Consider the following 72,089-nt stretch of genomic DNA (forward strand, 5'->3'; position numbering starts at 1 on the left):
CCACAGCAAAGGATGACAGTCCCCAGTGTCGGAAGACCCTTCCGACCAACTCATAGCTTACTTTTACCAGGTGCTGTTTCAACTTTTATACAATAACCCAAGAATTACCTCAGATGTTGCTCAGTCACTCAGTTGTGTTCGATTGTTTGTGACCCCATGGACTGCAGCACGCCAGGCTTCCCTGTCCTTCACCATCTCCTGGAGTTTGCTCAGACTCATGCCCATCGAGTCGGTGATGCCATCCAACCATCTCATCCTCTGTTGTCCCTTTCTCCTCCTGTCTTCAATCTTTCCCAGCATCAGGGTCTTTTCCAGTGAGTCAGCTCTTTGCATCACGTGGCCAAAGTACTGGAGCTTCAGGTCAGATGAACCATGGAATATTTGCCACCCATAAGAATTCTAAGGTATTATGTGCTTAGGAGGGGTTGAAAATGGGAAAAGGAAACCCAGAAATATTGGAACAAAGAAACCCATCTAGGAGTTTGCTGCAGAACACTTCACATGCATACAGGGTCATCTTCCTCAATTGCCAGAGGAATAGATGAGTGCCCCACCCTCCTTTTGTCAAAATCTTGGCTCTCTGTGCACTAATGAGAAACAGAAATACAGACACAGTTATGGAGAAGGAAAGAGTGGCTTTATTTCTTTGCCAGGCAAAGGGGGTACACAGTAGGATAGTGCCTCAAGAATTGTGCCCCTTTCCTGGTGAAGTGGTGTTGTTTAGTCACAGATTCGTGTCTGACTCTTTTGTGACCCCATGGACTGCAGCCTGCCAGGTTTCTCTGTCCATGAGATTTCCCAGGCAAGAATACTGAAGTGGGTTGCCATTTCCTTCTCCAGGGGATCTTCCCAACCCAGGGATCAAACCCACTTTGGCAGTCAGATTCATTACCACTGAGCCACCATGGTAACCTGAATAGAAAGAGATTGTCCATTTAGGCAGACGAATGTGATAAGGATCAAGGCAGCCATAGTCTACTTCTGTTTTCTGCAAGTTTCAGAAGGGTGGGGCTGCTGACATTAGGGTGTGTGCAGGGTCCAGGTGGTCCAATCTCCTAATCTTCATGAGTTTTCCTTTAATCCTGTGGTTTTGTGGCTGCTCCTCCCTTGATTAGCAACTGTTTGAATCTGCTCTTTTGGAACTCAGAGAAGGTCATGGAGGCTGGAGTCTTGCCTATAAGAAATGGTGAACAAAAAGGCCATTGTGCCTGGGAGTCCCACAGCGCTCTGCTCAGCATCACGCCCTCTCTCCTGCCGAGAGGTCCTGTGCAACAGGCCCTTAGTAGGCAATCACACAAGCTGCTGCTACTATCTGCCGTCAGCATCATCTTCCCTCCAGGGGCCGCACGCGGGGTTTCTCAGGAGCACCCATGCTGATTAGGAGACGTGTCGGACTGTCCGCTGCCACGCGCCCCTGCTCATTCTTTCCCCGTCCCCAGACTGTCATCTCTCCTGTCTCTACCCACTGTCCCTGTATTTCTCATCTCCCTAGTAAGTCCCCACACACCCTGCACCTTTCAGCTGAAACTGCCTCTACGGGGAGGACTTCGGACTCCCCTGGGCAGGGTTAATCACTCCTCCTCCAATAATAGCAGCCAGTACAAACACTGTGATTAGGCTGTATTATAATTACTAATTTGTGGCCAAGTCCTCTCTCCAGGTGAACACGGGGGCCTGGAGGGCACAGATGCAACTTACTGTCAGCGCCAAAGGAAACGTCTCAGCGGGCAGGTGTCTCTCACGCCTCACCCCTGCCCAGGAGGCTGGGGAAAGCCTGCTTCAAAAGCGCCTGACTCACTTCCGAGCTTCTGGAGTGCAGGGAGGCTCTGAGAGCAGACTTCACACAGGCTTCCTCTAAGCCATGCTCTTCCAAAGCAACAGCTGATTTTCAGACAGAGGATTTGAATCTGGCCCAGCAGATGGAAATCTACTGCCCTGAACAAGACAGCTGTTGAAAAGCTAGTTAAAGCAGCTATTTCCTACCTGTCTGCTCACACTGGCATGTTCACTGGCCACTGTCATTTGGAAAGTGCCAGAAAACAGGTCAGCAAAACTCCACTAAGGCCTTGGAACCAGATAAAGGAGTGGAGCCAGGGGATCATCTGGCCTGAGTGACAGGCAGGAGTTCTGTCTTTTTACAGCATCCGCAGTAGGAGATCAGTCTCTAGCACAGATTTGATACCCACGAAACAGTTGATAGTGGCTCAGACATGAGTTGGACCATAAAGAAAGCTGAGCACCGAAGAATTGATGCTTTTGAACTATGGTGTTGGAGAATACTGTTGGGAGTCCCTTGGACTGCATGGGGATCCAACCAGTCCATCCTAAAGGAGATCAGTCCTGGGTGTTCATTGGAAGGACTGATGTTGAAGCTGAAACTTCAGTACTTTGGCCACCTGATGCGAAGAGTTGACTCATTTGAAAAGACTCTGATGCTGGGAAAGATTGAGGGCAGGAGGAGAAGGGGATGACAGAGGATGAGATGGTTGGATGGCATCACCGACTCAATGGACATGAGTTTGAGTAAACTCTGGGAGATGGTGAAGGACAGGAGAGCCTGGCGTGCTGCAGTCCGTGGGGTTGCAAAGAGTCAGACACAATTGAGTGACTGAACAACAACAGACAGTAAAGAATCTGCCTGCAATGCTGGACACCTGGGTTTGCTCCCTGGGTCGGAATATCCCTGGGAGAAGGGAATGGTTACCCACTTCAGCTGGACACAACTGAGTGACTAACACTTTCTCTTTCAAACATTTGATGGATGAACGTGCAACTTCAGGGGAAAAGAGACAAGACGGAGGAGACATTATATATTGCAGTTGACAGTAGTTCTTCATTTTTAGAAGTCCCTCAGTTGTTTCTCTGTGGCTGCCCTGGGCCCTGGTCGCTGCTCGAGGGCTCTCCCTGTGGTGGGCAGGGCAGCTCTCTGGCTGGGCTCTGGTGGCTCTTCCCTGGGGTGGCTGCTTGTGTGCGGCCCAGGATCTAGGGCTCGGGGCTCAGTAGCTGAGGCTCATGAGTTTACTTGCCCTGCAGCGTGGCACCCCACTCCAGTACTCTTGCCTGGAAAATCCCCTGGCTGGAGGAGCCTGGTAGGCTGCAGTCCAAGGGGTAGCTAAGAGTTGGACACAACTGAGCAACTTCACTTTCACTTTTCACTTTCATGCATTGGGGCAGGAAATGGCAACCCACTCCAGTGTTCTTGCCTGGAGAATCCCAGGGACAGGGGAGCCTGGTGGGCTGCCATCTATGGGGTCGCACAGAGTTGGACACGACTGAAGTGACGTAGTAGCAGCAGCAGCAGTGGCGTGGGGGACCTTCCTGGACCAAGGACTGAACCTATGTCCTCTGCATTGGCAGGCGGATTCTTAACCTCCGAACCACCAGGGAAGTTCCTAGAACTGATCCTTTAACAAGCCATCAAAGGTGGGTCTGGTAGGTGAGCCTCCAAAGTGGCACGTGTAGCAGCAGGCGGGGACCACATTGCTGCCCGGGAGTGTGGCCCAGTCAACCGGGCGCCTTTGGAGTCCACTTAGGGACTAAGTGGAGGGTGCATGTTCCCCACTGGGCACAGAAGGAAAACTGTCCGGCTTTCCTTGCCCACCCTTTGTCCACATAGTGCTCTGGATAAACCGCTAGAAAGCCAGGGGTGTCCGCCTGCCTCAGGTTAGCTTCAGCCACAGTCCCATGAGCTTTTAAGAGCTAAAAAGTGCAGGAGACTTTTTAAGAGCACTACGACTGTTCCTCCAGGTTGCTTCTGCTTGAAAATCTCTGCAGGTGGGCTATGATTGTTTGAAAAGCTCAGCCATATGGGGAGGCCATTTGTCTAGTGCCAGTCATATGCCAGAATGCATGAACTAGGCACTACTGGGGCATCATTTCATCCTGGGGCTGCACCCCGAGGGAGGTCCTGGACTTCCTTCTGCAGGTGGGCATGGAGGCTCCAAGGTCATGAGGGATTTACTGAAGCTCATCTTCACTGGCAATCTGTCCCAGGCTGGCTGACCCATGCCAACTCAATATGCAGCTTGCAGATGAGATCAGAAAACACTCATGTTTTAAAAGAACCAAATCTTTTTGAGGAATAGCATTTCCTGACCTTTTCGGTGGCTGACATGGTTTGGGTGTCGTAAGTTTGATCTGGCATGGAATAGCAGGGGGAGCTGCAACCTCTCCCAGGTGGGGCTGAGAGCGTTTCCCAAGGCCCTCCTGAAGCCTGGCCAGTTGTTTCGCCTTGGCTTCCAAGTGCAGGGAAAGTCTGAGGGACAGTGAATTGTGTAGGAGAACGAGAGAGCTGTTGTGTTGGACAGGCTCCTGATGGGAACAGTTTTGACTTGCTTTGCAAGCGCCTAGACTGCACAGTGGCACTGCTTCTTGGAAAAATCACCCCGCTGATCATGACAGGGAACATGTAGGAGGAAGAGGCGCAGAAGGTAAGAGGCTGGCACTGTCTGTTCCAACTAGCAAAAGCAGCAGAGACGTGAATGCAGTAATTCTAACCTTGTTAAACTAAAAACATTTCTCAGGTCCTCTTGGGAAACTTTATTTTGCTTCCCAAGGAAGGAAGCGAATCGGCTTCTTCGAGGTCAGTTTCATTTGGAAATTTTCCTCTTTCACTTTCCATCTAATTGGCACACAAGAAGAGCAGACACAACCTGAAAATGTCAAGCAAAAATCTGGAGGTTTGGAATGAGTCTTATTTTTAAAAGGTCTTCCTTTGGGCTTCCCTAGTAGCTCAGTTGGTAAAGAGTTCGCCTGCAGTGCAGGAGACCCTGGTTCGATCCCTGGGTTGGGAAGATCCCTTGGAGAAGGGAAAGGCTGCCCACTCTAGTATTCTGGCCTGGAGAATTCCCTGGACTGTATGTCTGTGGGGTCTAAAAGAGTTGGACAGGACAGAGCAACTTTCACATTCACTTTGGGTAAACCCATTAAGAAAACTTTGACCCAGGGATTGCACTCTTGAGAATGAAAACGCGAAGACTCCAGGATCCCTGGGTTTAATCTGGCTCTGACACTTATCTTGAGCAAGGAAGTTCATTTATCTGTGCTTGTTTTCTAATCTGTAAAATGGAGATGATAAAATTATCTATGCATAAGGTTTTTTGTAAAGAGTGAGACAGTCCATGGAACTTAACTAGCACAGTACCAGTCCCCCAGACATAGGAAATACTCAACTGTCTCTTATCATAATCTCAAAGACCCAGTCACAAACAGGGACAAAACTGTATGCAAAGCTGTTCATACAGCACTATTTACAGTAATGAGAAATCTGAATCTAAACCCCCCCAAATCGGTGAATGACTAAAACAGGCTGCATCTCTGGCCTGGAAAGATGACGGAGCCATTAAAAATTTTGGCTGTGAAAGCTATATAATAATTTAAATGTTTATACTATAATACGCAGGAAAAAGCAGTTACATAATGGCATATGTGGCATACTTACAACTGTACAAAACAAAAACCAAATTCCTTAAATAGCGGGGAAAGAATGGCAGAAAATATATGATAAGGCATTAGCATGAGCGGACTCATTCTAATTGAGGGCAGTCTGCACTGAGGCCCATGGGTCGCAGAACCAAGTGTTATTTCAGTTTATTATTACATGCAGAAAAGAGGACCAGAGGGATGCAGGAGAGGCAGAACAGCTTTCCAGACTTCTATAAATTTAGTTTCAGTTGGAGGATAGTGGCCTTAGAGTGTCGTGTCTGTTTCTGCTGTCCAACGTGAATCAGCCAAAGGTATCCGTGTGTCCCCTCCCTCTGGAAGTTCCCTCCCGTCCTGCCGGCATCCCTCCCCTCTGGGTCGTCACTGAGCACTGAGCTCCTGTGTTACACAGCAGCTTCCTGCCAGCTGTCTGTTCTCCACACCATAGTGTCTATGTTTCAGCGCTACTCTCTCAGTTCCTCCCACCCTCTCCCTGCCCTGCCGCATCCGCAAGTCCACTCTCCACGTCCGCACCTCCGTCCCTGCCCCACAAACAGGTTCATCAACACCGCTTTTCTAGATTCCATATATATGTGTTCGGTTCAGTCACTCAATCGTGTCCGACTCTTTGCGACCCCATGAATCGCAGCCTGCCAGGCCTCCCTGTCCATCACCATCTCCCGGAGTTCACTCAGACTCACGTCCATCGAGTCCGTGATGCCATCCAGCCATCTCATCCTCGGTCGTCCCCTTCTCCTCCTGCCCCCAATCCCTCCCAGCATCAGAGTCTTTTCCAATGAGTCAACTCTTCGCATGAGGTGGCCAAAATACTGGAGTTTCAGCTTTAGCATCATTCCTTCCAAAGAAATCCCAGGGCTGATCTCCTTCAGAATGGACTGGTTGGATCTCCTTGCAGTCCAAGGGACTCTCAAGAGTCTTCTCCATATATGTATTAGTATACAATATTCCCCTTTCTGACTTACTGTACTCTGTATAATAGGCTCTAGGTTCATCCACTTCAGTTCAACCAACTCAAATTTACTCCTTTCTATGGCTGAGTAATATCCCATTGTCTATATGCCCACAACTTCTTATTCATTCATCTGTTGATGGACAAGCAGGTTGCTTCCATGACCTGGCTATTGTAAATAGTGCTGCAATGAACATCGTGGTACTTGTGTCTTTTAAATGATGGGTAGTTGGTCCTTTGAACCCTTCTGTAATCTAGCTTGGATTTTCCCTTATTTAGGACACACTGTCTCATCTTTCCATGCCAGTTTCTCATCAACTTTTACTGTAGTCGCTATGAATGTTCTAGCGGACCCTTGGTCAGGGAAGCCAGTGAGGCCAAGGAACTGGAGTCAAGCCAGTCGGTGAGAGCCGCATTGGCTTTCAGGGACCAGAGCCACTGGGCATAGCAAGTGTGTCCTGAAAACACTTTATGTTGTCTTTCTCATGCACGACACCACCCTCCAACCTGCCCCTCCCTTTCCACTCTCATTCCCAGGCCTCTTTCCACTTCTGCTGTGAGGGTGGCGCTGCACTGTGGATGGAGCTGGGTGAGACTCAGCTCCTGCCTGCAGAGGGGCGGTCCCGGCCACAGAGAGGGCAGACAGACAAACGCTGCCCAGGGCAAAGGACGGGGCCAGAAAGGGGCGGCGGTGCTGAGGCCCAACCGGGAGGACACACGGAGCCGGAGCCTGGGGTCGCGGGTGGAGGTCTGGACCCAGCAGGGTCTGGGCAGGGTACTGGCTGGGGGTAAAGGCCTTCCAAGCCGAGGAAGAGCAGGTATGAAAGCACAGGTACAAAGGCGCCATGAGGGCAAGATGTCACGGGGCTAGTCTGTGGGGTTCAATCAGGGAGAGAATAAGGAAGAGTCAGCATGAAATTAAAAGACGCTTGCTCCCTGGAAGAAAAGTTATGACCGACCTAGACAGCATATTAAAAAGCAGAGACATTACTTTGTCAACAAAGGTCCATCTAGTCAAGGCTATGGTTTTTCTGGTAGTCATGTATGGATGTGAGAGTTGGACTATAAAGAAGGCTGAGTGCTGAAGAATTGATGCTTTTGAACTGTGGTGTTGGAGAAGACTCTTTAGAGGCCCTTGGACTGCAAGGAGATGGAACCAATCAATCCTAAAGGAAATCAACCCTGAATATTCATTGGAAGGACTGATGCTGAAGTTGAAGCTCCAGTACTTTGGCCACCTGATGCGAAGAACTGACTCATTGAAAAGACCCTGATGCTGGGAAAGATTGAAGGTGGGAAGAGAAGGGACTACAGAGGATGAGATGGTTGGATGGCATCACCGACTTGATCGACATGAGTCTGAGTGAACTCCGGGAGTTAGTGATGGACAGGGAGGCCTGGCGTGCTGCGGTCCATGGGATTGCAGAGTCGGACACAACTGAGCGACTGAACTGAACTGAGCATGTGAAGAGGCCACAAGAAGAGGCCTGAACCATACAGACCTATACAGCCGTCAGTGGCAGTCCTGAAGCAGGGGAGAGACATCCTCATTCTTTCAGGGGGATGACGCTGGTAAGCGTGGAGGATGAGCTTGTCTGTTGAGTGTGACTGGTGGCGGGTACACGAGGAAGTGGCTACAATAGTCTGAGAATCGCTATCTAGGGCTTTGTAGGGAGCTGCAGTGTGAAATGGGGTGAGGAATCAGATCAGGGAGCTGGGCTTGAGGTGGAGGTGACAGCTCTGGCTGCTTGGTTGAATCTGGGGGGTTGGGGGGTCCAGTCAGAGAAATGAAGGATGTACATGGCTATGGCCATGCTATCAATCAGGATAGGATATTTCAGAGAAATGGGTTTGGTGGGGGAATGAAGATAATGACCTCAGCTTGGGACTGGGTGAGGAAAATGTGCTGGAGGTGGGTAAGAGGCAGTTGATTAGAGAGGTCTGGCCTTCAGAAAAGTTTAGGCTGGAGGTACTGATAAGGATTGATGCTTTAAAATTGGGGTGCTAGAGAAGACTCTATAGAGTCCCTTGGACAGCAAGGAGATCCAACCAGTCCACCCTTTAGGAAATCAGTCCTGAATGTTCATTGGAAGGACTGATGCTGAAGCTGAAACTCCAATACTTTGGCCACCTGACGTGAAAAGCTGATTCATTTGAAAAGACCCTGATGCTGGGAAAGATTGAAGGCAGGAGAAGGGGACGACAGAGGATGAGATGGTTGGATGGCATCGCCAACTCGATCGACGTGAGTTTGAGTAAACTCTGGGAGTTGGTGATGGACAGGGACGCCTGGCATGCTGCTGTCCATGGGGCCCCAAAGAGCTGGACACAAACGAGTGACTGAACAACAGCTGATAAAGAAGGAGATACACAGAGTGAGCAGAGGCTCCAGGAAGAGATGAGGTTACCCTGGTGGACTAGACAACAGAATTCTAAACAAAACCTCAAGACACCCGATCTTCCAATAGATTTGACAGAGGGTTGCGTGAGGGTTTACTGAGGTTCTACACTGTGTGAAAACTGTTGTCTTTTCCATGTGTATGCGGACGAATTTTCAGTTCCAGGTTTTGAGCCATTGTTCTTGCTGACTCTGACAATGCTGTGATGCCAAGTGAACAGGAGGCTTCAGAACTGGAGAGAACCTGGGTTCCTGTCCCAGCTCCCTGAATGAGCACGAGGCAGGTAAGCCTGACTGTTTCCTACCCTGCAGAAGAGGGAGAATGAAATCCAACACTCAAGAGTTGTTACTCACTTACAGTATGTGTCTGCTTGGTAACAAAAAAGCGTGTAAGTTCAATCTTACAGGATATTATATAAACTAAACCAAAAGGCTTCTCTGGGTAACATCATTTATAAAATTGATAATCCTTAGGCCCAGACGAGCATATTTTAAGCTGAAAATGTGCTTTAATGTTTGCACTGGTTCTGGCAATTCAATTATTAAAAAGTGGACTAGAAAATTGTAGATGACAGGGTTCATTTGTTTTTCTTCCCATCCTGACTTTTCAAAGAAAAAAAAAGAGAGAGAAAAAAAGGCTAGTATACAAATTACATATGCTAGATGAGCTCAGGCGTTCAAAAATGCATTATCATTTTCACAGTCATCTAATTTAGAGACAGTGGAACAAGTCCAAGTAGCAATTTTATTTTAGTCTACAGCACAATTTTTTACATACACTTTAGTGGTTTTGACAGTGGTACTTTTCAGCAGACTTCAAATGAACCGACAAAAGTTAATATACTTAAAATTAAATATACACAAAAAAACAAGAGGCATCCAGATGTTCAGAACCATGCAGAAGGGATGGTCTGGTTGGTGTTTTCACTGGGTACCTTGCCTATTTGGGGTTGCAGAGAGTCGGACATGACTGAGCAACTATCACTTTCGCCTATTTAAGAATTCATCAGCAAAAGGCAGTTCTTCTGTTCTTCATTCCCATATAATTTACCAAAGTCAGAGTTCTAAAAGTACACACACACAAAATAAACCTTCCTTTAAGGCTACATCAGTACAAAATTTCAATGAACTGAATTCAATATACAGTCAAACTAACAATTCCAGTGATCATACCCAATCACTAGAAAACAGGCAATATCAGCACCGGATCTAAATGCAAGGTTATTTATTAAAACACCAACAGGAGATTAACCAAAAAGCAACTAATATGTTAATCTTAATATAAGACATTGAAGAAAAACCAAAAACAATATATTAAATATCACTCCACTGAGCCAGGCTATAACTGATGGACAACAGACACATGAGTTTGTCAAACAGTGCTTTAAATACTTTTCTGTGATAAAAAGTGTATCAGGAGATGCAAAGGAAAGGTAGAAATGTGAATTTATCCATTTAGTTCCACAACTTAAAATGACTATCAAACTGATAATATAAAGCTAAGTGACAATAACTTAACCACTGGGCACCAGACAGGCATGACCACTATTCACTGTAATTCATAACGCTCTTCAGGAGTGTTCCGTGGATGGCCAAGCCAGCAATTCTGTCTTAATATAGACTGGATACTTATCCTCTGTGGGAAAAGACCCTGAAGAAGACATGGCAAAGGCCTAGAGAAAAAGTTCAACCTTTTGAAAAAGTTAGTGATATCAAAATGCTTTTCTGTCGCTGGGAAACCAAACTAGGTCAAATATGTCGCCCAAAGCAGCACAGAATTCAGAGTCAGAGGTTGGCAGAAAAGTTTTGGAAAACTTGCAGTTTTTAAAAATTGGCAATTTCTCCATGCTTAATAAAACTATCAGAGAAGAGGTATAATGTTTGTTCATTTGTGGAATGTTGACAGATTGCCGCAAAAATTCACATGAATGAAGAACCGCACAGATGCGCTTCAATGAAGTATTTTTTAAAAAATTTACAAAAAACTGAAGTTTCTATTTAAAAAATAACCACGTATGCCAAGATGAAACATGGTAAAAAGTAGTGTAAGTTCTAGTCATGATTCTTTAACAGCTAATGGGAAAGTGATAGAAATCATTTTCTCTTAAAAAGGAAGTTTTGTTATTGCACTGACTTTTACAATCTGACCTAGTAATTTAGAAAAATCATGTAGTAAAATCTGTAAAATTAAAATACAAAATTCTGGTTTGTAAACATCAGTTGGCCAAGTCTCTCCAGAGTCCTTCATGATAGTGGAATGGAATGAATAATTAATTCACTACCTTATTTACTTGCTGTGAGGGGGAAAACTCCAGAACACAGCTTTCATACTTTCACAGTAATTATTTTCAAAGATATAAAGAAAGTCAGTGCAGTTGTCTTCTTTTCTTTCTCTGTGCAATTTTCAGCTCTTATCCCACTCCTAAGTGCCATAACTGAGATAATACTGGTTTGGAGACCTAGTACAGATTGGTCATAAATGTCGCATAAAGTCTGTAGGACTTCGGTAAAGATATTTCCAAATGGCATAGTAATGCACTGCAGCTGCTGTGGCCACAAACAGGTGCCAGATGGCATGGGCAAATGGAATGATGCCATCGCTCTTGAAGAACACAACTCCCAGGCAATAAATTAAGCCCCCACAGGCAAGTTCCTGAAGTCCATCCGTGTTGTTCTGTCAACAGAGGAAAAAAAATGAAAAGGTTTTGATGTTACTCTGATGTGACAGCTAAATCCATCCCTGCAAATGCCCCCTAAGTCTCCTGATTTTCCAGACAACAAAGCAGCTCTGCACAGACAGAATCCTAATCTGTAAACATGAACTACACTTAAATCAACCTGGATTAACCTCTGAATCGGCCGTCTGGATCTCACCAAGCAATCAGGTTATAGGTTCCATGGCAAAAAGCAGAATCTTCTGCTCATCTATAGCTTGTTTAAGCAGACGAATCGCATCTAAAATGAACCGTCATTCATTTAATAAAGTACAGTCCTTGGCTTTCATCTTTCTCTTGAGGAGCCTTCTTCCCTAGTAAGGTACACTCAAGCCGCTCTGCTTATAATCCACAGCTCCAGCACGGTTTTCACTCCCTATGTCTTCCTCAAACTCTGTTCTACACTAATCGCTTTCCTCAGACTCCTCTGTTTCTGTGAGCTTGTGGCTTCCTTACAGCTGACATGGCCAGAAGGCAAATCATTGCTAGGAGTGACCTCTGAGATCATATAGCACAATACAGTTCCTAACCTTCTAGATGCTCCAGGCCTTTCTGTCTTTGTGCCTGCGAGTTTTTTAGCTCAGCAGGAAATTAACAGTCAGTTGTGCTTTAGCACAAAAACGAGACTTTATAAAGCACTCTTGGTTTTCAAAGCCCTTGACTCATCTACAAGATGAGACCGGGCTGTGTGATGGCAGGCGAAGAGAACAGAGGCAGGGCTCCAGGTGCTGATGGGCGAACTCGCCAGGGTTTCTGCAGACCAGAACAGGGAGGTCTCCGGTTCCGCAGGGTGAATGGCAACCTACAGCAGCTCATGGTCAGGCCTTGATAGGGACAGTGGTGGGTGTTCTGGAGGCCTGGGCCCTGCGGCTGCAGCCTTGGCAGCCTTGGAGCAGGGCCCCGCGCAAGTCCCACAGGGGGCGGGCCATGGTACGTGGGCTGCCTGCGCCGAGGCGAGGGCGATGGCTGCACTGGACACAGAGCCAGGCGTGAAGACCCAGGCCGGGGGCGAGGGCCAGCCCCGTCTTCAAAATTCACATGGGCACCAGGGTGTTCTGCAGGACCAAACAGTGAGGAAGGAGACTTCTCAGACTGCTCCTTAACCATCAGTCAGATTTCATTTTCTTTAAAAAGTAAAACATAGCAAAACAAAACACCAGACACATTTATTATTTCCTAGAGGTTATAGAGCAATTAATATCCCTCAATAAGAGTACATCATGAGAACGCTGGGCTGGAAGAAGCACAAGCTGGAATCAAGATTGCCGGGAGAAATATCAATAACCTCAGATATGCAGATGACACCACCCTTATGGCAGAAAGTGAAGAGGAACTAAAAAGCCTCTTGATGAAAGTGAAAGAGGAGAGTGAAAAAGTTGGCTTAAAGCTCAACATTCAGAAAACGAAGATCATGGTATCTGGTCCCATCACTTCATGGCAAACAGGTGGGGAAACAGTGGAAACAGCGTCAGACTTTATTGTTTTAGGCTCCAAAATCACTGCAGATGGTGACTGCAGCCATGAAATTAAAAGACGCTTACTCCTTGGAAGAAAAGTTATGACCAACCTAGATAGCATATTCAAAAGCAGAGATATTACTTTGCCAGCAAAGGTCCGTCTAGTCAAGGCTACGGTTTTTCCAGTGGTCATGTATGGATGTGAGAGTTGGACTGTGAAGAAAGCTGAGCACAGAAGAATTGATGCTTTTGAACTGTGGTGTTGGAGAAGACTCTTGAGAGTCCCTTGGACTGCAAGGAGATCCAACCAGTCCATCCTAAAGGAGATCAGTCCTGGGTGTTCGTTGGAAGGACTGATACTAAAGCTGAAACTCCAATACTTTGGCCACCTCATGTGAAGAGTTGACTCACTGGAAAAGACCCTGATGCTGGGAGGGATTGGGGGCAGGAGGAGAAGGGGATGACAGAGGATGAGACGGTTGGATGGCATCACCAACTCAATGGACACGAGTATGAGTGAACCCTGGGAGTTGGTGATGGACAGGGAGGCCTGGCGTGCTGTGATTCATGGGGTCACAAAGAGTCGGACACAACTGAGCAACGGAACTGAACTGAATAATAAAAAATGCCCTGTGTACGTCTAGTAGGGACATTTTCCTTAGAGAGGGTTAGGTTTTCCTAATGGAGGGTTAGGATTCTTATAGGACCATCTGACCCCCCCAGTGAAGAGTCACTGATCTAACACAGCCTCCTTAGAGATGAAGAGACTAAAGTCAGAGAGATAAATACTGCTTTATCAACTTTCAAAGAACCAGAACATGGTTAATCTTAAAAGCAGATTATGTCTGCTTCATTATCAACGCCATTACTGTGTTTCTATGTCCCTACTGAATGTCTGAAACATTCATTTAATCTTCACAATCCTAAATTAGGTATTTTTATCTCAACTCCACAGATGAGAAACCTAGAACACACAGAGGATAAATAATTTACCCATGGCCACAGAGCCTTTAAGTACCAGAATCAGGATTTGAATCAAGCCCAAGGTGTTTTGTTTCCTGAAGTCACATTCCTTTTTCAGGGAGGGAGGGAGGTCTTTTAAAAACTGATGATTCATTTATATAGTGTAATGCATAGATATTAAGTGGACTGTAAGGTTTTGTGAAATGCACACTTCTATACGATGATGCTGTCAAAGTGCTGCACTCAATATGCCAGCAAATTTGGAAAACTCAGCAGTGGCCACAGGACTGGAAAAGGTCAGTTTTCATTCCAATCCCAAAGAAAGGCAATGCCAAAGAATGCTCAAACTACCGCACAATTGTACTCATCTCACATGCTAGTAAAGTAATGCTCAAAATTCTCCAAGCCAGGCTTCAGCCATACGTGAACCGTGAACTTCCTGATGTTCAAGCTGGTTTTAGAAAATGCAGAGGAACCAGAGATCAAATAGCCAACATCCACTGGATCATGGAAAAAGCAAGAGGGTTTCAGAAAAACAGCTATTTCTGCTTTATTGACTATGCCAAAGCCTTTGAATGTCTGGATCACAATAAACTGTGGAAAATTCTGAAAAAGATGGGAATACTAGACCACCTGACCTGCCTCTTGAGAAATCTGTATGCAGGCCAGGCAGCAACAGTTAGAACTGGATATGGAACAACAGACTGGTTCCAAATAGGAAAAGGAGTACGTCAAGGCTGTATATTGTCACCCTGCTTATTTAACTTATATGCAGAGTACATCATGAGAAATGCTGGGCTGGAAGAAACACAAGCTGGAATCAAGATTGCCGGGAGAAATATCAATAACCTCAGATATGCAGATGACACCACCCTTATGGCAGAAAGTGAAGAGGAACTCAAAAGCCTCTTGATGAAAGTGAAAGAGGAGAGTGAAAAAGTTGGCTTAAACTTCAACATTCAGAAAACAAAGATCATGGCATCCGGTCCTATCACTTCATGGGAAATAGATGGGGAAACAGTGGAAACAGTGTCAGACTTTATTTTTGGGGGCTCCAAAATCACTGCAGATGGTGACTGCAGCCATGAAATTAAAAGACGCTTACTCCTTGGAAGAAAAGTTATGATCAACCAAGATAGCATATTCGAAAGCAGAGACATTACTTCGCCGACTAAGGTTGGTCTAGTCAAAGCTATGGTTTTTCCAGTAGTCATGTATGGATGTGAGAGTTGGACTGTGAAGAAGGCTGAGCGCCGAAGAATTGATGCTTTTGAACTGTGGTATTGGAGAAGTCCCTTGAGAGTCCCTTCGACTGCAAGGAGATCCAACCAGTCCATTCTGAAGGAGATCAGCCCTGGGATTTCTTTGGAAGGAATGATGCTGAAGCTGAAACTCCAGTACTTTGGCCATGTCATGCGAAGAACTGACTCACTGGAAAAGACTTTGATGTTGGGAGGGATTGGGGGCAGGAGGAGAAGGAGACGACAGAGGATGAGATGGCTGGATGGCATCACTGACTCGATGGACGCGAGTTTGAGTGAACTCTGGGAGTTGGTGATGGACAGGGAGGCCTGGCGTGCTGCGATTCATGGGGTCGCAATGAGTCGGACACGACTGAGTGACTGAACTGAACCGAACTGATGTAACTCATATCACCCCTATCAAGATACACAAATCCTAACACTCCAGAAAGTTCTTTGGTGATCCTTCCCAATCCTAGATAACCCCTTCCACTAAGACAACCGCTGTTCTTGTTGCTATTACCACAGACTAAGCCTCTCCATTTGAGAACCTCACATAAATGGAATTATACTGTATGCACAGTTTTGCATCTGGCTTCTTTTTTGCTCAATATAGTATTTCTGGTGCTAGTGATAAAGAACTCGCCCGCCAATGCAGGAGATGTAAGAGATGTGGGTTCAATCCCTGGGTCAGGAAGATTCCCTAGATGAGAAAACGGCAACCCATTCCAGTATTCTTACCTGGAAAATCTCATGGACAGAGGAGCCTGGCGGGCTACAGTCCATGGGGTTGCAAAGAGTCAGACACGACTAAAGCGCCTTAGCATGCAAGTGTGCACATGTATGCATGCGGGTGCTAATGTCATTCATTCCTTTCTGTTACTTAGCATTTTATTAAGTTAAAAAAAAATAATTTGTTTATCCTTTCCATTTGGGGGCTATCATGAATAAAATTTAATACTTAAACTGTTTTACAAGTCCTGTTGTAGATACATGTTTTCATTTTTGCCAAACTATAACTGTGTGCTTAATTTTATAATAAACTGCTAAGCAGATTACCAAAGTGGTTACATTTTATATTTCCAAAACAATGAATCGAGGCTCTAGTTATTTCACATCCTTGTTGGTATTTGGTGGCGTCAGCCTTTTTAATTTAACTATTCAGTATGGTGTGGTGGTAAGCTTTTAATTTTCATTTCGCTGATTTCCGAGATGACTGGTGACATTGAGCAGTTTTTCAAGGGTTTACTGGACACCTGTATCTCTTTCTCTTTTTATTATTGATTTAGAGTGCTACAGTGTTTGGTACACATCCTTTGTCAGATACATATAGAGAAAGCAAATAGTTTCTCCCAGCCTGAGGCCTGACTGTTCAAATTCATTGATCTTTCCTTCTGCAGTATCCCATCTGTTGTTAAATTCCTTCAATACATTTTTTTTTCAACATATAGTTTTCAGATCTAGGATTTGCATTAGGCTCTTCTTGCTTATCTAGCAATATTTGTTTAGATAATGGATGCTAAGAGTACAGATTTTGTTGTCTTCAAATGTTGAGTTTGTTCCGTTATTTACTTACTGGAAGATCAACTTTTATCCTTGGAGGTTTCTGGGCTTTGTTACGGGAGTGCCACAGCTTTATCTAAGATGTGATCTTGCTAGGGTCAATGGAATACTTGTTATGCTGTGTGGTCTCTCCTCTCTGATTGGTTGGAACTCTGGGGTCTCCAGTACTGGGCTCATTCAAGAATATCCACTTACTTCACAGCCTTTCAATAGCTATCTTCAGCTAGCGTATGCAGCATCTTGCCCAGCACAAATGCAGCTTAGTATCAGGGCAAGGGCACAAGGAAATCCCTTTGTAGATTTCTGGAGACCCTTCTCTGTGAAGCTCCCTCATCTCCAGGACCCTGCCCTAGCCTGGGGAGCTGAATTGCTGGTTTGTTTCCTCCACCCAGATGGCTGCTCCTGGACTCCACTTTCTTTCACTGTAGTTTGGAAAGCATTCCAAACAGGGAGAAAACTGCAGTGCATTTGAAGCTCATCTTTTGGTTTCTCTCTCCTCAAGGATCACAGTCCTATATGTCTGTGTCCAATGCCAAAAAATTGTTGTTCATGCACTTTACCCATTTTTTATAGCTCTTTGGGGCAGAAGTGTCTTTTGACACTCATTACTCTGACTGCAACACCGAAGGTTTGAGTCTTCCTCATCTGTGCTGCTCCTGTTCCTTCAGATGCCTGTGTGGTTCCTTTTGACCTGGTCTCTGCTCACTGGTTTCATCACAGAACTCGTGTCACCTGCACGGTCACACCCCTCACACGTCTGTGCACATTCGGACGCTCCTGCTTCCCTGTCCCTGGGCCTTCCTCCACGCTGGGTCCATCTCTGCGCCACGTGCGCCACTCTTCCGCCTCTTGGCTCCCATCTGTCCTTCTGAATCAGCGTGAATAGCATTTCCTCGGGTATTCTGTCAGGCCCTCCCAGAGCAGGCTGCACTTTCCACAAAGCCTTATAAAACTTAATGGCCGCTTCTCATTTTCTATGAATTGTATTTTTCTGCTTGATTCTATCAGGGCAAGGGTGGGGATTTTCCTGTTTGATTAACGTGAACAGTAGTCACCTGTTATTGTACCACTTGAAAATGTCCATGAAAGATTTCCACTAGTAAAAATACTGGATAAACTTGTTTTTACGATACCCAGAGGGAATTTACTTGAAGCTTCACTCTAATGATTAGTAACCCATCAACACAGACCTTGCTCTGGGTGTCCTCAATTGCCTTCCAAGCAGATTTTCTCACTTCTGTCTTTCACCTCCCTCCTCTCACCATTCCCTGATGCCTTTAACAACTAAAGTGAAAGTGAAAATGAAGTCGCTCAGTCGTGTCCGACTTTTTGCGACCCCGTGGACTGTAGCCCATCAGGCTCCTCTGTACATGGGATTCTCCAGGCAAGAATACCAGAGTGGGTTGCCATTTCCTTCTCCAGGGGATCTTCCCAACCCAGGGATCGAAACCGGGTCTCCTGCATTGCAGGCAGACGCTTTAACTGCTGAGCTAAATATATTTTCGGTGCAAGGTAAATTACTAAAGCCATTATAAATCTCATATCTCAAAGAACATATCTCGTTACAATCTCCTAAAACATACCCCTTGAAAAAACACAAGCAAACATAAATCCTAAATCTTTTACAGGTATTTTTGTGACCAGAGCAAGAACTATACACAGCAAAATTCTTACAAAGTGCCTGTGAGCTCAGGAGTGAAATTACAGGTACATTTCTAATCCTTGCAGGCTCAGAAGAGAGTTCAACTAAACAAACCATGACTTCCTTAATTAATACAGTAGCCAGTGCCCCAAAATGCAGAGTATAGACTGGAAATACATAAGCTAAAGGCACAGGTGAGCAGTGGGCGGGATTGTGAGGTCGTTACTCAAACTGACAAATACACATGGATTTCTCAACACTGATTAGTCTGACTCCTACAGGTAATGCCACATCTTCACTCATTAAAGTCCCCAAAGGAAAATTTCAAGCAAAGTTAAAAAACAAACAAACAAACAAACAAACAAACACTTTCCTGGCAAAGAGAAATACTACGACTTAAAAGCAAGTGAAAGGAAATGTAAGAGTGAAGGGATTCAAGAAATATCTAATAAAATATTGAGCCAAATGACCTTTTGAAGTTCTTCCAATGCTTAAATTTTAAGAAGTCATTAATTTAACTGTTTACAATAGCCAAGACATGAAAGCGACCTAAATGTTCATCAACAGAGGAATGAATAAAGAAGATGCGGAACACATATACAATGGAATATTACTCCACTGTAACTGAGTAATATTTTTAATATTACAAGCCATTAAAAAGAATGAGATAATGCCATCCGCAGCAACATGGATGGACCTGGAGATCGTCATACCAAGGGCAGTAAGTCAGAGGAGAAATATTGTATGACATCCTTTATATGTGAAATCTAATAAGAAATGAAACAAATGAACTTATTCATAAAATAAATACAGACCCACAGACTCAGAAAAGGAAGTTATGGTTGCCAGGAGGGGAGGATGGCAGGAAGGGACAGTGAGGGAGTCTGGACTGACATGCACACACTGTTTTATTTAAAATGGACAACCACAAGGCCCTACTGTACAGCATGGGGAACGCTGCTTGATGTCATGTGGCAGCCTGGACGGGAGGGGAGTTTGGGGGAGAATGGATACATGTGTCTGCAGAGGTGCTCTGCTGTGCAGCTGAAACCATCACAGCATTATTAATTAACTATACTCCAATATAAAATAAAAAGATTTTTAAAAAATTTACCCTTGTCCATGGATTTAGGTTTAAGACACTAAGTAACTTAAAAAATTCCCACCTTCACATTATCTCACACCTCTTTGGGTAAAGGGTGGGAGTTGGGTGAATAGAAAGGTTATCCCAAGGAACAAATACAGCAGATTACCTTATGGAAGAAGACACTTGGATATATAGCTTTTCCAAACTATAGACAGCAAGTAGTGCAAGTCGTGGCACTTTGTAATTTATATATTTTTTCTTTTGAGTCTCTAATAGGCATATTATAACTTCAGAAATAAAAACTAGAGATTGTATCTATAGACATATTACAAGTCACAGTGATTGGAAAGAAAATAAGGTGAAATAACTAAATTACGAAGAAACTTACCATTGATGTTACCACCAAGGCAGGAGAAAAGCCCATTGTGAGATAGAAAAAGAGCTCAATCACCTTATACCTGCAGAGGAGAGATGTGTTAATATCATTTATCTATTCCTACAACACTTAAACCATTTCCTTACCATTTTTTTCTTTCGAAACACAAATGTAAACTCTTAATGAAATATATTTCATTTCTAATGAAATGTATTTTCCCTACAGGAGACCCCTAAGCCTCTAACTGAAATACGGTAGTTGAGTACAACAGTGAACTAATACTTCTTTCAGGACTGTTGTTGTTTAGTCATTAAATACTATCTGACCCTTCTGGGACCCCATGGACTCTAGCCGTCCCGGCTCCTCTGTCCATAGGATTCTCCAGGCAGGAATTCTGGAGTGGGTCGCCATTTCCTTCTCCAGGGGGTCCTCCTGACCCAGGGGTTGAATCTGCATCTCCTGCATTGGCACGTGGATTCTTTACCACTGAGCCCCCAGGGAAGCCCTTTCAGGATTGATAAGGCATCAAATTCTACATGCTGCATGGAAAATGTTCTTTGCCCAAAGTTATCACTGAATCCAGTTAACCACGCACTTTCCCTTTCTAATCCCAGTGGTTGCCTTCACCATCATTCCAATTCATCACTATAAGATACTGAAATTATGAAGCTGTACAAGGAATAGCTTGGCGACTCCTCTATCAGTGGCAAAGGGATGGGAGCCTTAAAGAACTAAGGGAATGTGTTTCTGATTGTTTGTTTTGTATCTGCAGAAACTCTGCACAAAATTTGTTAAGGCTCATCACCTTAGATGCAGATTATTTGAAAATGCTAAAAAAAAAAAACCACTGTACTGAAATTCAAGTTATATTTATGCCTAGTCAAACTACACTTTAAGTTTCTCGAAGGCAAAGACCAAAGTATATTTATGTTTGGATCTGCAGAGCCTAGAACAGTATGTGGCACCATTTAGGCTTTCCCTAATACCTGCCAAACCAAATGGCCAAGGGTGACTCGCATCTCGTTCTTAGTGTTTTGTACTCAAAGTCCAGCGGGAAGTAATTGTATCAGGGAACTGGGGAAGAATGTGGGTTTGGTTTACATCAGAAGGCCTGAAATAGGAGAAAAAACAGTTGTCTTACTTTACTTCCTATTTTATCCAAGGGTATAAATTAGGGGTTTGAGTCTGAGAAGCAAACTGTTCCCTTGGATATATATATATAATGCATAACACCACTCAGAATTGCTAACTATGGTCAAAAATGCACTTAAGTGAATTTCAAAGTTACAGAGAAGTTAGCTAAAACTACTATTTTCTTCTGAAAAGAGAAAACAATTTATTACTTTGTGACAAGCACGTTATATTCAATTCTGAGGGCCATTCTGCCAAAAACAATAGATAAAGAATTTAATAAACTGTATCCAAATAAATGATCTCATGGTTGTGAGTTTCTCAAGCTCAGGCATATGAAATGATGGAAAGAGCCATGGAATAGGAACTAGGCCGCCTGGGTCCTAATTCCAGACGTGTCGCTGATTTCATGCGTGTTCTACATGTTCTCAGTTTTCAAGCATGAAGCAGAAATAGATGACCTGAAGGTCTCTTCTAGAGCTAAGATGCTAAATTTCAATAAGCTTTCTTTTTATATTGCTTCACACACCAGGACCTTTGAGTAACAGGTTTAAAAAAAATGTGTTCCATGGTGAGGATACTAAGAGCAATGGCACCCCACTCCAGTGCTCTTGCTTGGAAAATCTCGGGGATGGAGGAGCCTGGTGGGCTGCAGTCCATGGGGTTGCTAGAGTCGGGCATGCCTGAGCGACTTCACCTTCACGCACTGGAGAAGGAAATGGCACCCCACTCCAGTGTTCTTGCCTGGAGAATCCCAGGGACGGGGGAGCCTGGTGGGTTGCCGTCTATGGGGTCGCCCAGAGTCGGACACGACTGAAGCGACCTAGCAGCAGCAGCAGCAGCAGCAGCAGCAGCAGCATACCCTTCCAAACATCCCCCTTCCCAGGAGTTCTAGGTTGGAACAGCCTCTGGGTCCCTAACCAGGTTAAGTGTTATGCTAGGGGCTTAATGTCAATTATCTCCAACCTTCCTAGAAACTTAGAAAAGCAGTTATTTTTCTCATGTGGTAACTGTAAGTCACAGAGGGTCAGGCTAGTGTGCAGATATGACTAGTCTGGCTGAGGATGTGAAGTGAAGCCTGACTCATTTCAGAGTCGGAATTGGACTGCCATTGCAGACGAGGGAGAAGGCTACTTTGTCTTTTAGCTACATCATGCGTTACACAGGTACCATTCATTTGTCTGCAGCAATCTGTCTGCCAGTGATAAAGAGCAAATGGTTCTGAAGATTTGTTAAAACAATATATATTGTTTATGTATTTCTACTATTTTGAAGTGCAAATGTAAAGTAAATCATGCTGTAATGTAGATAAAATTTAGGAAGTTAATTTTAAAGGTATTAAATGTAAATTATTTTCTCTTACTTTTCATGGTAGAGAAATACATAAATGGTTCCTCCAGCTGCCATGAGCCAGATAAACCAACGCATATGAGATGCCAGGGGTCCAAGTTCACGGAGATTTAACCTAAAAACGTAAACATGACAACAGAGAACAGAAGTGATAAATGAAAAGAATTCATACAACCTGTGTCTTCCTCTAGTCCTGAAAACTGAGAGAGAAGGTACGAGGATAAGACCAGAAAGCAAAAGCGCTCAACATGTGGTGGAGGTATTTGGGCAACTGGGGTAAAATTAATGACTTTAAGATAAAATTGTCGTTCAACCTTTAAGACTTAGAATCAGTTCCAGTGTGGTTTAAAACAGAACCAGCCGAAAGGAGACACGGGGAGGTGAGCCCCAGCGCACCGCGACCCGTGACTTTCCTGATGAGGCGGGCTGCTGCAGAGGCCACTTGCCTTCTCATTCCGGACTGCATCCCCGAGAGCAGACTGCTTACCAAGATTACTGAGAACAAAACCCTCAACCGGATCACACACACGCACACAACGGACACCTACTACACAGACCAAGTATCTCTGCCAAGAGAAAACGTCAGAAGAATTAGCCCAACATATGTCATGTGAGATATTTTGCTAGAATTTAACCATGGACTCCTGTGAAGCCTGAACTTAAAATGCTACAAATTCATCTGTACTAAATTCAGATTAATAGAAAAAAATGTGATTCTGAATGACTATTACTACAAAAGTAATATTTCCAAATGGAAAAGGTACCATCTGCATATCGAAGACTTACATGTGAACAAACTGTTTACTGTAATATTTGTTTCCTCAGTCTACATTTAAAATTTTTATTTATTTTAAATTGAGGTATACTTCACAAAAGCCTCCAAGTATTCTCGCTCCAACATGATGCAGACCTATAATTTAGTAACAGGTACTGGGGAGAAACATCACTTACTTCTTACTACAACACATAATTAGGTTTCTTTTGAATGATGGATGCCACATTAGTCAGAATCCAGAGACCGGCTGTTTGTAATGACTATGGTAGTTGATGGCATAATATGAATTTCCGAGTGGTTAAAACTGGACCATACCGTGGTAGCGGAAAATGAATTTTTCTTTAATTATGGATTCAAAACAGCAAAAGACTCTATCTTGTCTATACCAAAAAGACAGGAAGAACCAGGACACTGAACTGAACACCAGGCATTTAAAATAGCCAACTAATTAGGCTAGCTCTCTTATTCACATAGCTGAAGAAATGAGAGACGCACTCCATATACAGTAGCTACTGCACTGTGAAGACAAGCAGCATGAATTTCAAAAGTTAGCTTGTTTTCTTTACATATATATTTATAGTGTTTCCATTTAAACAATTAGATGTCCAAGTATTCTGAATAGCAGAAGCACAGAGAAAGAACATGGAAGGCAAAGGGAACATATTTCCAAAGTGAGCATGCTACCTGCACACAGCTTTGTAGCACTTCTCTCAAACAGTCCAGTGCAGACATGTATTCTGAGCGTCAGCAACATTCTCTCCTTAAAATCTGCAATCTGACTCCAGCAAAGCAAAACGGGAAAGGAAAAAAACCCATGTATGTATGCTTTTGGGGGTGGGGGGCAGGGACAGGAAGACAGGAGGGAAGAAGGACTGAGAATTCTCTCATAGACATGCTGTCTTCAGAAAGAGAAAAACTGTATCTTACCATGGAGCGTAAGACGCAGCGATGAAGAAATAGATGACCATTCTATCGCACATGTGAAAGCAATGCTCCACTGTCCTGTGGGGGGAAACGCATTAGACAAGTTTTCAGAAATTTTTAAGACTGGAAGTAGGGGTTATCACTCTGCTATGCCACAACTGCCACTCTTGTTCTTAGTTCTCATGGCATACATGAATGGGCTTTCAAAGTCACACGGCTGTTTTTTAATAAGATGAAGCCACAAATAAAAGCTTTATTATCAAATGACACATACCAGAGATCCTCTCCATGTAAGAACCCCACAACAATCAGAAACTCTGAAATTGTTAAGCAATAACAAGCAAAATCTGTGCTTTCTGATGTTTTCCATTTCTTTTAGATCTTAACTAACAGGAAAATGAAGTTCCCCGAGGGCAGACCACCTCTCAACCCCTATCATGGTGCAGGACACAAACCCGTGAGGGCTCAGGAAAATACTCCCTAAAGCCACAGTCTTTTTAGAAGGTCTCTGAAGCAGCCTTTACTCCAAGTACCTTCATGCAGACAGTAAGTTGCAATAAAGCAAATTTAGAAACTAACTTAGGAACAGCAACGACACAAAGGAGCAAAAAAAAGGTTATCTGCTGTCAAGAGGGTAGCCATCTGCGCTTCTAAGCAAGTTTTCTCCTTCTACAACTGGAGGGTCAGGAAGTGTACAACAATCTGGCTCCCTGAGGTCTAGTCACAGAGCAGGTAAGACAGGATCTACCCTTCACTGAGGGAATGTAAAAAGTACAAACGCGCCGCACTGTCTTTAACCCACTCTCAGCCCAAGTGGTGGACACGACAGCTTGGTGGTTTACCAGCATTAGACTTGCCTCACCACACACACAGCTGCGGCCAGGGCGGGCCGAGGGTGTTCAGCCAGTCAGTGCTGGTCACTACGTTAATGTTCTCAAGCCTGGCTGCCTTTCAGAATCGCCCGAGTCACAAACTCCAGGCCAGAAGATCCTGACTTGAGAGGGCTAGAAGATGAGGCAGAAGGTGGAGGGAAGAGGGGAATCTCTTAACTGCTTGGACGACTGTGATTCTGAGCCAGCTCTGGGGCCTTGCTAATTCTGCTTTCCAGACGGTGGCAGCACCCAAAGTCAAGCTGCAGCTTGTTCAAGACCCACCCGCCAGGGACTGCCCTGCCGGCCCAGGGCTGAGACTCCATGCTGCCAGCGCGCGGGGCCCGGGCGCGAGCCCTGGCGTGGGAACCAGACCCCCCCCCCGCCACAACTAAGAGTTCCTCTGTGGCAGCGAACACCTGGTGCAGCCAAAAAAATAATAAATAAATAAAATATTTAAAAAATAAAACCCCACCACCCGCCTCTCTGACACTCACCCTCCTCACAGGTAAAACAGAAACATCATCATCTCTATCAGAGTATGTATGAGCATTACATGAGACCACGTAGCCATGTGATTAGCACAGCACCCAACACATAGTAGGTACTTAACCAACGCTCATCCCCTCCCCTCTTTTACTTAAATTAAGGATATACTGGGATATTTTTAAGAATGCAATTAAAATAAATAAATTAAAAAGAATTAATGCAGAGCAAAATTCCACCCATAGCTTAGTATTCTAGCAGTGCTATTGCAAGGTTCAAGAGAGACTGGTTTCTCTTACACCTTCTTCTCAGGCCTTGGCAGGGAGCCCCTGTATACTGAAGCAGGTACCTGCAACTTTTTTGATTCAGAAATCTAAACAGCAAAGCCAAGTCAGACAAGGCAATCACAGGCACTGCACTGTGCCAAAAAGATAATGAAGTGCTCTGGCCTCTGCGACAGTGTGTCCTGAAGAGTCAGGACAGGTACTTTTGAGGCTTGCTTCTGAGTGTGTCCCAGGGCTCCATCATGATTCAACGCTGTGGTTTTATTTTAAGCTCAGGGAACTGTCAGCTTCTGGGTGATGGTAGCAGACTACAAACTGTAAGCAATAACGTGAAGGGTGTGGTGGAAGTAAACCTCAGGACCGGAGTCAGAGGACCTGGGACGATCAGATTCTGCCGGTATCAATGACTCGGGCAAGTCAGGACGCTTCTCTGGGTCTCAGTTTCCCCAGGTGAAAATGATGGGGTTTGGATTAGATGTTCCTTAAAGATGCTTCTCAGAGAAGGCAACGGCACCCCACTCCAGTACTCTTGCCTGGAAAATCCCATGGACGGAGGAGCCTGATGGGCTGCAGTCCATGGGGTCACTGAGGGTCAGACAGGACTTCACTTTCACTTTTCACTTTCATGCACTGGAGAAGGAAATGGCAACCCACTCCAGTGTTCTTGCCTGGAGAATCCCAGGGACAGGGGAGCCTGGTGGGCTGCCATCTATGGGGTTGCCTGGAGTCAGACACAACTGAAGTGACTTAGCAGCAGCAAGGATCCTTCTGGTTTTAAACTCTGATCTTTAAATGTGAGGAAACTAATACTCATCTCATCACTAGCAGAATCCCAAATCCTGCTTTTAAATAAAGCCTATCTTTTTAATGTTAGATTGTCCAAATAGCTTGAGATTGCTTTGAACATTCTATAAAACCAAAAATTACCTTCTAATATTACACTAAATCACTTTTGGTCTGTTCTAAACCCTCCTTTCTGGCCCTTAGGGGTTGTGTGGAATCCATTTCATAAGCAACTAAATAGTGTGCTCTACCTTTGTAGTCCCCCAAATTAACTCTTTTTACTCAAAGGATGATTGCTTTTATGTTCTTGTTGGGAGGTGAGGGACCACTGTATTCTTTGGAAAGCATTTAATAGCTAATAAGCAGCAACATATGTGAGTTTTGTTTGAGTAGATACACTGGATCTAATTCTGAAAGTTGAACTTCGCAAAACAGTAACCCGAGCTGTAATATACCTGCACTATAGCGGCAGTGATCCTAATTTTTAGCCATTCTCACATGCATCATCTCATTCACCTATCACTACAGCCCACCAGTTGGGCATTACCATTCTCGTTTTAGTGATGAGGAAACTGAGGCTACATGAGGCTAGGTTGCAGGGCTGGGACTGAAAACCCAACTGATGAATCCAAGCCCAGGGTCCTGCCCACCACTCCGCAGCTGCAGTGCAGAACAGGCGTCAGGGTTCCACACTGTCAGTCCTAGGGAAGCAATGTGGGTTTGTTTGGTTGTTGGCTGGTTGGGTTTTATTTCGGCTGCGCAGCAAGGCTTGCAGGATCCCTAATCAGGGAATGAACCTGGGGCTCCAACAGTGAGGGTGCAGAGTCCTAACCAGTGAGCTGCCAGGGAATTCCCAGCAATGTGGTTTTGTCTGTCTTCTGAACAAAGATGCGCTTTTAAAAGATACACATGGGGGTCCTCAAACTCCTTCCAATCCACAGAAAATTTCCTGAACAATGGGACAGCTGAGTCCACCAGGAAGGGAAATGCCCATTCTTCGCCTCAGTCGCCCAAAGCATGCCGGCATGACAGGCCAACCCGAACCAATGATTCTGTGTGACCTGTTGAAACAGCTGCCATTCATGGTACCTTAAGTGGCTCTTTTTCCACGCTACAATGTGAAATACTGTGGAAACGATGAAGAGGGCACAGAGGCCCATTCCATAAATCCAAGCTGTTATCTTTTCCCAGCAGTCATCAGAGAGCCGGTGAAGGAGGGCACTGCCCACAATGGCTGGAACAATGAGGAACTGAGAGAGAGGGAAAGAAAAATAAATATTCAGTAAAACGCTGAATTGAGAACTGTTAAAAATACCCAGGTTTCGAGGAACAACTTTAGGAAGGTCACTTTAAAACACTCATCTCCTTTCCTGGATAGTTAGAACAAGAACCAGATGAAGCTGATGTTTTGCTGCGCTAAGAACAGGTGCTGTGATTAGGGCCCAGAGCCTCTGCCCGCAAGTGGGGACACAGTCAGGCAACAAGATTACTCAACAGACATCCTCTATCCTAATTTTGCTACCAAACACATACCCACATTTCCCAGGGATGACTTGATCTTTAGATCGTCTTTCCCGTTTCCTCAAAGTGCTACTGAAAGCCCAAATTTCAGCAAAGGGTAACTAAATGAATCAAATCAGTGTGTATAACGCACATACCACACTCAAATCATCTGTCCAATCATATGTCCCCATTTCTAGTTGGGATGTCTACATTCCACCAGTTTGGGGACTACTGTAGAATGAAAGTGGTGAAAAGGTCTTTGGGTTATCTCATTTTCTGAGATTCATTTACCTGTTTGGCTGTGCCAGATCTTGGCTGCAGCATGTGAGATCTAGTTTCCCAACCAAGGACTGAACTCAGGTGCCCTGCACTGGGAGGATGGAACCTCAGACATGGGGCCACCAGGGAAGTTCCCAGGTTATTTCATTTTTAACAGCACCTTTCAAGTAGACAAAGGTAATCCACTCCTACAGAGTCAAATGATTTTAAGAGACTAGAATCTTAAGGGGGAATTTTGCTTTTACACTATATTTTATACTACATATGGACGCAAAGTGCAAAGTCTAGTCATAACAGTATGACTAATAAACATTTTATAATAATAGAAATCGACAGAAGAAATAAACTACTTTATTAGATACCAGAATAAACATACCTGGCAAAGAATGCAAACTTTAGAAATCTCATCTACTTTTGTCTCCAACACCTGCGTTTTCTCTCTTGCAACAGAATATTAAATCCTCCAGATAGGATCAGCACTGAATTTCAATGCTGGTTACAATGGCTTAGAACAAAATGTGATAATTAAGGACAACAAAGTAAGTTTTTCATAAAACAAAATTTATTTTGAGATTATGTCCTTTCTATTTTTTTTTATGTTAAAGTATCTTCCTGTTAATGAAAATTAGATGGAAGTTTTTCGTTTTGTCGTTTTTAGAAATTTTAATGCTCTCTGGAATCCAAAAATCAGGGATACAGTTTAATAAGTTTAGTAAGATGACATTTTCTGTTCTGAAAAAATTAATGTGTATGTTTTGTCAGTTTTCCCTTAACTTTGGTTTATATAAGTGTTCCTGATGACCATCCAGGAGAGATAAACTAAAGGATTATTCAGGTCTATTTCAAGAAAATATTATTCTTAAAGGTGACCTGTGCATCTCAACAACCAAACAATTATATTTAAATGCTCAGTATTATGCTGAATAATAAGCACTTCACTGGTTACTTTTATAGGTCAGTATTTTGAAAACTATCAGGACACTATTTTTCTAACTTTTATCAGTACTTTGCAGTTGGTAAATGGATACAATGATGGATATATACTGGAACAATAAGTGAAAGAAATGGCCATATAAGCTGTCATTCAAACTTTATATCCCTTATATCCTAATCCTGACCTAGATTTAAATACATACACACACATACTTATTTTCTTAAGGGCCTGTGGACAATTATCTTAAATAACTTTACTTTTAGCTCTGTTAAATCCATCAGACATTCAGTTAAGAATAAAAAATGGAAACAACCCAAATGTCTACCAAAAGATGAATGGATAAAGAAGGTGGGATATGTATAAACATACACACATACATACATATATACATACACACGCACGTAACAGAATATTACTCAGTCCTAAAAAAATGAAATATTGCCAATTTGCAGCAATATGGAGGGACCTAGAGATTATCATACTAAGTGAAGTAAGTGAAAGAAATATATGATATCATTTATATGTGAAATCTAAAAAATAAAATGAATGAATCTATATACAAAGCAGAAACAGACTCACAGACATGGAAAATAAACATGACAACCAAAGGGGAAGGGGAGTGGGGGAAGGAAGGGGGATAAATTAGCACTATGGGATTAACAAATACACACTACTAGACAAAATAGAAAAGCTCAAATTTTACTGTATAGCAGAGGGAACTATATTCAATATCTTATAATAACCTATAATGAAAAAGCTGGCTTAAAAGTCAACAGTCAAAAAATGAATATCATGGCATCTGGTCCCATCACTTCATAGCAAATAGAAGGAGAAAAAGTGGAAACAGGGACAGATTTTATTTTCTTGGTCTCAAAATCACTGCGGACAGTGAATGCAGTCAGATTTAAGACACTTGTGCCTTGGAAAGAAAGCTATGACGAATCTAGACAGTATTAAAGAGCAGAGACATCACTTTGCCGACAAAGGTCCGTATAATCAAGGCTATGGTTTTTCCAGTAGTCATGTATGGATGTCAGAGTTGGACCATAAAGAAGGCTGAGCACTGAAAAATAGATGCTTTCAAACTGTGGTACTGGGTAAGACTCTTCAGAGTCCCTTATACTGTAAGGAGATCAAACCAGTCAATCCTAAAAGAAATCAATCCTGAATATTCATTGGAAGGACTGATGCTGAAACTGAAGCTGCATACCTTGGCTACCTGATGCGAAGAGCCAACTCATTGAAAAAGACCCTGATGTTGGGAAGACTAAAGGGCAAAGAAGAGTGGCAGAGGATGAGATGGCCAGACGGCATCACTGACTCAACAGACATGAATGTGAGCAAACTCTGGGAGACGGTGAAGGACAGGGAAACCATGGGGTCACAAGGAGTCAGACACAACTCAGTGACTGAACAACAACAAATGAAAAGTAATCAGAAAAATGTGTATATGTATATATATACAAAGAAACTGTCATAATATTTTAAATCAACTACACTTCAATTAAAAAAAAGAATAAAAGATGGCTATCTAAAAAGTACAGCTAACAATCAAATTAGGCTGTGCATGACTCTAAACATTTTGACCCTCTGGTGTTGTGAAGCTCACTTCACAAAGTGTGTGTCATTAATGCAAAGACAGGGGTCAGCTCAAGTCTAGAGAATTTCACCAAATCCTTCCTGCCCTGAGAATGTCCACTAGTGAGGTTACTCCAAATTTCATTACTGAAGAAGCCCTTTAACGGAATCCAGGGCAAGCATGTACAAACAAAGTAGATAGGAACTCTTTTCTGAAGAAAAAATATTCAGCAAGATTTCAGCATTTTAATTATTTACATAAAAATCTTTTGAGCACCTAAAGAAAAAGGACAGTGATAAAAGAGAATAACATTTTGATACCACAAATAACAATTGAATTCTACTACTATAATACTAGGGGCATGGCAACCCACTCCAGTATTCTTGCTTGGAGAATTCCACGGACAGAAGAGCCTGGTGGGCTTCAGTCCATGGAGACTCAGAGAGTCGGACACAACTGAGTGACTAACACTTTCCCTTCACTTCTCTATAATACACAGAACTATTACTTGAGAAAGTTTGATTTCTGCTAAGCAATGACCAGACAGCATTGTTCCACTAGAGTTCAAGGGAATCTACCAAAAACTAGTTTATTGCAGGTTTACTTGGCATCACGTTCCTTTATAGAAATCAGACTATTCTTTGCAGAAGGGGCTTAAAGAAATGAAAAGGCACAGCTTGAATTCAAGCAAATTTTATTCCAGTAATATTTATGTGTAACCTACCTACATATTATACTAACACTGTCTAAAATAACTGAATTAGCCTGTTCTAAACACTCTTCACTAAAGAGATAAACTGATCTACTCTATCTCTTATCTTCAGACTATATACCAGCCACCACTTTCCCCTCAAAAAATTTCACTGGATGCAATTTTCAAAGGGAATAGTGAAATCATAGATAAAAGGAAGTTTATAATGACACAAGAAAATGCCAATAAAATGAAATCAATAGGGCAACTATGAAAATACACACATTAACACAAACCCTGGGCTTCCCTGGTGGGTCAGATGGTAAAGAGTCTGCCTGCAATGCGGGAGACCTGAGTTCAGTCCCTGGGTCAGAACGATCCCCTGGAGAAGGAAAAGGCAACCCACTCCAGTATTCTTGCCTGGAAAATTCCATGGACGGAGGAGTCTGGCGGGCTACAGTCCATGGTGTCACAAAGAGTCGGACATGACTGAGCAACTTCACTTTCTAGGTAGTTTTGCTTTTCTTATGTATTCTTCAGTATTTTCCATTTTTCTTAAAATGAACATGCTTTGCTTTTAGAAGGAAGAAAAAACTGAATTCAGGAATTAAACTTTTCTTCTACAGTAAGGACTAACATCTGCTCTGAGAAGAAATGACGATCGTGGGGATGGGAAGGATGTGGCTACCTGTTTTAGGAGATCACTGAGGGGAAAAAAAATCTTTCTCAGCAAATGGTGAACACTTCTTGCTAAATGAACACAGCTGACTGTCTTGAAAAGGTAATTTATTTCACTCTAGGGGTGACAGTCTTTATAAATAATTTCCTTTGGTTTTTCTTATAACTAAACACATTTTCTTTCAAAGAAGGTCTTATCTGAGAAGGCAAATTCAGGATCAACAGAGCTGACTGTAGGTCAGAGCACTCAAAGTATCCGACAGGCTCACAGTTTCTGGTGACATGACCTAGTACTGATACGAGGTCAGGAAAGGTCACAGGGATGGCTGAACCGGATTGACGGGGTTGGGATTAACAGATGATCGCCCTTTCTTCCCACCAAAGCGCTCGGGAAGCACGGAAAAGGCAGGAAGCTTGTACTCACTGCATGTGTGTAACAGTTAGCAGCATGTTCGTAACAAGTCGGCTTGTAGCGGCCATTGGCAGGGGCCCGGTGGTTCATGAACCTGTAGAGACGAAGACATCCCGTGAGAAAAGCTCGGAGTGTGTAAAGAACGGTGGGAAAGCTCGTCAGAGTTTGCCTGGTCTATTCTAACTGAAGAGCTGACTACTGGAAATACCTAGTTACTGGAACAAAACCGAAGCCACAGAGCTGTTGTAAACTGAACCAAAGCCTTGGTCTAAAGTGCATGCCCTAGTTAACCGGATTCAATATTCTTTCCGTTCATTCAAAAAAAAACCTTCTACCAACCAAAAGCAAACAAAGCTCATGTCTATCCCCTTCAACTGGTACCCTTCAACTGGGATACTTAAAAAAAAATGGCACAACCAAATCTGAAATTAAAAAAAAAAAAATCAAGGTCATTTTCCTAAACTTTACAAATACCAGTAACCAACATTTAATGTGAATTCAATGCATTTGAAAGTTCCTATTTTGTCTCTCAAAATGTACAAAGCTTTATACATGTAGATCTTTAAACGCTCCATCCCATTATTAGCAGGGCTGCCAAACTAGTTTCCCTGTATTGCATTAGCTGTTCCGGCATCAGACAGCTTAAATAAATGATACTTGGCTGCCTCCAGGCCACTTGAAACAAGAGGTTCATTTTCACCTGCATTCTTCCTGAATTAAAAGAGTTTGCTTCAAAATCTAAATATGTGACCAGTGCCTGACACATTGGCCAGAACTTTCACAGGTGCCTGTGCTTAGTCGTGTCTCTTTGTGACCCCATGCACTGTAGCCCTCAGGCTCCTCTGTCCATGGAATTTTCCGGGCAAGAATACTGGGGCAGGTTGCCAGGATCTTCCCAACCCAGGAACTGAACCCACGTCTCTTGCCTCTCCTGTACTGGCAGGTGAACTGTTTATCACTGAGCCACCTGGGAAGCCCTAAAGTGCGTCTGTATCTAAACACCAACATTTGGCATGTGTCCCTGACCCGCCTCCTGAGAAACCTGCATGCAGGTCAGGAAGCAAGTTAGAACTGGACATGGAACAACAGACTGGTTCCAAATAGGAAAAGGAGTACGTCAAGGCTGTATATTGTCACCCTGCTTATTTAACTTCTATGCAGAGTACATCATGAGAAACGCTGGGTTGGAAGAAGCACAAGCTGGAATCAAGATTGCCGGGAGAAATATCAAGAACCTCAGATATGCAGATGACACCACCCTTATAGCAGAAAGTGAAGAGGAACTAAAAAGCCTCTTGATGAAAGTGAAAGAAGAGAGTGAAAAATTTGGCTTAAAGCTCAACGTTCAAAAAACGAAGATAGTGGCATCTGGTCCCATCACTTCATGGCAAACAGATGGGGAAACAGTGGAAACAGTGTCAGACTTTATTTTTTGGGGCTCTAAAATCACTGCCGATGGTGATTGCAGCCATGAAATTAAAAGACGCTTACTCCTTGGAAGGAAAGTTATGACCAACCTAGATAGCATATTCAAAAGCAGAGACATTACTTTGGCAACAGAGGTCCACCTAGTCAAGGCTATGGTTTTTCCAGTGGTTATTTATGGATGTGAGAGTTGGACTGTGAAGAAAGCTGAGCACTGAAGAATTGATACTTTTGAACTGTGGTGTTGGAGAAGACTCTTGAGAGTCCCTTGGACTGCAAGGAGATCCAACCAGTCCATTCTAAAGGAGATCAGTCCTGGGTGTTCACTGGAAGGAGTGATGCTGAAGCTCAAACTCCAGTACTTTGGCCACCTCATGCGAAGAGCTGACTCACTGGAAAAGACTCTGTGATGCTGGGAGGGATTGGGGGCAGGAGGAGAAGGGGACGACAGAGGATGAGATGGCTGGATGGTATCACCGACTCAATGGACATGAGTTTGAGTGAACTCCGGGAGCTGGTGATGGACAGGGAGGCCTGGTGTGCTGCAATTCATGGGGTCGCAAAGGGTCGGACACGACTGAGACTGAACTAAACTGAACTGATGGTCTATACCATACAGATGGACATACGTCCATGTTCCATTCCCTCTCTGGGCTAATTTTGTGGCAACAAGCAAAGCAGTGCAAAGCTCCAGTACCACTGGGCATGAAAGAGAAACAGCTGCCTTCTACTTCAGTGTGTGGGTGAGGATCCCCCCAGCCCTAGTTCACACCCTTGCCATGTTTGACCAAGGAGTCTGGCTTAATCTGTGTGTTCTTTGGAAGCAGTGAGATATAAGCTCAGGAAGATAAAAAGGCAGCTGTCTGAAAGAAGCAGATGCAGAGAACACAGTGGTAATAAAGCCCTGCTGGCTTTCAGGTCTGAGAGCCCTGGTGGCATTCAGGTCTGAGCATTCAAGCAGCATTCCTGGGCCTGGGGCCTGCAAGATGTCAACAGGCTTTACACAATAGTGTAGGTTTTTGCTTGAGTTAGTTTAAGGGGGTGTGGGTAGGAGGAGGAGACTTTGTTACTCATCACTAATGAGATCTGACTAGTAATGTCTTATCAATTAACATGATGGAAAAACGGTACCAGGCTAAACCAAATGGCACAGACAGGTTGCCAAAAACTGACTAAAACATGTGGCCAAGCAATTCCAAACAGTGTCCAGTTTATGAACAAAAGACCAGCCAACACTTTCTCCTCAAATTAAAGAAGGGCCTGGTATCCCTAGAGCAAATGAGTAAAGATCAAGTGGCAGTCCCTGCCAACCCGACATAGAAAGTTCGAGTGGAAGATCCCCTAGGGAATGGATTTGGCACTATGAAGACACCTCCCCTGGAATACCAATGGGCAGATACCTAACTGACATGCAAAAGATACACATACTGAATAGGATTCATCACATGGCTTGGAAACTGTTAGAGAGAAATGTACAGTTAACAGCTTCAGAATTATTCCAAGATATTCTCACACATAGATAAATAAATCTTTTCTCCCCTGACAATCCTTTAAATAATTTCACTAATTTCCTAAGGGACTAGAGTGTTGCTATACGGCAGTTATTAGTAAAAAGGAAAATAATTACACTCTTGGGAAGGAGGCTTTAAAAGTGTCCCCAGCATTCAAGGGCCTACCAGATGATCAGCCTGAGACATAACGACAGGGCTGTAAGTAGCATACCCCATTAGGAATTGTAAAGGGTAAAGAGTAAGGCTCCACGGTGGCTGAGGGTAGATTAAATTGCAAGCACTCTGTGCAGGGCACGCTCAGGAGGGTTTGTCCACCCACCACCAGCCTGCAGGCTAAAATAGCAATTTGTATCTCTGGCAGCCCAATCTAAAAATAGTCAGGCTATAACACAGAGACAGGGATAGACTTTAAAAGCAAGGAAGCTGAGTGGCCATGTGTTTAACATGTTTGTGCCCACCTGGAATCACTCAGGTTAAAAAAAAAACTCAGAAGTTGCAGAGAAAAATATTCCTCCCATGTGACTTAAGGTAGTTTCTCTTTAAGGGTAGGGGCAAGATTCTGGCAATAAGGAAAGGGAAGAGCAAGTATGCCAGGCACCGTCTGGGGCCCCATGGATGGGATGGCACATGGTTCTGCCAGGAAATTTACATTTTTCCATTTCTCTCTGATACAATCATGTCTCCCATTGCCTCCTGAAGAAATCATTATGAAGAAATTAGTCACCCAAGACCTACATGAAAAGCAGATGTAAAATGCAAATAACCGCCCCCCCCAAACTGAGGCTATTCTCTTTGCCCCAAAAAGAATGAGGAAGGGTCTCAAGAGTTATGGGAAACAGCACCCACTTAGGCAAGACACTTCCACTTAAAGCAAAGCCGTCCTGATGGTCATCCAATGCTAGAAAACATTCTAACACTGGGTGTGTTGCCCATGCCGCAACAACAGAAGCCCCCCAACCAAGTGTCACAACTAGAGAAAGTCAAAGCGTGCATGCTAAGTCCCTTCAGTTGTCCGGACTCTGTGACTCTATAGACCATAGCCCGCCAGGCTCCTCTGTCCATGGGATTCTCCAGGCAAGAATACTGGAGTGGGTCGCCATGTCCTCCTCCAGGGCATCTTTCTGACCCAGAGACTGAACCCATGTCTCTTAAGTTTCCTGCACTGGTAGGTGGGTTCTTTACCAGTAGTGTCTCATGGGAAGCCTGGAGGAAGCCCCTGTGCCTCAAGAAAGGGCGCACATGCTACAGCGAAGATACAGCACAGCCTCCCCACCATCACCCCAAATTTTTAGTCCAAAACAGTGCCTAAGGTCTGAAGGCAAATCCGCAACGCACCATCAGACCGCAGAGCCTGAGATCAAATCTCATAAGTTGTCCTAAATTCCTCTGTGTTTCCCCATACTCCAAATGCAAGTACTGTCTGCGCTATCTTCAAAATATATTCCCAAACAGTCCCAGTCTCTACAGTTTCAAAGTTACTATCTTAAATCAAGACATCGACTCCTCTGGTCTGTAAACAAAGGCTCTGGTCTCCCTGCCTGCCCGCACATAGACTCTCTTTACCCAGCAGCCACGAGTCTGTTAACACCAGATCACGTCACACGTTAAGCCCAGCTTAAAACCTGTCTGGCTTCCCAAAGTGCTTGGGAACAGGGCCTTCTCTGCAGGCCACAAGCCCTCCCAACTTCTCCAGCCGGGGGCTCCCTTCCTCTCCTCTCCCCCTCAGGCCAATCACAGCCTTTCTGCTCCTCCAACCAACCAGGCCTGATCTGACTCAGAGCATCTGTGTTTGCTGTTTATGTCTGCCCAGAACATTCTCCTCCAGTGTGCCCAGCTCTCCTCTCACCTGTCAAACTCGGCTCAACCATCCTACCTAAAGTATCAATTCAGAAGAGCCCTTATCACAATTAGTAAGAACTGGACTTTTTGAACTTGTTTATTTCATCTTTCCCCACTGTAAAGTGAATTCCATGAAGGCTGCCTTGTCTATCTTTTCATTTCCAGTCCCAACACAAAGTCCAGCTGATTGTTGGAGATTAATAAATAAGTGTTGAATGAGAATAAAAAGACAGACATTTTGCCTGCTGTTGAAGTATTTTATTATCCTAACAGAGAGATCCTGTCGTCAGTTAGTTTCACTGGGGATTTCTATATGCAACAAAAACAGGCAGTCTTAGACCCAAGAGAATCCTCAAACTTGTGAGGACAAAATGGACAAAGGACAAGACCATGAACATTTCAGGGGCTCCTTCAACATCATTCGATGGGGCAACAGAACTGATCCCTACATAGAACCCTACTATTAATATTAGCTGTCCTGTATGAATAAGCATGATGTCTAGGAAAAAGTGTCTGCGGCCAGAGGTCGTGATAGTGGTGGCAGACACTTAACTTAATTACTAAGTAAGGGAAGTGGCACATATAAAGAAACAACTTCAGTGTTCACTGAATCGGTGTATGACTCGATGCTCTGAGAACTTGGAACAAAAAGGCGACAGGCGGCACTGCAACACTCCCTAATGCTTTAGAATAAGACCCCTTACCACACTCTCGATTTGAAACTAACCAGTGGTCACCAGGCTGGAGCTAAGGAAAACGGTATCCTTTTCCTTGGATTTCTGGTTGCCAGGCTAGAGAAACGAGCACACACCAACAGGACACTTTAGAAGCTCTGGGTTCTAGGCCTCTGTGCTATCACACAGATGTGTGTGGGCGGGGAGACAGAGGTAAATGGCTGCATGAGTGGTGGAAAGAGACATGAACCCTTCTGTCTGCCCCGTTCTAGCTGTGTGATGATGGCAGGCTCTCTTTTATTCTCTAAAGCTCTTCTATTAAATGGGTAAAAAGTTTGCCTTTCAGGGTTACAGTTAGGGATGAGATGAGTTACCTACAAATACCCAGCTACTGCCTGGTACCAATAGGCACTCAATTAATGTTAGCAAGTGTTCTAATCAGTTAGAGATGCTGTGAAAGGGAGAGAATGATTCTGTGCAGTGCGGAGGTGGAATCAAGTGTAAAAGGGATACAGCACAAAAGATAAAAGGTGTCCCAGTAGGATTTTTCACATCCTAAGATTTTTGAGAAGCCATGCCTGCATAAAGCCCTCCACTTACTACACCAGGTTAGGTGTCCTTACAGCTCTTCTCCACATGGCAGAGCTCTGGAAGTTGATCCAAAGCCACAGTGACCGCCAAGTTTCCATTATGAACAAACCAGCAGGGTGTTCAAGTTTTCTTATAAGTTAGACATAGCCACAAAGGATGGCCTAATGAAATGTTTTTACTGCAGTCAAATGCTCTTCAATGGAGTCCTGGTGAATCTATCAGAAGGAACACATGGGGTCAAAGATAAGTGTGTTCCTCTCTCTAGTTCCTCTGTCATTTACAACCTGTAACTATCCTAAATGCTCACAAGATGGATAACACAGCTTTTAAGAGATGCAGAACAGTACTCTCAATATGTTAATGTACAGACCACAATATATTACTTATCTGCAGACTTTATTTCTAAGTTCAAATTGATTTACAGAAATATCTTTCCAAACAAGAAATTATGGGATCATTCACTCTGCAAAGAAAATCAGGGCAGGTCTAGATGTCATCAAGGAAATAACTTAAATATCCACTGACATTGTGTAGTTGCTGCGGAAATTACAATGTCTATGCTATACCAAAAGAAAATGCCTGTATTTTTAATTTTTAAATGAATGGAGTAGAGCGCAAAATGACATTACAACTGTGATAATAAGGACTGGACAGATCAGTGTCCAGCAAAAAAGAAGAGTTCAATCAGCTGAGATGGTAGGATCTTAAATAAAGATGTGTTTGTTTTTCATTTCTCTTAATACTGCTAATGTTTGCACAACAAACAATAACACAAGTTCCTTTTTTTCCTTCTTTTTCGGGAGAAGAACTAGAAGGATAGAAAACAAATAGAACTCTTTAATCTAACAAAAACCGGTAAATGCACAGAAGACTGCCACTGTTCCCGGAAAACAGGAAGAGCACAGATGTGCAGAGAAGTAAAACCAAATTAAACAAACCACACATACAGGGTTTTGCCAACCATTGCTGAACCTGGTGTTACATCCTCCCTTAAAGCCCCTCCAGTCCTCATGGCTGACTTCATGTTCTAAAGCCGGAACATCACGGTTCCTTTTTGCCTTTGGAAGAACTGATATGATGTTCCCATTAAGCGAACACTGCCAGGCATTCAACACACTGAGTGATAAGCAATGTTCAAAAGTTAATCCAAGTCTTCACTCTGATCACCCCAACTCTCTCTATGCAAATGTCGCTCTGGAGAAGGATGAGACCAGCAGAATAGGTGAGAGGGTTTCTAGGGATTAAAGCATTGGAAAGGAGAAAAAAAAACGTACTTCAAAATCTTGTAATAAAAAGCAATGCCTAAAAACGCAACAAAAACCTTCAGAGATTTCATGCTTTTTTTTTTTTTTCAAATTCTACTGCACACTAACCTAGCCTGCTCAGGGTGAAGGCCTGGGAGTGGGGATGTCTGCCTGATTCAGACAAAGGGATGGAGAGTTACCACAACCACACGAGAGGTGAACTTTCACCCACTTACACGAAAGAGAATTAGGGGAAAAAAAAAAAAAAACCAAAAACGCAGAGCTTCCTCTCGAATTATGGCCAGCCTCCATTCATTGCTAGATGGCAGGGACCTGGAGTCAGGATTAAGGCCACGGTGTCTCCGTAGGCTGGCGTTCCCACCCGCTCTCCAGCCAAACAGCTTCCGGGGGGCCTCCTCGGTTCCTCGTTCTCAGGCGCCTCAACTGCAGGTTTTACCGCCCAGAAGCTAACCTGCCCCGGCGCGGTGACCCAAAAATAGCACACGCTGGGGCTCTAAGCCCGAGAACCCCGCAGGCAAGGCTAAACCGGCGGAGCCTGCCTCAGTTTCCCCCACCGCACGGCCGTTCAAAGACAAGCGCCGGAAACCCCCAGCACCCCTGCGGGGCAACCTGGCTCGGGTCCGGGCGCCTCCGGGGTCCCCCAAGCCTGGTAAGGGGTGCAGGCCAAGGCTGGGGTCGGAAGATCCGGGGCCGGGGCCCGCGGCTGGCGTTCAGGTCCCCGGAGCAAGCGAGAGGCTGTCCCTGCAGGGCAAAGCTGGGCGGGCAATCGACGCCCCGGGGAAGGCAACCGGGGTCCGAGGGCTGGGGACTACAGCCTGCAGCGAGCAGCGGGAACCCGGGCCGGCGCGAGACCCGCTCCCGGAGCGGGGGCGCCCGGGGACGGCTGGGCGGGGAGCCCCGGGAGCACGAGAGGACCGGGCGGGGCGCCGGGCCCCACACGGGCGGAGGCGGGCCCGGGACCCGGTGCCGGCGCAGGCGGCGGGCCCGGGGCGCTGCCCTCTCACCGCTGGAATCGACTCTGGAACCGCATCGATGCTCCTGCTCCTCCGCGGGGGCCGCGAGCTCCGTCTCGTCAGCGGCGGCGTCCGAGCGCGCGGCCCGCAGGAGCTGGGGTGGCTCCGGGGGCCGCCGCGGGCCCGGCGGACCGCTGGACCGGGCAGCGCAGAAGGGGCCGGGCCGGGGGTCGGGACCGGGCCAGAGCCAGACCGGGCGCCTGGGGGCGGGAGGGAGGCCCTTAAACGGCCCGGCCGCCTCCCGCCGCCTCCCGCTGCCCGGCCCTGTCGCCCCCGGCAGGGAGGCCCCGCCCCGCCCGGCGCCTGGACCCGCCCCCCGCTGCCCGCGCCCCGCCCTCCTGCGTGCTCCCGTGGCCGCCCGCTCGTCACCGCGTCCAGGGGCCAATCAGCGCGCGAGGGGAGCCGCAGCCGCGCTGCCATTCATTCCCGCTGGGGCAGGCGAGGGGCGGGGCCTCCCGGCCGGGGGCCGGGATACAGAAGGGGCGTGGTCTCCCGGCGGGGCGGAGCCAGAGGGCGGTTCACGGCTTGAGGGGTGGAGTTGGAGCGAGAAGATAGAAGGGCCCGATGACAGGAAGAAAAAAGGTAAAGGAGGATGTGAGGCACGGCTCTTGAAAGCGACTGTGGTGAAAACAGCAACAAACCAGGACCTCTGTCTGTGTTCTAGTCCTGACTCTGTGTCTTTCGTTCTTTAGCATTCGTTTCTTCATCCTTCCGTTGGTTTATTGCTTTATCATTTTCAAGGTCAGCTACCCTGAGGCTCTTATGCGAGGTTCTGGGGTAGATTTTTTTTTTTTTTTGGGTCATTTTATTTATTTATTTTTATTATTAAAAAAATTTTTTTTTACTTTACAGTATTGTATTGGTTTTGCCATACATTGACATGAATGTAGGAATGCTTACATGCAGTCCTTTCATTTATTTGCTTAATCCAAGAAACTTCTAAATAAACCAAAAAGTAGATTTGAATCAGGGTCCTGTGGGAAAAATCTAATTCAGAGGGCTTCCTGTAAGAGGTTCAAAGAATATTTAATGAATGACGATTTTTTTGTTGTTGTTTTGGGGTAGAGTTTTTGAGATGAACCAAGCTATGTACAATTTTTAATCATCGTCAAAACCCTCAATGATAGTTTGTTTTTCAATTTTTATATATTTATTTATTTAGTGCTGGGTCTTCATTGCAGTGCAGGCTTTCTCTCATTGCCCTGAGTGGGGGCCTACTCTCTAGTTGTGTGAGAATTTCTCATGTTGGGGAGCGTGGGCCCTAGGGTACATGGGCTTTAGTAGTTTCTGCCCATAGGCTCAGAAACTTGTGGCGCATGGGCTTAGTTGCTCCGTGACAGGTGGGAACTGACACGGATCAGGGATGGAACCCATGTATCTTGCACTGACAAGCGAATTCTTATCACTGAACCACCAGGGAAGACCCTGGTTTTATTTTTTCTTTAATTTTTTTTTTTTTTCCTCCCAGCTGCATCACATGGCCTGTGGGGTTCTTATTCCCCAACCTGAGATCAAACCTGTGCCCCTGCAGTGGAAGCCAGGAGTCCCAAACCACCAGACCTCTAGGGAAGTTCCAAATGGCTGATTTCTTGATTCCTTCCCTAGAGATGGCTCCCTCCAGGTATCCTGTCCACACCATCACTGACACCCCAAACTTCAGGCTCTCAAGCGAACAGTAGGTCAGCCTATTAGAAGTGTTTAGTCGACAGGCAGTGGGGAACATTGGAAAGCTGAGAAGTAGTTCACCCAAAATTCTGGTTTCTTTTCCTTTAACACCTTCCAAGTTGGCTGGATCTAGAAGGGTGCTTTCCGTGGTTATTTTCATCAGTTTCCCAGGAGATAAGCATTTTCTTACTCATTTCACAGATAAGGAGTCTAAGAAGTTTAGAATCTTACCAAAGGCTAGGATTTGTTCCTAGCTTTGTCTAACATTAAAGCCTCAGATCCTTTCAGCCCCAAACAGCCTCTCCTATGTTGTAAAGTTGTATATTTCTTTAATTTTTTTTTCTAGAAGTCAGAAAAATGAGCATGGATTGAAGGTTTACTAAACTGCTCTGTCCAGCCACTGGGTTAAATGAATTGGTGGGGGAGGGAAAGGTCACAAAGGAAATAACTAATAAAAACAGATAAAAAAAATAATGATATGAAGTAACATAGAGAGGATTGAAAACTGAAGCAGCAGATGCTAGGTCACATCCAGCGATGGTTTAGGAATGTGCAGGAGACAGACGCTAAGTGTGGTGAGGCTAATTAGGAAATAGGATGCATGAGAGAAGGAAGTCTGGAGATGCATTTTTAAAGAGATGATGGGCATGACTTGGCACACATCCTTTTGTAAAGTATAATAGCTTGGAAAACATAGGAGATGTGGTCAGTATGGGGAAAACTTGTCAATGGCCACCTAGGTTTAGAAACATCATTATGGGTGGCATTTACCAAGGTGGGGGAAAATGAGTGAGATAAAAATTAGATCAAATCAGAATAAAATATCTTGACCTATAGTGATCTCTTCCACAGAAATATTGTAGGAATATAATACACAGGAATATTAATAAACTAAAAATGGCTTGTGTAAACAATATGATCACAAATTAAAATCAACCTCATTCTTGGTGACTCACCCAAGTAAAAGCAGTTCTCGAAAGATAAAAATAAAAACCATGAAAGAGTTTAGAATTAAACACCTGCCCCTCCTCCCTTTTTTACTGAGGTGTCCATTTGAATCTTTGTTGTTGTTTTCATCTTTTGAGGAGAAGTCCTGAGTATGTTTTCAGAAAAAGGTACCAGATTCAACTTAGAGATTAGCATTTTGAAGTGGAAGAAAACAGAGTTTTCACATTAGCAGGATGTGACATTTTTGTTGAGCTCAGAAATATACTAGTTCTTCTTTCTGGGAAACAGCAGACAACTATTTGCATAGCCTCTGCCTGGAAGAAAGGATTTGCAAAGGAGCAGATGCCAGCTGCAGAGGAATCTCTTGGGAGAACACCTGTCCTGCTTGCTGAGGGCCACAGAGTTCCTGACCGGATGCTGACCATGCTAGGAAGCACCTGAAACCTAGTCCTTCAGCTGCCATCATCTAATCAGAAAGTAGCAGCTCTGCTGCAGACTGGCCTCAGATGACCAAGGAGGTTGCCTGAACTCCTGATTGCAAATCTTATTCTATGACTGGCTTTCAGTGTGTCTCTTTACAAATATGACAATGTAAAGCAATTATTAAAATGTAAATACTCCCATCCTTTTTTCCATTTCCTGAAGACAGAACTGCTATCTTAGTCTTAGTTCAGTTCTTAGGGTTTTGCCCACATTTCCTTATTGTCTTCGTCCCTGCTGCAAGCTGCATATGTTGAAATCCTAATGCTCAATGTGATGGTATTAGTGGGGTGATGGGAGTAGTGGTAAGAGGTGATTAGGTCAACCACCACCCTTATGAATGAGTTTAATGCCCTCATAAAAGAGCCATGAGAGAGATCTCCGGCCCCCTTTCATCATGTGGAGAACCAAGTCAGCAGTCTTCAACCCAGAAGAGGGTTTTCATCAGACCCTGATCATTCTGGCAATCTGATCTTGGACTTCTAGATTCCAGAACCAGAAAAAATAAATGTCTGTGATTGATAAGCCACCCAGTCTTTTTTTTTTTTCTTAATAGCCCAAGTAGACTAAAACCTGACCTTCAAGGAATACCTGTCTCTTTCATGCTCAGTTCCTGCTGCTGCTGCTGCTGCTAAGTCGCTTCAGTCGTGTCCGACTCTGTGCGATCCCATAAATGGCAGCCCAGCAGGCTCCCCTGTCCCTGGGATTCTCCAGGCAAGAACACTGGAGTGGGTTGCCATTTCCTTCTCCAATGCATGAAGGTGAAAAGAGAAAGTGAAGTCGCTCAGTCATGTCTGACTCTTCGCGACCCCAAGGACTGCAGCCCACCAGGCTCCCCTGTCCCTGGGATTCTCCAGGCAAGAACACTGGAGTGGGTTGCCATTTCCTTCTCTCCTAGACCTTCACAATGAAAACAGTTGGTGAGAACAATGGGAAGAAAGATCTAGAGAGAAAAAAGAGGCCTTGGCAGAGAGGCTATATTGGTATACAAGATGCAAATGAGCGAGAGAAAAACTTTCCATAATCTGGGGGATATTGACCTTTATTGACCCTTGTGCCTTCACTCAACTAAAGCTTGGACTCTGTTGACCTAACTCCCAATTCTGTGCTGAATTCCCCTCTGCTGAAGGCATGAATATGAATATATGAACATGTGCCCTTAGGTTAAAACTTCCCCAATTGCTGTTCTTGGAAACACTGTTTTGGGAAAGATCCACAGTATTTCCATTGCTTGCTGTAAGTAATCAGTCCTTCTCCTGCTCTTCGGCTTGTCTGTGTCTTTTGGCCCCACACCAAGGTGAACTCAATTTTCCAATAACAAGTTTTGGCCCAGATGGGATATCTCACCTAACCTCTTTGGCTTCCTCCAGCTCCGAATAGGCTAGGCAGTGGGCTGTGGTAGCTCACCTGGGTGAATCTGTCTGTGTTGCTAGGGGACTGTGGGGAAGGGCATAGGAGAATCCCTCTTGGCACCTGATTGTCAAGTCTGGGCACAGCGGACACTGTGGACATCTTGATTTAAGAAGTTGCTTTGGAGAGGTGAGTGACATTTATTCCACAAGTTAGCTTCAAAGCCCTGTCCCCATCTCAAGGTGGGAGAAGGAATGATTCAGGAACTGAATAAGTAATCAGATTTGCTCTGGTTGTCTTGGAGAGTCTGAAAGATCTGAGAGGTTGTAAGATATCCCTGCCCTCCGAGTCCTGGGGGGCTGATCAAGGATGCCTGATTGTGAAACCCTCCCATGAGACAACCTGTATTTCTCTTGGTTTTGACCTTCATTAGGGAGCTCTGGTAACTTAAATTATTTCTAGAAGGGTTCCAGCTTGGTATACCTGAACAACCTGCATATACACTTAAAAATCTCTTTTAACTTCTTTTTTTGTATTGAAGTGTAGTCAATTATGGAAAATTCAACTGTGGAAAATTCTTAAAGAGATGGAAATACCAGACCACCTGATGTGCCTCTTGAGAAATCTGTATGCAGATCAGGAAGCTACAGTTAGAACTGGACATGGAACAACAGACTAAGGCTCTATATTGTCACCCTGCTTATTTAACTTCTATGCAGAGTACATCATGAGAAACACTGGGCTGGATGAAGCACAAGCTGGAATCAAGATTGCTGGGGGAAATATCAATAACCTCAGATATGCAGATAACACCACCCTTATGGCAGAAAGTTAAGAAGAACTAAAGAGCCTCTTGATGAAAGTGAAAGAGGAGAGTGAAAATATTGGCTTAAAACTCATCATTCAGAAAACTAAGACTATGGCATCCAGTGCCATCACTTCATGGCAAATAGATGGGGAAACAGTGGAGAGTGACAGACTTTATTTTTTTGACTCCAAAATCACTGCAGATGGTGACTGCAGCCATGAAGTTAAATGATGCTTGCTCCTTGGAAGAAAAGCTATGACCAACCTAGACAGCATATTAAAAAGCAGAGACATTACTTTGCCAACAAGGGTCTGTCTAGTCAAAGCTATGGTTTTTCGATTAGTCATGCATTGATGTGAGAGTTGGATTATAAAGAAAGCTGAGTGCTGAAGAATTGATGTTTTTGAACTGTGGTGTTGGAGAAGACTCTTGAGAGTCTCCTGAACTGCGAGGAGATCCAACCAGTCCATCCCAAAGGAAATCAGTCCTGAATTTTCACTGGAAGGACTGATGCTGAAGCTGAAACTCCAATACTTTGGCCACCTGATGTGAAGAGCTGACTCATTTGAAAAGACCCTGATGCTGGGAAAGATTGAAGGCAGGAGGAAAAGGGGACGACAGAGGATAAGATGGCTGGATGGCATCATCTACTCAATGAACATGAGTTTGAGTGGACTCTGGGAGTTGGTGATGGACAGGGAGGCCTGGCACGCTGTAGTCCACGGGGTCGCGAAGAGTTGGATACGACTGAGTGAGTGAGCTGAACTGATAGTCAATTATGGAGAAGGAAATGGCAACCCACACCATTATTCTTGACTGGAGAATCCCATGGACAGAGGAATATGGTGGGCTACAGTCCATGGGGTTTCAAAGAGTTGGACACAACTGAGCGACCAATACACACACATAGTCAATTAACAATGCTATATAGTTTCAGGTGAATAGTGAATACTTACATTATTAATTGAAAGAAATTATCACTAACTCTCTAAATAAGGAAATTTTCATTGGGCTAAGAATGGCTCAATCTGTGTCTCCATCAACCCCTAACACAGATCTCTTGGAGCTGAACACAAATCCTCAACCAGGATCTGAGGATATGGGAAAACAGATATTTTCTCCTCAGACAGCAAATTAGGGTACATTCTGAGTCACTGGAAACTGTATAGCTATATCCAAATGACAAAAACCAATTTTTTTTTCTTAAGTAATACTGTCTGGCCACAATACCAACTAGGTGACTATGAGAAATGGCCAGAGGGTGGCTCATTAAATTATAACACCATCTTTCAACTTGAACTGTTTAAAAAGGAAAGGAATAAAAACCCCTCCACCTTTTTGGAGAAGATTAGAGAGGGATTTAGGCAATACCCTGCCCTGGACCCTGAGGATCCAAGAAGTGCAGTAGTAATAAACACTTAGGGTCATATCTCAGAATGTTCCAGGTATAATATTAGCTGCAAATTTCAAAATATTGCAGCTAACACTCCCATCTCCCAACTAGTTGCACTGGTCTTTAGAGTTTTAAAAAAGTGGGACATGATAGAAGAAGAAAATGAAGACAAAAAGTGGACCACTCCAGGTATGGGTAATGATTCCCACCCCCAACATGGGACATGAAGATCTCCAGCAAAGCTGACACCTAGTCAATGAGCTTACTGAGAAAGAGGGATATTCGTAAAGGGGATGCTCCAACTGTTCCCAGAGAGGGAAGGCCTGAACTCAACAGCCTTCCTTTCAGCTCCCAGTAGCCAAAGAAGAGAGCTTGTGGGCCCTGGGGGGTCCCCAACTGTGTCTTCAAAGCACCATCTCAATCTTTCCTGAGGAGCCCTGTTTTACCTTAGAAATAAGAGAAGAACCAATTGAATTTTTGTTAGATACCAGATTACATTCTTCCTGTTGACAACTCCAAGGTGTTTCGCTCTCCAAGAGGGAATACAATGTCAAATGAATCTCAGGAAAGAAAGATACTAGGAAATCTGACCCTGGAAATGCCAAGATGGGCTCCTTTGACATTCTAAAACTGGTTTTGCTACTCAATAAAAACTGGCTTTCTAGGAGGCTTCTCAGGTGGTGCCAGTGGTAAAGAATACTCCTGCCAATGCAGGAGAAATAGAAGCCTCAGGTTCGATCCCTGGGTCACGAAGATCCCATGGAGGAGGGCATGGCAACTCACTCCAGTGTTTTGTAAGTGGTTAGGATTGGCTAAGATTAGACTGAATTTAATTAAGTAAATACATATTGTTATTCAGAGTAGGCTGATGCAAGACTGAGGTTTGGATTTTTCTCTCCTGGGAAAACAAAGTTTTCTTAAAGTGTTGAGTTGCTGATAATAGTTTATAAGTTTCTTTGCCTTTTGAGAGATCTGATTGGAACTCTCTGTATTTGCCAATGAGATCTTTTATTGTCTCTTTGGTTAAGTGAATGGGTATTTCACAGTGACCTCTAATCCTATTTGACTAGGTGTTTTGAAAATTTTTGATATTTTTTACAAACTTCCCAAATACCAAATGCTATTTAAAATTCGTTTGACCAGCTAACTTTGGGATGCTTCAGAGGAACCCTGGGGAATCTCAGAGAGAGACTAAATTAACTAGGTTTATTTGGTATGTTAAACTATGTGAAAAGTGTTAGTCGCACAGTCGTGACCGACTCTTTGCAACCCATGGACTGTAGCTCACTGGGCTACTCTGTCCATGGAATTCTCCAGGCAAGAATACTGGAGTGTGTAGCCATTCATTTCACCAGAAATTATGTCGGAAGCATTGTAAAATGAACAGTGATAAGCCTTCTCAGGTTATGCTGTATGGGTAAATGTTATTAATATAGGTATTCTAAAAATTATGAGAAACTCCTGAAAATCTGGTATGTCCTGATAAAATATAGTATTATCAATCATAATTCTAGCTATTATAACCAAGTTTCTTTGTCAGTTGATTGTGATCAAATGTTTAATCATGCCTTTAAAGTCCCTCGCTATTCATAGACAGCTTTTGTTTAACTCCAATGTTTCTGTCTTTCTTTGGGATTGGAATGAAAACTGACCTTTTCCAGTCCTGTGGCTACTGCTGAGTTTTCCAAATTTGCTGGCATACTGCGTGCAGCACTTTCACAGCATCATCTTTTAGGATTGGAAATAGCTCAACTGGAATTCTATCACCTCCACTAGCTTTGTTCATAGTGATGCTTTCTAAGGCCCACTTGACTTCATATTCCAGGATGTCTGGCTCTAGGTGAGTGACCACATCATTGTGATTATCTGGGTCATGAAGATCTTTTTTGTACAGTTCTTTTGTGTATTCTAGCCACCTCTTCTTAATATCTTCTGCTTCTGTTAGGTCCATACTATTTCTGTCCTTTATCGAGCCCATCTTTGCATGAAATGTTCCCTTGGGATCTCTAATTTTCTTGAAGAGATCTCTAGTCTTTCCCATTCTGTTGCTTTCCTCTATTTCTTTGCATTAACGCAACAGTTAGAACTGGACATGGAATAACAGACTGGTTCCAAATAGGAAAAGGACTACGTCAAGGCTTTATATTGTCACCCTGCTTATTTAACTTCTATGCAGAGTACATCCTGAGAAACGCTGGGCTGGAAGAAACACAAGCTGGAATCAAGATTGCCAGGAGAAATATCAATAACCTCAGATATGCAGATGACACCACCCTTATGGCAGAAAGTGAAGAGGAACTAAAGAGCCTCTTGATGAAAGTGAAAGAGGAGAGTGAAAAAGTTGGCTTAAAGCTCAACATTCAGAAAACTAAGATCATGGCATCTGGTCCCATCACTTCATGGGAAATAGATGGGAAACAGTGGAAACAGTGTCAGACTTTATTTTTTTGGTCTCCCAAATCACTGCCGATGGTGATTGCAGCCATGAAATTAAAAGATGTTTACTCCTTGGAAGGAAAGTTATGACCAACCTAGACAGCATATTCAAAAGCAGAGACATTACTTTGCCAACAAAGGTCTGTCTAGTCAAGGCTACGGTTTTTCCAGTGGTCATGTATGGATGTGAGAGTTGGACTGTGAAGAAAGCTGAGTGCCGAAGAATTGATGCTTTTGAACTGTGGTGTTGGAGAAGACTCTTGAGAGTCCCTTGGACTACAAGGAGATCCAACCAGTCCATTCTAAAGAAGATCAGTCCTGTGTGTTCTTTGGAAGGAATGATGCTGAAGCTGAAACTCCAATACTTTGGCCACCTCATGTGTAGAGTTGACTCATTGGAATAGACTCTGATGCTGGGAGGGATTGTGGGCAGGAGGAGAAGGGGATGACAGAGGATGGGATGGCTGGATGGCATCACCGACTCGATGGACATAGTTTGAGTGAACTCTGGGAGTTGGTGATGGACAGGGTAGCCTGGCATGCTGCAATTCATGGGGTCGCAAAGAGTCGGACATGACTGAGTGACTGAACTGAACTGAACTGAATATTTCTGCAAAATGTTTTGTCTTCAAGAAGATTCACAGGAAGGACTTTTTGACAATTACTTGTTTCTGATAAATTTCAGATCATACTGCTGAACTGGATAGTAAATTAAAGAATTTTAATGAAAACCCCAATGGCTTCATAAAACTATTAGCAGAAAGGATTAGTTACCTTATGAAAAGTTTCAGCACAGCTAACTTAAAAAAGCCTACACGGTCCATTAACCAGACTTAATTTTGCAAGCAAATTAGTTTTAATTTGGCTATACTTGGTAGAAATGAGGGTGATTTTAGGAGGAAAAAGATTATGTTTCAGTGGATATTAAATTCTAGTTTTCTTAACTAAGGTCTGTATTTACTGCCTAAAAGTGCCTTTCCAGATAGTTCCTTGCTGCTATGTTATAGTACTGTAAAGTTTAATTGAATTATTAAAGTGACCCTTATCAGAAGGGCCTCTGCATTGGACTGGTCTATATAAAGGCTGCTGACCCCAAAGGACATCCGCACCAGGAGTGGAAAAGACTGCAGCCGTGATAGACAGCTGACCTGGGAATCTGGACCAGGACCAAGACCCCTCCTACTCATTTAATTAAGCTGTTTACCAAATGTTTGTCTCATTATCAACACTGGAATTTCCCTCAATGTTTAGGATGGAAAGGAAATTCTCTAGTGTAATTGTCACAGAATATAACTACTCATGGTCTGCATTATGGCTGCTTTAAGTCTACTGCTAAAAGCATGTGTACAAAGTTTCTGGGACAGTTCAGTATAATTGATAACATGTATAGTCTATAACATTTTCCCCCATTAACATAACTCTAAGCTTGTTCACTGGGTCTGATTAGTTTTCCCAAAATGTGGATGGCTAGGCAAATATATGAACAAAAAGGAGGACTTGCATTGATGGACATGATGAGGTCATGGCAGGCGGCAAGCACCCTTGCATGTAGGGACAAATATTTTGATCTATCAAAATATTTGCAATCAAAAGATAGAAATTTTCCAACTGAGGAGGTTATTGTGACTAGCATATGATTTAAATCTAACTTGACACTGACTAGAGTGGTCTGTTTTATGACCTATAAACATGCATTGTACATCCACTTTGGCTCTTGAGGAGGGGAATGCATTTAGAAATAAAAAAATAAAGGACGTTGTCACTCACATAAAGGTCTTAAGGAATTTTACCCTGCGAGTCTTAAAAGATAGTAATCAGGACGCCAATCTGCTGAACTCAAATGTTCCTGTGATTAAAAAAAAACACACACACATGGTCCCACGAAAACACATGGCCCTTGATATTTTAACAGTCTCTCAAGAAAGAAATTATGTTATTATATAATACGTACCAAATGCTACTTTTTTGTACCTGATGAGACTTCTAATGTGATTCAACTTATGATATATATAAAAAATCAAGTCTCATCTCTGAATTATTCCCTTCCTGTATTTAGTTGCTCAGTTGTATCTGACTCTTTGTGACCGCATGGACTGTAGCTCACCAGGCTCCTCTGTCCATGAAATTTTGCAGGCAAGAATACTGGAGTGGCTTGCTGTTTCCTCCTCCAGGAGATCCTCCCAACGCAGGGAACTCCTGCATTGCAGGCAGATTCTTTACCATCTGAGCTATCTGGGAAACCCCTTCCTAGTTTAGGGGAAATATTAGAAAACTAGTTTGATTTAGGGGAGTCTTGGCTCATATCTCTATATCGCAAAGTCTCTGTTAATTGTCTCTCTTGCTATGCTTCTCCTATACATGCTACAATAATCCTATTCAAATGAGGTTCAAATGCTACTTCAGTTCAGTTCAGCCGCTCAGTCATGTCCGACTCTTTGCGACCCCATGAGCCACAGCACACCAGGCCTCCCCATCCATCACCAACTCCCAGAGTCCACCCAAACCCTTGTCCATTGAGTCGCCGATGCCATCCAATCATCTCATCCTCTGTTGTCCTCTTCTCCTCCTGCCCTCAATCTTTCCCAGCATCAGGGTCTTTTCAAATGAGTCAGCTCTTCGCATCAGGTGGCCAAAGTATTAGAGTTTCAGCCTCAGCATCAGTCCTTCCAATGAACACCCAGGACTGGTCTCTTTTAGGATGGACTGGTTGGAACTTCTTGCAGTCCAAGGAACTCTCAAAAGTCTTCTCCAACACCACAGTTGAAAAGCATCAATTCTTCAGCACTCAGCTTTCTTCACAGTCCAGCTCTCACATTCATACATGACCACTGGAAAAACCATAGACATACCTTTGTTGACAAAGTAATATCTCTGCTTTTTAATATGCTACCTAGATTGATCATAACTTTCCCTCCAAGGAGTAAGCGTCTTTTAATTTCATGGCTACTTCATGAATGCTACTTCAGTGGACTCCAAAACTTATCTAGCCCGAGCAGCAAGAGTTTCACTCAACACCTGTTCTCAGTGGGAAGCAGTTATAGAAGACTGACCTTAGGCCCTGTACTGCTTGAGATTGAAGACTGAAGTATCTCAAGGGGAGATTTTGTAAGCAGATAGAGTACAGGGTCTTTTGGCTTGATACCCACCAAGAGGTGAACTCGATTTGAGGATAACAGAGAGAGCACAGCATATGCAAAAAGCATGATATGTTTTAAGAGCTGCAATTCCACATGCTTTAGGTCAAAGGCATTTGTGGAGAATTGTCATAGATGAAGATGGAGTCATAAGAAGGGTTCAGATTAAACAAAGGACTGATGTGCTAAACTAAGGAGATTTGGTGTTTTTTCTGAAAGCAGTAGACACCTGTTGAAAAACTTTAAAGTGATCAGTTATATATGATGAAATTTGTTTGGAGAACTGGAGGGGTGTGGACAAGATTGTTGCTTGTCTATATCAGTTCTGTCCAGTGTAACTTTCAATGATGATAGAAATGTTCTATATCTATGCTGTCCAATATCATGGTATGTAGCCACTTATACTACTGAGCACTTGAAATGTGGCTAGTGCATGAAAAACTGAATTTTGCCAATACTTCATTTTACTAAATTTAAATGTAAATGGCCACACGTGGTTAGTGGTACCATATTGGGCATCACTATAGTATATCATTTCCTTTTTGTCTGTCCTAAGAGAGACCCAGTTTTTCAGCTGGGTGCATGGTTGCACAAAATAAAGATGCTTTGTAGCTAAGTGTGGGCCATATGACTACATTCTGGGTAATGAGATATGCGAGCTGAAGTGAGGTTGCTGGATGATGGATGAAGGACTTCCCCTGCACCCAGGTCCCTTTCTCCACAGACTGAACTGCAATGTATGGGAGTATGCAACAGAGCAGAGCAGAAAGATAGAAGGAACTGGGCCCCCATGGTCCAGAGCTGTCATGACAGCCAGACTTTTGGGCAACAGAGAAATAAAGTTCTGTCTTGTTATACAACTTTAATTCTGGCCTTCTCTCACATGCAAGCTATTCTAATGGATACTGTGAATAAAGCTGGAAATGGAGTGACCAGGTGAAACATGATTAGAATAATCCAGCCAAGAAGTGATGCAGGCCAGAAGTAGAGTAAAGCCATTGGAAGGCAGAGAAAGGAGCTCATCAGAGAGGGATAAAAGGGCTCTTTGTACCAAGCCTGAATCTGTGAAAACTCGAGGAATAGTTCTATCCATGACTGCTTCTGTGAGCATCAATTTAAACCCACAATTCAGTACCATTTAAAAATAGAAATCTAATGAGTAAAGAGAAACAAAAATAGAACATATGCTCTTCTCCACACTCAGCTCAGGTTGGTAGCAATACAGATAAAATTAAATCAGTGTAGTACCCTTACTTATTCAGAAACTTGAGAAATCTTTGTATTTGGATTAAGTTACTGAACCCTCTTCCAATAACACAAGAGAAGACTCTATACATGGACATCACCAGATGGTCAACACCAAAATCAGATTGATTATATTCTTTGCAGCCAAAGATGGAGAAGCTCTATACAGTCAGCAAAAACAAGATCGGGAGCTGACTGTGGCTCAGATCATGAGCTCTTTATTGCCAAATTCAGATTTAAATTGAAGAAAGTAGGGAAAACCACTACACCATTCAGGTAGGACCTAAATCAAATCCCTTATAATTATAGAGTGGAAGTGAGAAATAGATTTCAGGGCCTAGATCTGATAGATAGAGTGCCCGATGAACTATGCACTTAGGTTCGTGACATTGTGCAGGAGACAGGGATCAAGACCATCCTCATGGAGAAGAAATGTGAAAAAGCAAAATGGCTGTCTGGGGAGGCTTTACAAATAGCTGTGAAAAGAAGAGAAGCGAAAAGCAAAGGAGACATGGACAGATAAAAGCATCTGAATGCAGAGTTCCAAAGAATAGCAAGAAGAGATAAGAAAGCCTCCCTCAGCGATCAATGCAAAGAAATAGAGGAAAACAACAGAATGGGAGACTAGAGATCTCTTCAAGAAAATTAGAGATCCCAAGGGAACATTTCATGCAAAGATGGGCTCAATAAAGGACAGAAATGGTATGGACCTAACAGAAGCAGAAGATTTTAAGAAGAGGTGGCTAGAATACACAAAAGAACTGTACAGAAAAGATCTTCACGACCAAGATAATCACGATGGTATGATCACTCACCTAGAGCCAGACATCCTGGAATGTGAAGTCAAGTGGGCCTTAGGAAACATCACTATGAACAAAGCTAGTGGAGGTGATGGAATTCCAATTGAGCTATTTCCAATCCTGAAAGATGATGCTGTGAAAGTGCTGCACTCAATATGCCAGCAAATTTGGAAAACTCAGCAGTGGCCACAGGACTAGAAAAGGTCAGTTTTCATTCCAATCCCCAAGAAAGGTGATGCCAAAGAATGCTCAAACTACCGTACAATTGCACTCATCTCACACGCTAGTAAAGTAATGCTCAAAATTCTCCAAGCCAGACTTCAGCAATATGTGAACCGTGAACTTCCAGATGTTCAAGCTGGTTTTAGAAAAGGCAGAGGAACCAGAGATCAAATTGCCAACATCCGCTGGATCATGGAAAAAGCAAGAGAGTTCCAGAAAACATCTATTTCTGCTTTATTGACTATACCAAAGCCTTTGACTGTGTGGATCACAATAAACTGTGGAAAATTCTGAAAGAGATGGGAATACCAGACCACCTGATCTGCCTCTTGAGAAACCTATATGCAGGTCAGGAAGCAACAGTTAGAACTGGATATGGAACAACAGACTGGTTCCAAATAGGAAAAGGAGTAAGTCAAGGCTGTATATTGTCACCCTGTTTATTCAACTTCTATGCAGAGTACATCATGAGAAATGCTGGGCTGGAAGAAGCACAAGCTGGAATCAAGATAGCCGGGAGAAATATCAATAACCTCAGATATGCAGATGACACCACCCTTATGGCAGAAAGTGAAGAGAAACTAAAAAGCCTTTTGATGAAAGTGAAAGAGGAGAGTGAAAAAGTTGGCTTAAGGCTCAACATTCAGAAAACAAAGATCATGGCATCTGGTCCCATCACTTCATGGGAAATAGATGGGGAAACAGTGGAAACAGTGTCAGACTTTATTTTTTTGGGCTCCCAAATCACTGTGGATGGTGATTGCAGCCATGAAATTAAAAGACGCTTACTCCTTGGAAGGAAAGTTATGACCAACCTAGACAGCATATTCAAAAGGAGAGACATTGCTTTGCCAACAAAGGTCCGTCTAGTGAAGGCTATGTAGGCTATTTCCAGTGGTCTTGTATGGGTGTGAGAGTTGGATTGTGAAGAAAGCTGAGTGCAGAAGAATTGATGCTTTTGAACTGTGGTGTTGGAGAAGACTCTTGAGAGTCCCTTGGACTGCAAGGAGAGCCAACCAGTCCATCCTAAAGGAGATCAGCCCTGGGATTTCTTTGGAAGGAATGATGCTAACGCTGAAACTCCAGTACTTTGGCCACCTCATGCGACGAGTTGACTCATTGGAACAGACTCTGATGCTGGGAGGGATTGTGGGCAGGAGGTGAAGGGGACGACAGAGGATGAGATGGCTCGATGGCATCACTGACTCGATGGACATGAGTTTGAGTGAACTCCGGGAGTTGGTGATGGGCAGGGAGGCCTGACGTGCTGCAATTCATGGGGTCACAAAGAGTCAGACACGACTGAGCGAGTGAAGTGAACTGAACTGAGTAACAGCCTCAACTTCAAAGGTATTGTGAGGAGTAAATAAGATAATGTTCTTTAAATACTCTGAATAGTCATGACACATAGTACATGCTCAATAAATACAGCTGTGTCATTATTACAGCAGCTCTGGTGTTTATAGTTCTTGGTTAAATAGTCCAAATCCCAATGTGACATTCTCGATTGGGAGAGCCATTAGTTGAGTCTTATCTCTTGAGGTTTTAGGTTTCTATGAAGGAGGCTTTCCATGAACTGACTGCCCTCATTCAATTAACTCAGGCTAGAAGATGAACTCTGACAGAACAACACAATTGACTCATCCATCATTTCTCTAGCAGTTCTGAGTGTGGGGACAGTTCTTTCAGAAGAGGGTGTGAGTGTGGCTAGCTCCTGATATATGCAAGAATTTGTTCTCAGACATTGAATTTTAGTAAGTGGTTGCACCTCCTGGGTTATAGGCATCTACTTTTTGTTTTGCCACTTTGGCTACATTGTATTCATGGGGTTCTTAATGGACCATAAAGAAGACTGAGCACCTAAGAATTGATGCTTTTGAATTGTGGTGCCGGATAAGACTCTTGAGAGTCCCTTGGACAGCAAGGAGATCAGATCAGTCCATCCTAAAGGAAGTCAACCCTGAACATTCATTGGAAGGACTGATGCTGAAGCTGAAAGTCCAATGCTTTGGCCACTTGATGCGAACAGCTGACTCTTTGGAAAAGACCTGATGCTGGGAGGGATTGAGGGCAAGAGGAGAAGGGGACAACAGAGGATGAGATGGTTGGATGGCATCACCAACTCAATGGACATGAGTTTGAGCAAGCTCTGGGAGGTAGTGAAGGACAGGGAAGCCTAGTGTGCTGCAGTTCATGCGGTGGCAAAAAAATCAGACACCACTTAGCGACTGAACAACAACTTGGGCTACATGAGGAGTTCTCCCCCATCTTCACCTTTATGCTTTCTTACATCCCAGAGGTTCATGGACCCAGCCCACATCTGCCAAATGCCTGCAGTGTATCAGGCACCATAGACTGCATTGTGCAAGTGCCAGTGCCAGGGTCAGGTCAGAGGACGGATGTAAAGATGAATAAGGAGCAATTTCTGTCTCTCAGGGTACTTAAACCTGGTGGGTTTCATAAAAATAACTCTAAACCAAGGGAGTGTATGATGAATATGGTATGCCTCCATAGGCATGAAGTGTTGACTCCACAGAAAGGGATAAATACATTCCGTCCATCTGCTGGGATTATAGAGGAAGTCTTCATGGACAAAGTCATTTGGCCTGGACAGTGAACGGTGGTGGTAGCTTATGGTGAATGATGTCAGATTCGTGATCTCCAAAGAAGAAGATTTAGCTTTGGTACCAGGGACCAGGCTGGATCACCCAAGAGCTTTTGTGTAGCAGAGTTTTATTAAAGTATAAAGACAGAGAAAGCATCTGACATGGACATCAGAAGGGGGATGGAGCGTGCCCTGGTCTTAGCAAGGTCTTATGTACTTTTACCAGACCCACTCCCAGAACACACTTCTTAAATTAACAAGGTTAGAACTGGCAATAGAAAAAAGTCCTACCAGACCCACTGCACCTAAGATAACATGATTAGTGTACCTTGTTGTTATACAATCCTTAGTACAGAGTTTAAGATGAGTTGTTTTGCTGTGTGATCATCAGCTCTGGGCTTAAAGAAAATAAAAAGGTACAGCTTAAAGAATATATAGTAACTAATAACTTAAAGAAAATAGCTCTGGGCTTAAATAAAAGTCTTATGTGACTAAGACTACGGAACATTTATACTTTTCTCCTCCTTGAGAGCCCTGGACCTCTTTCTCGAGGGCTCCGGACTCCTTATTAACCTATCTAAGAATCAGCTCTCTCAGTGGGAAGATACTGACCAATTAAGGTAAGTAAAAACTATATTACACACAAGTTTTGTAAATATCATGAATGAGTTTTTAGAGGCAAGAAAGGACAGAGCCCATTAGGTCCCAGTTAATGGTCTGGCTTGGTTCTACTATAGGTTATTTTCTTAATGAGGAAGAATGTGTCATGTGTGTAGAAACATTGGCATCAGATCATAATGGACCTTGATCCCAAGCAAAAGAGTTGGTGCTTAATTTAAAAACAGCAAGTTGAATCTATTAAAGTAATAAAATCAGTTCAGTTCAGTTGCTCAGTCGTGTCCGACTGCAACCCTATGGACTGCAGCACACCAGGCTTCTCCGTCCATCACCAACTCCCAGAGCTTACTCAGACTCATGTCCATCAAGTCAGTGATGCCATCCAACCGTCTCATCTCATCCTCTGTCATCCCCTTCTCCTCCTGCCTTCAATCTTCCCCAGCATCAGGGTCTTTTCCAATGAGTCAGTTTGTCACATCAGGTGGCCAAAGTGTTTCAGCTTCAGCATCAGTCCTTCCAATGAATATTCAGGACTGATTTCCTTTAGGATGCACTGGTTGGCTCTCCTTGCAGTCCAAGGGACTCTCAAGAGTCTTCTCCAACACCACAGTTCAAAAGCATCAATTCTTCAGCACTCAGCTTTCTTTATGGTCCAGCTTTCACATCCATACATGACTACTGAAAAAAACATAGCTTTGACTAGATGGACCTTTGTTGGCAAAGTAATGTCTCGGCTTTTTAATATGCTGTCTAGGTTGGTCATAGCTTTTCTTCCAAGGAGCAAGCATCTTGTAATTTCATGGCTGCAGTAACCATCTGCAGAGATTTTGGAGCCCAGAAAAATAAAATCTCTTACTGTTTCCATTGTTTTCCCATTTATTTGCCATGAAGTGATGGGACTGGATGGCATGAGCTTAATTGTTTGAATGTTGAGTTTTAAGCCAACTTTTTCACTCTCCTCTTTCACTTTTGTCAAGAAGCTCTTCAGTTCTTTTTCACTTTCTGCCTTTAGGGTGGTGTCATCTGCATATCTGAGGTTATTGATATTTCTCCGGGCAATCTTGATTCCAGCTTGTGCTTCACCCAGCCTGGTATTTTGCATGATGTACTCTGCATATAAATTAAATAAGCAGGGTGACAGTATACAGCCTTGATGTACACTTGACTTCACATTCCAGGATGTCTGGCTCTAGGTGAGTGATCACACCATTGTGGTTATCTGGGTCGTGAAGATCTTTTTTGTATAGTTCTTCTGTGTATTCTAGCCACCTCTTCTTAATATCTTCTGCTTCTGTTAGGTCCATACTATTTCTGTCCTTTATCGTGCCCATCTTTACATGAAATGTTCTCTTGGTATCTCTAATTTTCCTGAAGAGATCTCTAGTCTTTCCCATTCTATTATTTTCCTCTGTTTCTTTGCATTGATCACTGAGGAAGGCCTTCTTATCTCTCCTTGTCATTTCTTGGAACTCTGCATTCAAATGGGTATATCTTTCCTTTTCTCCTTTGCCTTTAGCTTCTTTTCTCAGCTATGTGTAATAAAGTAATAAAATACCTACTGTCTAATTTCGCTTTTGCTTTATATTCTTACTTGTTGGCTGCATGTATTATAGAAGTAGGTCCATTTAAGTGTATCTTTCTCTTAGTTCCTGGAAGGCAGGGATTATATAATAACTAATGTAGCCTGAGTACTCACCTTTGTATCTGCCAGGTGCTAATCTAAGCACTTCACCTGTATTATGTCCTCCTACTAACCCTGTGAGACAGGTACCATTCTCCTCATTTTACTGATGATGACGTTGGCACTGAGCAGAAAGCAATCTATTTGCCTGGAAAATGTTAAAGCTGATATGTGAACGTGGGCACACTGGTATGTCACACTGTACCTTGCTAGCAATTAATCCTTTTGCAGCAACACCTAATCTAGACCAAGCAACAATTCTGGCCTTTAAAGAAAATAAGTCCATGCACAAGGTGATCCTTTTGACAATCATAAAGATACAGGATGGAGAAGGCCTTGTTACCTATGGCCTAATTATCCATGCATGGCCTTTCTCTCCACCCAGACTTGGGCTGTGGAAGAAGATCCCTGTCTCAATCAAAGACCAGAGAGCAATTCTCTAAAGGACTCCAAGCCCTGAATAATTTATGTAGTGACTCATTCTTCCTCTTAAAGGGAGCTTTTACTTTCAAACCAAAAGAACAAACAGAAGCACAGGTGTTTTCTTAGAATCACCAAGTATCAGACTTAGAAGGAGTTTTAACTACTGCTACTTCATTGTCCCCGCTCCGAATTCAGCTCTTGGATTTGCCTCTACCACAGCACTGTCTGTCTCGGCAGTTCAAAGCCCTCGTTTTGTGGGAGATACACCACCTCTGCTAATGAGATAAGAGTTGGTGTTCAGTTCAGTTACCCAGTCGTGTCCAACTCTATGCGACCCCATGGACTGCATGGAGCACGCCAGGCTTCCCCGTCTGTCACCAGCTCCCACAGTTTGCTCAAACCCATGTCCATCAAGTCGGTGATGACACCCAACCGTCTCATCCTCTGTCGTCCCCTTCTCCTCCTGCCTTCAGTCTTTCCCAGCATCAAGAGCTGGTGGGCTGTATGCAATTCCTGGCACCCGCTTTTGCCACACCTTTTATTCCACTCAAAGAGAATACATAATGCAAACACTTAAGAGGGATGCTGTTACAGAGACAGACTTGATTTTATTCTAAAGTATGCAATTTTAAAGTCATTCGTTCGCAAAAGTTGGCAGTTTAACTCTTAATAGCCAAAATTACTGGTAACTCTTAATAGCCAAACTGACTGGAAACACCCTGCTTGGCTGTTCTTGATACATAGGTTTTGTGCATGAAAAGTGCTGAGGTCACCAGTGGTTGAAATCATCCAGAGATGGGGAGTTTGCCATTTCCAGTGGGAGCCAATGACAACTTCGGCAGTTTTACCGTCAGCAAATTCTTCCTTTTATTCAGTTGAAAATTTTCTCTAACTGCAGTGGGCCCTTTACAGCACTGGGGAATCCCTTTGTCCCTGGCTCTGCCTCTTCTCCTAGTGTTCTGAGCCTGTTCTGAATTTTTGCAATTCTCTTCAAGTCCTCCATTCGACTTGTATTTCCCACATTCAACAGATGACCTTCCCTGGGACAGTCTAACTTCTCAGGAAGTGTCTGCTGGGTGAATATCTCTTCCTCTACCAAACAGTTGACACAAATGCCCCAAATTCTAGATTCTATCCTACCAATGATTTTTAATTTTAGCTGCATGTCAGAATCACCTGGGAGCTTTAAATAAAGATGCTCAGACCAATGAAACCAGAACTTCAGAGGGTAAAGGTGGGAACCAGATTTTGGTATCATTCCTCTTGGGCACTGGTATTTTTAAAGCTCTCCAGGTGATTCTGAGATAGGAAGGGGATAGGGCACAACCTTCAAAAGAATGGCATAGCTGTTGAGGGCACAACATAAACTGGTTAGAACCAACTAGGTCCAAGATGGTGAAAGATTCACTTCCTGTAAACCTTAAGCCTCATTGTACTCATTATAATACTGATCCATTAGCTAAATGACACACCCCCAGGGGCCATGACAGTTTTGAGGCTAGCCATAGAAGACCAAACAGTGGTTGGTGGCTCAGTTCTTGGAAATTCCCACCCCTTCTCCAGAATAGTTGGAATAATCCACTCATGAACCGCTGACATTACCCAGCTCGTATAAACCAAACACCCCATATTTGGGGGCCACTCTCACTTTCTGGGATGGACAGCATTGCGTCTGTGGAATGTGTATCTCTCTAATTAAACCTGCTTTCACTTTGCTATGGCTAACTCTTAAATTCTTTCCTTCATGAAGCCAAGGAGCCTCACTTGGTGGCCCGTCCCACAAACCTGCCTGAGACCTGGGACATGACCATCCTCTCATGCCCTGTTTTTCTTGCAATAATTCCAGGGTGCATCCACGGTTGAGAACTTCTGGTCTAAACTCAATCCCTGCTGTTCAAAACATGGTCCTAGATCACCACCATCATTCCCATCTGAGAGTTGGTTAAAAATGTAGAAACTCAGGCCTCACCTACTGAACAAGAACCTGCATTTTACCAAGACACCCTGGGATTTCTATGCACTTTAAAATTTGAGAAGCAGTGGTCTAGACACTCTAGAATAGGATTCAATGAACTGAAATCCTTAGGTCAAATCCCACTCACTGCTTTCTTTGTAAATAAAGTTTTATTAACAAACTTCCTTCATTACTTTACACTGTTTATGGTTGTTTTTGTGCTGCAGCGCAGAGCTGACTGCGGATACCATAAAGCTGACAAAGCCTAACATGTTTACTGTTAGGCTGTAAACAGGCTGTCCCTTTACAAAAAAAGTTTGCCAATCACTGCTTTAGAAGATGGAGCGGCTAAGTTCAACCAAGAAAGCATTTGTCAAGGCATGGGTAGAGGGCAGGGCAAGCGTCCCTGACCTTATGTTGGTGCTGCCCCTTGTGAGGACAGGGCTTCTGGTACATAGGCCTTTTATATGTACTTACCAGGGCCATCCTGCCAAATGAGCCTGCTGTTTATTTCTAAAACCTTTAAAAAATAATTTTATTTTAATTTTTAATTTCAGCTATGCTGGGTTTTTGTTGCAGGGCAGGCTTTTCTCCAGTTGTGGTGAGTGGGGCCTAACCTCTAGCTGCGATGCAGGGGGGCTTCTCATTGTGGTGGCTTCTCTTGGTGTGGAGCATGGCTCTAGGCATGCGGGCTCAGCAGATACGACTCCCAGGCTCCAGAGCACAGGCTTGGTAGTCGGGGTGGTAGGCTTAGTTGATCTGCAGCACGTGGGATCTTCCCGGACCGGGGATCGAACCTGTGTCTCCTGTATTGTCAGGCAGACTCTTTACCACTTAGCCGCTAGGGAAGCCCAAGCCCGTTTATTGCTAACAGAATTAAATCTGGATCTACTCTCCAGAGAAACAGATGGGCTGGCACTGATGTGCTTTCAGACTCATGCTCAGATCAGACACAAGCAGACATTTTGTGTCATTTCAATGATGTTGGAGAATCATTTGACTAATGCAATATTGCAAAGTCTCTACCAGAAAAACAGGACTGCATGAGTCAGGAAGATGAGCCTTGTGCCTGACAATCCAGATGATCTCTTTTACTCTACTTCCTCCTCAAAGATACAAAGGTTTCTTCCCTGACCACCTGGTGTCAGCTTGATTATATCTTTTTACAAATGTGTGTGTTTCACGTTCATTAACCACTGGCCTCTGGTGAGAAAGTCAGAATTTACTTGATTTGCCCAGGAAAGAGGCCCTTGAGCTGACCCGCTTTATGAGCCACTTTGGTAGCTAGCACAGATTGGGAAGGTGCCCATCCTTCCTCTGTAATCATAGAACAGAGAGAAGCTAACTAGCTTGTGGCGATAGGACCTTGCTCCAGTGGACACTACATAGCATTGCTTCTCAAACTCATACTAGAAATCACCTGCCCAGCTTGTTAAACGGCAGATTCTGATTCAGTGATTCTGCACCTGGGCCTGGGAATCAGCATTGTCTAGCAGGGTTCAAGGTGAAGTTGATGATCCTGGGATCATGCCTTGAAAAATAAGAGTCAGGGTGAGGGTTGCCAAAGCGTGGCCTGCGGCCTCAAGTCGCCTGTAGCCTGCTTCCAGAAATGAAGTTTTCTTGCAGTCCACCCATCTCCTTTATCTGACATCTTATCTGTGGCTTCTTTCATGCCACAACAGTGGAGCTGAGCAGTTAGGACAGAGGTTATCCAGGCCTTCCCCAGCGGCTCAGCAGTTAAGAACCTGCCTACAATGCAAGAGACACAGCAGACTTGGGTTTGATCCCTGAGTTGGGAAGATCCCCTGGAGAAGGAAACGGCAACCCACTCCAGTGTTCTTACCTGGGAAATCCCATGGACAGAGGAGCCTGGCAGGCTACAGTCCGTGGAGTCAAAAAAGTCGGACACTGAGCAGCTGAGCATGCATGCGCACCTGACCTGCCACGGCTAAAACAGAAAAGTCTACAGCGTCGATTCTCCAACAGTGGGCCAAGGGTGGCCTGCATCAGCATCATTTGGAGGGTTGGTTCCAGATATTGATTCCCAGTGTCATCCCAAGCTGCCTCCGAAGACAGGCGACTGAACTGAACTGAACTGAACTGAGAGCTTTATTAGGGAGTGCTCTTGGATTAGCACCTGTAGAAGAGAGAGAAGGGGAACAGAGGGGGAAGGGGGGAGACAAGTGGGCCTCGGGGAGGGCGAGAAGATCGGCTGTAGGGTGGTCTCAGCCGGTGGCCGTAGCCAGCCCATGGGAAGCTCTGAAGCTCAGGCAGCCCTCACAAAGAGGTTGAGAGGGTCAGAGCTCAGTGTTCACAGCCGCTCCACTGCTGCCCTAAGAGGGCACGTCATTGCCCTGCTCTCTTCAGCCAAGAGCATTCCTGAAGAGGGCTGAGAGTGGAGGGCTGTCTCCCAGCAGCCTTCTCGCAGCTGGAGAAACAATTCCTGCCTTTATTCTGAAAGGGGGATCTGGAAAATGCCTCACAGTCTCCACTCCACAAAGGGTCATTTTTATAAATGGCAACTGCCGTTCACCAGACTCCCATAAGGTGTCAAGCAATACCTTCATTTATTTCATTCTCATAGGATCGATCAGTTCAGTTCAGTTGCTCAATCATGTCCAGCTCTTTGAGACCCCATGAATCGCAGCATGTCAGGCCTCCCTGTCCATCACCAACTCCTGGAGTTTACCCACTGACTCATGTCCATTGAGTCAGTGATGCCATCCAGCCATCTCATCCTCTGCCGTCCCCTTCTCCTCCTGCCCCAATCCCTCTCAGCATCAAAGTCTTCTCCAATGAGTCAACTCTTTGCATGAGGTTGCCAAAGTACTGGAGTTTCAGCTTTAGCATCGTTCCTTCCAAAGAAATCCCAGGGCTGATCTCCTTTAGAATGAACTGGTTGGATCTCCTTGCAGTCCAAGGGACTCTCAAGAATCTTCTCCAACACCACAGTTCAAAAGCATCAATTCTTCGGTGCTCAGCTTTCTTCACAGTCCAACTCTCACATCCATACATGACCAGTCGAAAAACCATAGCCTTGACTAGATGGACCTTTGTTGGCAAAGTGATATCTCTGCTTTTTAATATGCTAGGTTGGTCATAACTTTCCTTCCACAGAGTAAGTGTCTTTTAATTTCATGGCTGCAATCACCATCTGCAGTGATTTTGGAGCCCCCCAAAATGAAGTCTGACACTGTTTCCACTGTTTCCCCATCTATTTCCCATGAAGTGATGGGACCAGATGCCATGATCTTAGTTTTCTGAATGTTGAGCTTTAGGTCAACTTTTTCACTCCCCTCTTTCACTTTCCTCAAGAAACTCTTTAATTCCTCTTCACTTTCTGCCATAAGGGTGGTGTCATCTGCATATCTGAGGTGATTAATATTTCTCCCGGCAATCTTGATTCCAGCTTGTGCTTCTTCCATCCTGGCATTTCTCATGATGTACTCTGCATAGAAGTTAAATAAGCAGGGTGACAATATACAGCCTTGACGTACTCCTTTTCCTATTTGGAACCAGTCTGTTGTTCCATGTCCAGTTCTAACTGTTGCTTCCTGAGCTGCATATAGGTTTCTCAAGAGGCAGGTCAGGTGGTCTGGTATTCCCATCTTTCAGAATTTTCCACAGAAACCGTTAGGAGACTGGAATTATGAGCTTCCTTTTAAAGATGGCAGGAGAGAGGTTCTGAGAGGTTAAGTACATTCCCCAGGGCCCCACAGCCAGTAAACGATAGGATAGTGATTCCAATCTAGACTTGCTAACCCCAAAGGTCACAACGATTTTCCATTAAACCTGCATTTCCCAGTTTGTATTCTTCAGAACAGATTGTTGATAAGTATTGTATGAAAGAGAAAAAAAAAACAAACAAACCTGTATGGTCAAATAGCTTTTGGAAGAGCTTCCAGGTAGCTCAGCTGGTAAAGAATCTGCCTGCAATGCAGGAGACCTTGGTTAGATTCCTGGCTAGGGAAGATCCCCTGGAGGAGGGACAGGCTACCCACTCTAGTATTCTTGGGATTCTCTGGTGGCTCAGACAGTAAAGAATCCACCTGCAATTTGGGAGACCTGGGTTTGATCCCTGGGTTCGGAAGATCCCCTGGAGGAGGGCATGGCAACCTACTCCAGTATTCTTGCCTGGAGAATCCCCATGGACAGAGGAGCCAGGCAGGCAACAGTCCATGGGTCGCAAAGAGTTGAACACAACTGAGTGATGAAGCACAGCACAGCGTTTGGAAATCTTTAATTAAACATAAACAGGTTTCTTTCTCAGAACCTTTAACATGTCAATGTGAAGCGTGAATCTCTGAGAATCAGTAACATGCAATATTCCCCAACCTTATTTAAAAGGGAAACTGTTTGGTAGCCGAATGTGCATGGACCACCTTTGGGGGGAGGATGTATTGCCTTAAACAGCCTCCTTTTAAAGTTTTCTTCTGTGGGGAGATGGAAGGATTTGCCCTGAAAGCAGGCAGCCCGGTACCTCTGCCCTCCCTTCCCTTGTCAAGAGAGCCTTTCACATGGTTCTCTTACAGAAGGAATGGAATGTTGAGTTTACACTTTGTTGCCTTTGGTCCTGATTTAGAAACACTGGGGCTGGGAGTCCTGGGCAGAGGGAGGGAGGTCAGCCTCCCAGCAAGGATGGCAGAGCGAAAGTGGGGTAAGGCCTTTGCACGGTTCCCGCAAGCCCGGCACCCAGCTTGGGACTCCCCCAAATTCCCTGTGGCTCTGGGTTTATGGCTACATCTTCTGGTTGACAATATACTACATGTGTCTTTAAAGCTAACAATGGCAACAGACAATAGAGGCAACTTTAAATTCCTTCCAAAAAAGTTCGAAATGCCTCCATTTCATACATACATATTTAGTGTCTGTGTGAAACAAAGGCAAAAAATCAATCACCATGCAAAGTTACTCTTACAAAAAACCTTTTCCTAAGTAAGAAAATGCTGAGGGAGTGCTGAGAGGTGGGGGCTGGCAGCCACAGAATGGATGGAAGGTGGGCGGGTTGGGGGGGTTTGGGCGGGGTCATCTGCTTTGCTGCTTACTTGGAGAGTTCCAGTTGAAACGTGGGGGTAACTGCAGACCTGTGTACAACTTGTAGTAATCAACCCCGTTTGAGGATGCAGTCAGAGGATTAGAATCGTATCACCTCTAACTGCTTGGAGTAGTTGGCCTCAGTCATGTTCCCCGCCCTTAAGATGGAAAGGCTCTTTGGCTGGACGGTTTTGGAGACAGAACCGATTTGAGCAGAAGTCTTGCGGTCTCCTCTTCCCATTTGATCTTCCTGGCCTGCGGGTAATTTAGGGTGTATGTAGTGCATCCCCTGCTACTGGGGACAAGAAGTTGAGGAAGTGAGGAAGGTTGCACCTGAGCTTTGTGTTTCAGACCATTTCTCTTATGAGAGGCAGGCTTGCAACTGAAAGTCCCCCCACCACACGGCCACGTTTGAACCTTGCATCTTTTGGCTCAGATCACAAGGAGTTTCTACACTTAGTCACCAGATAAACAGACCGGTGGGGTAAAAAAAGGGGCGTGGGAGTGGTTGCCGAAGACACATTTGAAACAGAACCATAAACCGTTAAAGGGAAGGATTTGCTCAGCTCTGAGAAACTTTGTTTAAAAAACTCCATAATTGAACAAAACAGAACAGATTGGTTGTGAAACTGACTATTCTAAGGTCAGGTTACAACAGGCTAAGTTGGAAAGAATCTTTCACTTTTTTGGCTAAACTCTTCGTTTCCCAAGAGAAGGGCCCAGAAGGTAGAATTCTGTTTCCCACGTCCAAGCCCCATGGCTGTTAGTTGCAGAGGCAGAAGGAGGGCGCTGACTGCTTCCCCTTCTCACTATCAAAAATGAACAAATCGACACCTAAATTAAAAACTGAACAATACTGTGGCAGGATTGAGGTGATTTTATTATATACAACTTCCTAAGAGATTCAGCTTTAGCCCTATCAGTAGCTGCATTAATGAATATTTAAGGGGTAAAAATGAAAGACATGAATTTCCTGAGTCAGAAGAACACTAAATAATCCGGAATTCAGGTGGCTTTCATTCAAAGCTTGCATCATGTCTGTTTCTGGCATTTACTGTAAGTGGAATAATTCACCATCAGGAGTTGGTCTTGAGACAGCCCCATGCTTTTAGCTTGAGAGATCTGTACTGTAAATTGAATATGTTCCTCATCATTAAAATGAGAAGAATATTACAGCCTATCTCAAAGAGCTGTTATGGTAATTAGATAAACTGTGAATATAAAGACCATTGCCTGCCACATAGCACACAGTCAGTAAACATTAGTTATTTTTTGTTGTTCTAATTTTGATTTTTTTTAATAAATTCTAATATGGAAAAAAGTTCTAATAGTTACAAAAGTTGAGAGAATAGTACGATGATCACCCAAATATCCAACATCCAGATTTAACAATAGTTAAATTTGCTTTCCCTTCTTACAGGCACATGTGTGTGACTGTTTTATGTTTTTTTGCTAAGCCTCTTGAAAGTAAGTGTTAAACATTGTGACACTTTAGCCTTGCATACCTCAGGATGTGTGCCCTAAAAACTGATTTCTTTCATACTATATCATTATAATAATAAGAACATGATAGTAGTTCCCTAATAACTAATTTCCAGCCTGTAATCAGATGTTCTTAATTGCCCATTTTATAGCTTCTTTTGAGCCACTGAAGGTTTATATGGTGTATCATGCCTTTCTAGTTCTTTAATTTCCCCTAATTTAGACCAGTGGCCCCCACTTGTTCCCACTGGAATTGATATTTTGCAGAAAGAAGGCCAGTTGGTCTTGAGGAATGTTTTACTTTCGGTCATTATATAGTTTTGGTGTGATTTAACTTACTTCTCTGTCTTGAATATTCCGTGTAAGTTGGAGACGGGGTCTAGAGGCCTCCTGACATTCAGGATAAATATCTGGGGAAGAATACAGCAATTCACATTATGTTGGCCCTTCACGCTGAGTCACTTCTGTAGGCACGTCATGTCAGCTATTACTCTTACCCAGAAGGGGTGTAGTACTTCAGCCTTCCTCAGTGGTCTTTTGAGTTGTGTGTCCAGGATATGGTACCAAAAGGTAGAGTTAATCTCTGTGTGTTGTGTGACAGTGGCTGTGGGGTGAGGGACCAAAACCACCACCACTGGCAGGAGAACCGATGATGGCCGTGAAAGGCTTTGGGTTACACAGAATCGCTCTATGGGCTGGTCGTATAGCGTGTTTGTTTCCTGTGAGGTTTGGGGTGACATTTCGAAATTTTAATTCAGCTAATTAAAAATTTCCAAATATTGTCATTGGCCAGATATCATGCAAAATACCTGGGCTGGGAGACAAATCTGAGCATAAGAATTACAGTCTAGTGACTTCTCAAAATTCTTTCAATACTGGCTGAAGGGAAGGGCTAATTTTACTCTCATTAACGCCACTATTTGTAGGTTTTAGGAGCCCAGTGAATTCTTTATTCTCAAAGCTCAAACAGAGCTGAACCAGGGGATAACACAGCAGACGAGGCCGTTGACAGAGCAGACTTAGGAGGATGTGGTTAGATAGTATTCAATGAGTGATGAGTTAACATTCTTTCTACTCACCCAGTCATCATCTGGAAAACCACTTCAGGTCAGGAAATCAGCTTGGGGTAGGCATGAAAAGCTAATGTTTACTCAGTAGCAACTTCTGCTTTGTCTGGAAATTAGTGTTATTCCTATCTACTGATATTTTTTTTTTCCCCATAATAATTATCACATGTCAGTTAAATGGATTCAAACCCTGGCTTCCCCTCTAATGGTTGTGTGATTTGGGACGATGAACCTTATAGTTTCCATAACCATTGTTTTTAATTGTAGTAAAACATACATAACACGAGTTTTTGCAGCTTTAACCATTTTAGAGTGTGGAGCCTGGTCACCTTACGTGCATTCACAATGCTGTGCCGTGGTCACTGCTCCTTTTCCAGAGCTCTTGCATCATCCTGAATAGAAAGTCTGTACCCGCCCAACCACAGCTCCTGCTCTCCCTCCCCTTCTCCTCTGGCAACACCGATTCTACTTTCTGGCTCTGGGTATTTATCCATATTAGGTGCCTCATGTAAGTGAAATCATGTGTGCTTTTGTGTCTGATTCATTTCACTTAGCATAATGTCTTAACATTTTTCTTATTGAGGTATGGTTGATGTACAATATTATACAAATTATAGGTGTATGATACAGTGATTAATAATTTTAAGTTATATTCATTTATAGTTATTATAAAATATTGGCCATATTCCCATTGTGGTATAATATATCCTTGTAGCTTATTTTATACATAACAGTTTGTACCTCTTAATCTCCTACCCCTATATTGCCTCTTCCCCTTCCCTCTTTCCACTGATAACCACTCATTTGTTTCCTATATATGTGACTCTTGAGCATAATAATGCCGTAATGTCTTACCTATGTTGTACCATATACCAGAATTTCATTCCTTTTTAAGACTGAATAAAATTCCAGTGTGTGTGTGTATATATATATGTATATATATATATATATATATATATATATATATATATATATATATATATAACAGATTTTGTTTATCCCTTCATCCCATCATGGATATTTGTATTTTCTCCATATCTTTTATTTTATTTTTGTATTTTCTCCATATCTTTTAAAGGGGACAATAATATCCATTTCACAGGGTTGTGAACATAACCAGGAAAAGGCCTGGGACATAGTAGGTGCTCAGTTAATGTTCTTTTCTTCCTTTCTCCCTGGTACAAAGTTCATGTATTTCCTCTAGCACTTAAGTAAGGAAATGTGATGAGAAGGAGAGGATAATTCTTTTCCATTTCCTGTGCCTTTCTCATCCCCTGTTACAATTCCTCTAATCTATTGCCAGGCTCTCTAAGTTATTTATAGGAGGAAGTTTTCCTGAGGTGTCCCTCTTTCTGAGGTGTGGGAGGTGGAATGGAGGGGGTGGGATGAGTGTGGAAGACAGAAGCAGGTGTCAAGCTGGCGGTTGGTTCCTGGACGTGAAGACTACTTCTTAGCTGAAGGATCTGCTGACTTTTTCCAAAACAGCAATAGAGCTCATGAGAGAGATAGAGATCTTTGAAACTTGACCGTCAGTATTGCAGAAGCTTCAAGTGTTTAGATCTGGGTCAGCAACACTGGGAAATGATTTTTATCTCCTTACTATCCTTTTCTTCTTTCTAGGGCAATTCCCCTAAACTGCAGTAAATAAGGACAAAAGGCCATATTTTCCTTCCATAACTTAGAGGAGACATATGTTTCAAAGGACTCTGAGAAAGAAAATAGTTAATTTTTAATTTGAAGACGTTCAGAGCATGCCTCCCTTTATAATAGGCCACTCTGACATAGGATTATTTTGTGCCAAAGGCAATGAGAAAAAGCAGACACAAGAAAAGCTCCCTGCCTTCCCCATCTCTGCTTGGAAGGGCAGGATGATTGTTAATCACTGGAGACAACTCTGGACTCTTAGCAGCCTGAGA

The 72,089-nt window shown here is 43.7% G+C and overlaps 1 protein-coding gene across 2 annotated transcripts; it reads right to left on the reverse strand.

Annotated features, from left to right (window-relative positions):
- Window positions 1–959: 959 nt before the first annotated feature.
- On the reverse strand, window positions 960–40,947 carry MMD (monocyte to macrophage differentiation associated). Of its 2 annotated transcripts, none has more exons than XM_052657393.1 (7): window positions 40,820–40,947; window positions 32,523–32,604; window positions 27,524–27,684; window positions 24,016–24,090; window positions 22,327–22,428; window positions 19,845–19,914; window positions 960–1,174 (listed from the first exon to the last, which is right to left on the reverse strand). In XM_052657393.1, exons 1-7 carry the CDS (start codon window positions 40,843–40,845, stop codon window positions 1,154–1,156), a joined length of 537 nt encoding a protein of 178 aa, XP_052513353.1. In that variant the 5' UTR covers window positions 40,846–40,947; the 3' UTR covers window positions 960–1,153. The 2 variants fall into 2 exon arrangements, with proteins under 2 accessions (XP_052513353.1, XP_052513352.1); XM_052657392.1 differs by lacking the exon at window positions 960–1,174 and adding an exon at window positions 9,562–11,463.
- Window positions 40,948–72,089: the final 31,142 nt, after the last annotated feature.

This window comes from Budorcas taxicolor, chromosome 19 (assembly GCF_023091745.1).
Source record: "Budorcas taxicolor isolate Tak-1 chromosome 19, Takin1.1, whole genome shotgun sequence".
Taxonomy (NCBI): domain Eukaryota; kingdom Metazoa; phylum Chordata; class Mammalia; order Artiodactyla; family Bovidae; genus Budorcas; species Budorcas taxicolor.

Bases quoted from the DNA above. Each gene is read 5' to 3' on its own strand.
- MMD (XM_052657392.1), bottom strand. From the start codon at position 40,845: ATGCGGTTCCAGAGTCGATTCCAGCG. The intron at 32,605-40,819 runs GTGAGAGGGCAG...TCGTCTCTACAG, and splicing joins TTCCAGAGTCGATTCCAGCG to GTTCATGAACCACCGGGCCC. The intron at 22,429-24,015 runs GTAAGATACAGT...TTACGTTTTTAG, and splicing joins GCTGCGTCTTACGCTCCATG to GTTAAATCTCCGTGAACTTG.